The sequence below is a fragment of the Rhipicephalus sanguineus genome, chromosome 11 (assembly GCF_013339695.2).
Source record: "Rhipicephalus sanguineus isolate Rsan-2018 chromosome 11, BIME_Rsan_1.4, whole genome shotgun sequence".
Classification (NCBI taxonomy): domain Eukaryota; kingdom Metazoa; phylum Arthropoda; class Arachnida; order Ixodida; family Ixodidae; genus Rhipicephalus; species Rhipicephalus sanguineus.
Window position 1 is genome coordinate 91,672,333 of NC_051186.1, and position 72,089 is coordinate 91,744,421.

The window sequence follows — 72,089 nt, forward strand, 5'->3', positions numbered from 1 at the left end:
GTGGCACAGGAAAACTACCATCACCGGGGCTCGTTTTGCAGGCAGCTCGGGGAGCAGCGGCAGAAGTTGTGGTGGCCTCACGGTTGTACAGCAGCAGCCGTTCACCCTTTGCCATCTTTGACTGTGGGTAAAATATTGTCACTTTGTGTGCGGGAAAGGGAACTGGTGCGAGGGCGCGCAGCCGAGCCATGACCGAGCCGTAGAGCTGTACGATCACGGAGTTAAAGTTAGTTCTTGCTTGCTCTTCAGGGAAGCACTACTTGATTCTGTCTGCTGATCCCAACCGGGCTCGCGTCCCGTACAACAGTTGGTGACCATGACGAGCAGCAAGAACGCCGCTCACCAGACTACTTCCTAACCGACCGTAACAGCGGCTTGCGCTTCCTTGGCGACACAGGCGCCGAGTGAGCGTACTCCCAACATTGCCCTTGGACCGGCAGCGCACGAACACACCGCTACTGCAAGCAGTCAACAACACGGTCATCGCCACGTACGGAAACCGCTGCATAACCGTCTGTTTGGGCCTACAGACAATGCTACGATAGATCTTCATAGTAGCCTGCATGAATTTCGCCATTCTCGGGGCGGATTTTCTGCGACACTTCGGACTGTTCGTTGACGTGCCTAACCGGCGGCTACGGGAGCCTGTGTCACAAAGTGATCTAAAAGGCATGCCTTCAATACATACGGCGCTCAGCCCTACGCTGATCAAGCCAGTAGGCAGTCTTCGTTTCACTTCCACATGAGCGAATTTTGTGACCTGAAACACCAGCGTCAAGTGGGATCCCCCAGAAAAACACCACGTGTTTCACCACATCGCCACCCCTGGACCATCGGTTCACGCTCGACGACGTCGATTGTAGCCTGAAAAACTTGCGGTGGCATGGCAGCTTTTCTAACATATGTTGGAATTGGGCATCATCTAACCGTCCTCCAGTCCTTGGGCACTTCCCCTTCACATTGTCCCTAAGTGGTCATCGGGGGACCGGCGCCCTTGTGGGGACTATCGAGCGCTGAACAGTCTCATAACGCCGGAAAGGTACCCCGTGCCACATATTCACGACATCCTGGCAGGTCTGCATGGGGCCACATTTTTTTTTTCGAAAATTGACCTCGTGCGGGCATACCACTTGATACCTGTGTCACCTGAAGGCGTCCCCAATACTGCTATCACTACACCCTTTAGTTTATTCGGATTTCTGCGCATGCCGTTCGGCCTTCGAAATTCAGGTCTAACGTTCCAAAGGTTTATCGACGGTGTTCTACGGGGCCTAAATTTTTGTCACGCCTACCTGAACGAGTGGCTTATCTCGAGCACTACCCCAGATGAACATGAAGAGCACCTGCGGATTGTTTTTCGGCGCCTATCTGAGCACGGTGTTATCGTAAACGCGGCCAAGAGTGAACTCGGTGGGCCCGAGTTATAATTTCTGGGCCACATCATTTCGAACTCGGGAGTACGACCTCACCCATCTAATGTACAGGCCATGCAAGACTTCCCACTGCCAACCACGAAGCGCCTACGTCAATTTCTCGGATTGCCAAACTACTACCGCCGCTTTCTGCCTGAATGCGCCCATATCATACAACCGCATCATGGGCTTCTCAAGGCAATGCAAGGATCTTCAAATGGCCTGCGTTGGTGCGAAGAAGCTAAAACTGCTTTCAACTAAAGCAAGCAGACCATGTCAAATGCGGCTTTCCTGGCATACCCATTGCCAGGAATTTCTCTGTATTTAATGGTTGATGCCTCAGAAGGAGCTATCGGCACCGTGTTGCATCAGCTGATCGACGGTACATGGCACCCAACGGCAATATTCTCGAAGAAGCTGACACCTACTGAGCGCCGCTACAGCATCTTCAGCTGCGAACTGTTAGCCGTCTGCTCAATTGTACGCAACTTCCGGCATTTATTGGAAGGTGTCGAGTTCTTCATTTAAACGACCATTAGTCGCTGACCTATGCTCTTTGCTCTATGCATTCGGACGGTGGCACACACACGGCCCGTGAACTTCGGCAACTGGCATACATCTCTGAGTTCCCGACAGACGTCCTCCACGTAAAAGGAAGCGACAACGTTGTTGCCGACGCTATGTCGCGGAGCGCTATAAACGCCGTCAACGACCCAGTGGGAGTTAACTTTGACGCGCTGGCAGCAGCCAAAAGATAAGACGAAGATCTAAAATTTATTCTAACAAAACGGCCCTCAAGCTACAGTGGATGCAGATTCGGGGTTCAGGCGACCCGATTTGCTGTGACACTTCCACAGGCAACATCGCCCCTTCGTGCCTGCCAATCTACGTCGCCGCATTTTTTTTTCTGTTCACAAGCTATCGCATCCTGGAATCAAAGCTGCGAGAAAGTTGATCACAGCAAGGTTCATCTGGCCAGGTATCAACCAAGACGTGCCTTTCTGGGCAAGATGGTGCATACCATGTCAGCGAGCCAAAATTCATCTACATACTGTGACCCCGCTAGCAAAGTTGGCGCCTCCAGTCTCGCGCTTCGACCATGTACACCTTGACATTGTCGGACCTCTGTCGCCTTGCCACGAACGTGCCTATTTACTGACGTGCATTGCCAGATTCACGCGCTGAGCGGAGGCCATACCTATAGCGGATATCACTGCTGTTACGGTTGCCCGAGCCTTTTTGCACCACTGGGTTGCTCGTTTCAGTGCACCATCCATATTACCAACGGACCGTGGAAGGCCGTTCGAATCATCACTTTTCGCCAGCATTGCCCGTTTCCTTGGTGCTTCTCGCATTAGAACAACCACCTACCACCGATTAGCAATGACATGATGGAACGTTTCTATCATCCGCGCTCGTCGCAACAGAAGAACGCAGCTGAATAGAGGCACTGCCACTGATTCTCTTGGGAATCCAGGCAGCTGCGAAAACAGACAACGGCTGCAGCGTGGCTGAACTGGTCTCCGGAATGGCACTACGCCTTCCCTGATAATTCTTCACGAGCAGTCCGCAAGACGGTTGTACAGCCACCGCCGCATTTGCACTTCGGCTACGAGAGATAATGGAAAGCATTCGCCCTACGCCACCGTGACGGGCAGCGCCACGGGCGGTGTACGTATCAGAACTCGTTTCGTGCACACTTGTGCTTGTGCGCCATGAAGCAGTTGATCGGCCAGTGCAACCACCTTACGACGGGCCACCCCGAGTGCTACGTCGAGGTCAGAAGCAGTTCACTATCAACGTGCGCGGTCGTCACGATGTAGTATCACTCAATCGGCTGAAGCCAGCGCACATTGACGATGCAGCTACCATTTCACATGCACCATTATCTGTGACACCACCTTCCAAGGCTCTACGCGTTCAAACACGCCAATTCACGAGGACACGCACTAGAGGAGTTACCAGGGCACCCCATCGTATGGACATGTGAACAATTTAAATCGTCCTGTGAACATTCGCTAACTCACAAGGAGGGGAAGTGATGTGGCGGCCTCAAGGTTCAAGGAAAATCTGAATCTGTTCATTAACACACCTTTCCTGAAGTCTTCCATGGAATTTTTACGGTTCTCGAGCACATGTAGCTTTATTTGCACATATGGACGCCCATCGCGTACGTCACCTTTTCATAAAAGTGCGACGAGACCGATCGGCTCTCTATAGTTGCTTTTGGAGTCAGCCATAGTGCGCCGCATAAGTGCCGTCATAAACCTGCCGGGCTACCTTATGAAACGCCTCAAGTTTGCGACGATAAGGTAACCGAAAGGTTGGTTTTAAGCATAAGGTTTGTTTATCAAACGCTTTAAGGTGTCGAAAAGATCAGGAGGGCAAAAGAAAACAATAAGGTTGGTTTGTGAATACGGGCATTGTGCTGTTACTGGAAGATATTTTTATTATGGTCAAGTTGAAAGGTTTCACCGTCTCTTTGGAATATTATTTTTATAATTTACTCATTGTGATCGCGCTTCTTATCTTTATAGCTACGGGCCATGGGGCTGATAAAAGGCTGCCGCTTCACTTTCCTATATCCTCCTGTTTCTTGAGATCGATTAAGAAGCAGCTGTCACCCAAGGGTTTTGAAGCTTTTAATATTTCTTGTTGCGGTCAACGGCGGAGGTAATAAATGACACAGCTGTAAGGATAGAGGTGAAAACAGTTCAATCGCTGATTGTGGGTCACGTTGTGAGATAACTTCGGTGCTGCCACAGCATCAAATAGCATTTATGAAAATTTATTGCTTAAAGCGTGTAGCAGCAAAAGTTCTAGTTATTCGAGTTACAAGACTGCCAAGTATGAAGAAGAGGTATATTGATTGGTAATAACGACATTCAACTACGCCGAATACTTCATCGATGAAAGGAAAGAAAAGCATGATCTAGAGGAGCGTGAGCGTCAAATGTGCTTGATGTAGTGTGCGAGTCAATGGCGCACAATAATCCGTACCATAGAAGGCAGTCTGTATATTTGTTCAGTGAACTGGGAGTGCGGCAACAGACAAAGGAAGACGAAGAACTACACAACACGAGCGTTCGTGTTGTGTTGTAGTTCGTCGTGCTTTGCCTGCTCCCTTTCTCCCAGTTCACTGAACGATAATATACCAACTAGCCACCCTATCGGTACATTTTCAATATAGTCAGTAGGTACCCTTGAGGCGCAATGTCCACAGATGTGCACGGAACTTATTTTTGCCAGCTCTTCGAGTAGTGGCCAAGACAAAACGAAATATGTTACGCATATAATGAAACTAATCTTCTGTATATTGAATGTCTCTTCACTTACACGAAGTGCAGCGTATGAGTCTTCCCGATCACGTTATTGACGGCACTACGATGGTCGAAGGGCCGATTGACGTTCCGCGTTCCAGGACAAACGCCAAAGTATAATCTTCTAGCTCTAAATTATTACTGTAAAAACGCGTTCGTTACGCCTTCGTTAACGGAGAAAATTGAATATTTCAGACGTGTTATTAGGTCCCGGCAAGTATAAGCATTGTTTACTGGCATCAAACTGTCGGTAATTCGGTCATATTTGGACACAACCCGGTTATTTCGAATCATCCTCTGAGCGTGCCAAGTGCGACCGGCCGAAAATGTGTGACGCAAAAGAGCGGAAACGACTTTTGTCGACAACAGAAACAAGGTGGTGCAGTCCGCATCGCCATCACCGTCAGCTCGAACCATACAGTAGCGACAGGGAGGCATTCGGGAAACCAGGACAGCTCATGCTCATTTGTGTTTACCACCACGTGTCAAACCGCGTTCGCGGCGGGCCTCCAGATGGCGTGGTCACCGTGCACGATCGCGTTGTTTGTTGGCCGTGTACAGTCCCCGAGGCAAGCTTGTTTCGTTGTTACTCGGCGCACGTTAACTGCATGGAAGCTCTCTATGATCGCGTCGATAGCAACTGCAGTATGGTACGCAGCGGCTTCGAAAAGCAGCATGTTTAGTTTTAGCCGCGTGTAATCAGAACTGCGTAGCCACCATCCATGATTGCGCATAAGCCAGCCAGTTTTCCTCAGTAGCATCCGCGGCGCTCAACAGTTTTGCTTGGCCGAGGCTTTACTTGACAACTGTAGGACGTTGCCAATGATCGCCCCATTAGCGAGGCATGCAGTGAGCACAATGTCACAAAACTCAAACACGGCGGAAGCTGCTGAAGTTGAATGGTTTGCAGCCGTGGTCCGCATGCTCGCTTAAAACTCTTCTTCCGTCGCGGTGGGCAAACTGGCTATTTTATCAGCGATAATATTATCGCCACCTGCGCGGGGCGGTGTCGTTACGCAATTAGGGATGGGTGGAAAGCACGTTTCGCGTCAAGACACGGTGGTAATGAGCCGCGGTCGCATTGTGAACGAAGTCACGGTATGACGAAAATGGCGGCTTTTACGCTCCTTTTATGCAAAATAGGTACACGATTTACGTATTCATCAAGAAAATTAAGGTCTATGGATGCAGATTACATTTGTTCATTGTTTAATTTGTACTTTCAAGAATTCGATATGCGGTAAATTCGGACAATTTTCCGGTCCCGTGAAATCCTCATTAAGGAGCTTTTATTTTACAACTAAAAAAATTGCGCATGTATTCTGAGCCTACGATTTCATTATTTTCATGTAAGAGTAGAACATGACTGACTGCAAAATATAAATTACGTGTTTACCTGCTGACTAAGGTTAGTTACGAAAAGCGGCATAATATAACTTATTACTTCATTTTCCTTTTTGGAATTTATTACCGAGTCTCCTCAAATAACCTTGTGCGAATTTGACACATTTGGAGTCAGTTCATAATTCACGCCTAAGCCTAAGGGGGTAAGCAACGGTACAACTCGAAATAAAATCTAATAGTTTTATGTGCACACTGCTTACAAACAAAGAAATTTGTGTTTTCCAGACATAAATCGTTTAAGTCGCTCTCAACACTCGATAAGTATTCAGCAATTGAAAAAGACGGAAAAAGATAGACGCCAGCAATTATTAAAATTTTCGATTATGTAAACGATGAGGTTGCTTGCTTTCTATCCAAACTTCCCAAATTGGAATGTCAAAATGGAAAGGTCTACCCCAGGCTGCAATAAATGTCAGGAGAATGGAAAAGGGCTGATCCTCCATGAGCATCAGACACGGGGCCACAATACTGACATATGTATTAGAAATACCTAGATGTCAGCATCGACAGCATAAAATAAGTCTAATACACATGTATTGAAGAAGGGTGTTTTGAGGACTGAATGAAATCACTAATGTTATCATTACTCCTGGGAAGGCTACGGGGAATTAAAATAAGTAGAAAACGATGCTTCTCAGTGAGTGAAGAAGTAACTGTATAGCGGGAAAGCACATGAATGAGACATGTGTACCAAGGAGAAGAAACGACGAGAAAACTACACCTTCTCCCGCAAAAGGGGACCATGAGGGCGATGCGAAGCCGGAGCACTTGCACGATCGCGTTCCGTTGGCGTTCGCTGGGCATGCTACCGACCTCGCGTCGTGGAACGCGAAGAGGAACACTACGCGCGTCGTGTCCTTCCACTACGCCGGCCGTTAATTCTCACAGGGCGTGCGGGGAACGCAGTCGACAGGCACGCGAGAGAGAGGCAGCGTAGGAGAGGAGAGAGAGGGGGAGGGGACGCGCATGCGCTCGCCCTCATCGCGGCGCTGCGCCGGAGAGAATTTCGGCATGTCGAGCCACCGACCTCCATTAAAAGGCTGGACGGCGCATCCCCGCTCTGCGAGGCGGGCGCTTGTGAAGCCACCGGAAGGTCCCCTGTTTGCCCCGGAAGCTGGCGTCTTCTGTCCGTCTCAGTCGCAGAATTCAAATATTCTCGGGTGGCAGTTGTTGTTATGATCGTTTTTCTTTTTTATTTTTTCAAACTCTGCGATTACGCCTTACTTTAAACGCCGACGAACGCTACACGAAAGATGACAGACGCCGTGCCGACACCGTCCGAATATGGCGGAGTGCTGCAACGTACAAAATGCGTAAAGAGTACAGCAACTTTGAGGTACTTACGCGTGAAATGTCTTCCCTGACGACTTTTCCGGTCGATTCGTACAGTTTACTGCGCTACAGGCAGGTATTTCTTTAAAAAAAGAAGAGAAAAGCTCTCTTCCGGGACAAAAACGGCGGCTTCCGGTGGCTTCACGCCCGCGTGCTCGATGCGCCATCCAGCTCCTCCTAGTGGAGATCAGTGTGTCGAGCCCGCATTTCAGAAGAGCCAACCGAGGAAAGCGCTGGACCAGCGCCTCCTCTATTTTTCTGTGCCTGGGTGAAGGAGCGGAGCGCAATGGGAACCCACCGTCGGCGTTAGTGCGGCGTTTAGCCGCCGGGCGCCGCCACCGTAGTAGACCTGCCATCGCGTCGTCGCTCGCGGAAACGAATGCCGTGGCCAGGGCTGGGCAAAGATACTTTGAAATTGTATCGCGATACGATACAAAATACTCAGGCAAGAAGTATTGGAGATACAGATACAAGATACTGCCGCAATAATTGTATCCGATACGATACTTGGCAATTGTATCTTAAGATACTTCGATACATTCTCAAATTTGTTATTATAGATCCATATAATGTAGCAGCAAACGCCTATACACGAAAATGTCTGCTTGAAAATTTCTTAACTGTGACCTATTTTGTTTCACTTGAATGAAATGTCTGTTAGCATCTCAAAAGTCTTGCCCTTCTTGCTCAAAGTACATTAGTTTCCTTTCAAAACAACTTATTGGGGCTTGTTTTAGCTTTTTCGCAGGACAACTCTTTATACACTTCGCTGACAGCGATTCTTGCTTGTCATTTTTGCAATTGATGGGGGTAGCTGCTCAGATTGCCGACCAGCCAGCACCCCGGGTTGCCATATAATCACAATAACGTCACTAAGAAGCCTTCGCACAACGGCGCAAATACCGGTGTGGACTTTTGCCTTGTTCGTAAAAGACAGTTTCCACAATACCGTATATCCGAACAGGTGTACAGCAGCAACAACGCTAGTAGCGACATTTCTTTTTTTTTTTTTGGGGGGGGGGAGGTGATCGCATATTGTATACGGGGTTTGAGACCGTTCGCTAGCGGCCCGGCCGGCACACATGGCCGTCTCCGTCCCATTTGTTTTTATTTTCTAATTATGTATGCTCGTGAGCTACACAGACATGCCTGCTATCAAGCATTTCTTTCGTGAGGAACATGTGGTCACCATGTGCTGAAACATAACCGTGGAACAAAAACTCTATATTTCAGTCGGCGCAGATTTCACTCGTTGTGTACATCGGTATCGATGTTTCTCGAATCCTGACTCCAAATCTCCTTCAGAAATGACCTATATATGATATATGGGAAAGGCTTCCTTTCAAATGGCAACGTCAATTTATTCAAACTCTCCGACCCCACCATCTTCACTGTCCCGGCCCTTGGAGCTAAATTTCGCGACTGCGGCCCGTCGGCTACAAGCTGAGTTTGAGACCCCATGGTATATGCGTAGATCACGTAAAACTGCAATGAATTTCCGTGTTCTACTTAGCTGCCGGCGTAAGGGATTCTTTGTTGATGTACTCACTAACGTGCAATCTTTTAGCAATTTTTTTTCAAAGAGAGAACATGTGCAACACAGAAATGTCTCAGACGTATTGTATAGTTGCACAAAGCGCCGCAGAACACCGCCGCTATTCGCGCTATTGCCGCTTATAGCTTCCATTACGTGGCGATTAGTAACACGAAAAATATTTAAGAAGGCCTAAAACACGAAAACAAATATAAGTAAAATAGAGAGGTGGTTTTGTATCAAACATTCACATTGAATGATTACAGAAACACAATACAGACGGCGCCCTTAATAGCTATGAGCATGAAGTAATGTAAACTTACTTGTTGAGACAATAGAAAATTCAGTGCCTATGGAAAATTGCCTGAAACGGCTCGTTGGGGCGCTCACGAGTAAAAGGGAGCATTCAGTAAAACAACATTTCTCGAATCCCCCTCCTAACATCTTTAAGATGGCTCCTAATGATTTCTATTATTATAATGCAAACTCAATTTCGCTATTTTCTTAAGCGGTAAGCAGAATATTTTGTACTGTATACTCAAGGCACGCCCACATAATGTATTTGTTTTCAAAATCACCTTGGCAACGTGTAAATGTGTAAACAGTAGTAGAAATAAAGCAGACAGTTTGAAGACTAAAGCAGAAATGTTATTTCGGGAGCGCGTTACAAAAGACATACTGCAGTGGCCACGCCGGAAAAACAGTGCAGAGACCTAGCTAATGTATGTGATGCAAAATGACAGCTAAGAAAGAACTTGTGTTAATAATCAAATTAGATTTCATAAATTATCTGAATAAATGTAGCAGGAAGTGAGAAATACGGTACGCCAAGTTTTTTCTGTTAGGCAAACGCTTGCTCTATTAGATCTAGCATCCCTACCAGTGGTGCTAAAGTTGTTAGAACCTTATTTGCATATACGTTAATTCATTGCGTGCAAGTCACACTTACATCCATGAGATCCTTCAAATCGCTGATATGTAAAATCCACGAGACGTAAAGCAACTCCATTCTTGCACGCATCACATTTCGTTACGGAGCAAGACGCAAGAGAATCTTCAATAACGACACTGCAATAACATCAGAATTTGCGCGATAGACGCCGCACGCAGTGGAGTACGCGGATCAGGACAGTGGCTAAGAGAAAGTATCGCGGCATTGGCGCAACTAAGAAGAAAAGAAATCGAGAAAACAAAAGGTATGTGGAATGGTCTTAGAGGTCCGCGCGTGTCTTCCTCATCTTCTGCCCTCACTGGACGACTCTGGCGGAAAAATAAAATAACGTCACCGTCCTTAGACTTATTCAGATGGCTTAGTGGCACCAGTACCAGCTTGAGAAGCGAAGCTTGGCCAGCGATTATTGTTTCGCACGGTTGTGTTGCGATAGAAGTATCTTGTATCGTAAGATACACGATACATTATCGAATGTATCGGAAATACAGATACAGATACTCGTATTTCGAGACGTATCGCGATACAGATACAAGATACCAACAGAGTATCTAAGATAGTATGTAAGATACATGTATCTTCGATACTGCCCAGCACTGGCCGTGGCTGCATTCGGAGCTGCTATGTGGTTCAGTTTTCGGCTGTATTCGCGGAGTTTAAAGTATAATTAAAACTTGTAAGCTGTAATCATGAAGCACTCGTCGTTCTGGGCAACCAGCCCATTTCGAAGGCGCGTGTCTTTCGCGGCTATTTGATCGAGACGCTCGCGCGTCGTCTGCTAGCCCGATACCAGAGAGCGCATGCCAGTGATGCGCGGAGAATTGTTTTGTCACCGTTACGTTCGCTTGACAGAGAGTCGGTTTTTGACTGTCTGAAAGTCGACTTTGGAAAGCAGCATTTGCCACGATCTAGTACTGAAAGCTTGGGCGCTTTAAGTTCCCCGATGCGTGCTACCGTCTACTGGTGTAGCACACTATACGCAAGCCCGGAGTTCATGCGCTAAATAGCATGAAATGTCACTAGACTGCTTCCAGGAATATACGCGATCGCCCGCTCCCTTCGTAAAGCTTTTGAGAATTACATTTGTTGCAACCGGGCGCTACTGCATCCTTCTTAAGCCGCCGCTTCTTATATTCTATGAAATCTTCACGTCGTAAACGACGGCTGCATATTATAGTGTAGTTCTAGTGGTTGAACACCACCCAGGGGAGGGTGGTGTTCAACCCCCTCCCGAAATTTTTCACTTTTGCTACACACACATACAAACGCACGCACGAACATACATAAAGTATGGTTGGACCCCCCCCCCCCCGAAAAAAATTTCTGGCTACGCCCCTGTTGAAGATGTATTAGGAGACCAATTATCCCGCCTAATTACTGCAAGTCACCTCTACCGAACACCAGAGGCAGCTGCAATTTCATGGAACGACAGCCGAACAGTGTATTAAGGCGAAAGCCTTAGATGCCTCATCAAACGCGAAAATTGACGGTCGGCTGCGTCAGCACCAGTGATGCAAAAAGTAATTACGTGATGACGTCATCATATGACGTCACAGGTAATACAATTTTGTGACATCATCGTGACGCCACATCACGTGACGTCGTCATATTACATCTTCGCTTGGTCAAAATGAGCCGATCACGGCGGTAGTGCATGCCTTCTTTGATGTGCAGAAAGCTTGCACTGCCTTCGATCCTTGAGGCTGTAAGAAAACCACGGAGCGCGCGCTCGACGGCCCGAGGAGAGCGTTCGCCCAGGCACTGAAAAATAGAGGAGGCGCTGGCTGGACTGAACGCGCGCAGCGCTCTACCACTTGAAGTAGAGGAGACTAGAGGAGGAGAGTAGCGTATGCGCCGTGAGAGCAGAAGCGAGAACGCCGGAGATGCGCAAGCAGGTGGTGGTAGAGACGTGGAGAGAGTAACGCGCAACTGTTGGAGAGAGGGGAGGAGGAGAGTTGCGCATGCGTAGTGTGAGTGCGGACTACTACGTCACGTGCGGATTACCAAGCCGCATGACGTACCCCCGAGCAAGAGATAATTCGCATCTAAAAACCGTTACACTGGACAAGAAGCAAAACAGGACGATACAATTACCAAAGTTCACGTTAGGTCCGCTGCAATGACCTATTTGCCCAAACTCGAGAATAATAATGTGTGGTGTCCGACGCAAGAAGTCGTGCACCGAGAAAGCGCCTCACGTTTGTGCCAAATACCCGCGGTATAGCTCACTATACCCGCAGCAAGCCTAAGCAAGCGTGTTAGTGGCATCTTGGAGCCGCCAGCAGAGCCGCAGCATCGTCCTGAAAAAATGCTGCCTCTCCAGCGTGGAATGCTGCCACCTCCCCCTCTAGCCACCATACTGACATCCATGCAAAATAAGGCCGAGTGCACACTCGTCTCGCATGATCTTCCCTGCGCCGCGGTAGACGAGCCGACGCCACCATGCGTTGGGCGTTCGCCGTCTGATGAAGGTTCGTCGCTGGAACATCGGCAAAGCAATGCATGATACTGGGCTTAACAATAGTAGGGTTGCAGCACGCCGTGCTGTGAGCATTGTCATTACCCGTAGAAAAACGTTCTCATGGTGTCCGAAGCGATAGCAAAGGCCGTAAGAAGGAGTGCCCGCGTGCCTCTCTAGTCTAGCCATGGTCGCCACTACCTATAGCAACAGAGACCTCGTTCTACCCTACGTAACGTACGCCTGCTATATGACAGCTCAGGCGATGACAGTATTTTCTGCCTTCTCTTTAGTCTAAGGCCGAGAGCCATTAACTCCGATCAACACCACTCCTCCCTAGCATCCTGTTGGGTATCAGGTGTCTAAGCTTGCGACTGCTTCTGCGCAGAGCTGATGGACGAATCGATCAAGGCGACGGTGAGTTAAGGCAAATTTATACACATTTAAACAGAGGCGTTATATATTCGGCGCTGGGGCTGACAGCTCATTGGGCTCGCACAGAGGTGCGACGACGACCCGGGATTTCTTCGCTCGCTGTCTCTCTCTTGGTTCTTTTATTGCCGGGCGATCGCTTGCATCAGCCAGTAGTTCGAAGCCTCCAGTCAGGAACCGCCGTTGGTCGCTGGCTCGAACCGGATCAGCGGATGAGAGGGCTTGCCGCATGTTGCGGGAGAGATTTCCGTCAGTTGTGTCAGACGCAGCGCCCGAGTTGCCGGGGATTGCGTAAGACTCCCGCCTCGTTGCATCAGCTGGTGTTGACGCTAGTTGCGTCAGACGTTCTACCAGCTTGAGTGTCTTGTCGAAGCAAGGAAGTTTGGGTTGGAAGCCCTGGCATAACAATCTTGACTCACCAGAAGCTCCATCATTTTCCGAAGCTGTTCGATGTGCAGAACGATGTCGGCAACTAGCTCGCGCCATTACAACTTTAGTACAAGGCCTACGGAAATTCTGACATGACGACGGGCAGCCACAATAGCTAAGCTTGTCCGCTGACTCTTTGTCAATAAAGCTTACTGAATAGAATTCAGTATTTCAGCGTGTCTTAGGCTATAGATAAATCTAAAACTGCTGAACCTAGTAAGTTACGAATCCCTAATAGTGGAATGTCTCATGAAATCGGTGATACAAATAGTATGCCATGATTAGTGGCGCTTCCTTTACGAAAACCAAACTTCGAAGGCTTTACAGTATTATTAAAGTTGGATAGGTAAGCATTAGGCCGCGTAATGGGACAGAAAAGGGATACAAGATTTATTTTTGGCATTAGTAAATCAGAATTTGACCACACCACTCTTACTGCCGGATGGAGCTTCGTAAGAGAGACAATGTGCAAAAATAAAATACAGCTGGTGACGCCACATTGAATTTTCGGCATCTGCTTGCTGTGACGTCATAGATTTTAACGGCGGCTTTTATTACCTACGTAATCGATTTTCGGCAAAAATTCTACACGTTGTGCTCTTTATTGCCTCAAGTCTGATCGCGTTATATTTCAGGAAACTTCACTGAACCAATGCAGGCAGAATGCTCCAAATACTTTGAAATTCATAACGTCGTGTTGACAATGACGCACTGAAGATTCTGCGCGAAATTGAATAATGAATTTTTGATCTTTCAGTTTCTGTACTCCTAATTGCCCTCTCATGGCAAACTTAATGACACATAGTTCCAAATGAATAACCTATTTGTCTAAGATGATTTGATGTTTCAGTTAAGTGATGCTTAAGAAAGAATTTTCCAATACTTAACGGTGGAAGAATAGATATAGGCGTAAAGTCGCCAGTTTGATTCCGGCTGCGGCGTTCGCACTTCGACGAAGGCGATATGCTTGAGGCTCGAGCCCTATGCAATATCAGTGCACAATAAAGAACGCCAGATGGGGAAAACTTCCGCAAACCTCCACTACGGCGTGCCTCATAATGATAACGTGGTTTTTCATGTAGAACTGCCATCATTATTATTGACAGATGTAGGCTTGCCATTTGTAATAATATCTGTAGGACATTTCTTAACAATCGTACTTACCTTTGCACGTCATATGGAAAGTCACCTTTAAAGAAGTTGTGGGGATTGATGCTTGCCCGTCGCCATTGCGCGGGTTTTTCGCCTATTTCTGCCATCCTCATGTCCGATCATGTCGCTCCCCTCCTCCGCCGTCCTACGGCGCTGGGCGAGCGGGGGTGACGTTAACCCCCTCACCCCGGCGCCGGATCGCGACGGTGGCGCCACGTTCGAGTCTCGCGTGCTCGCGTCTCGCGAGACGTTTTGCGCGGCGGGTGAGACTCTCTCTGGACCTCGTAAGGTGAGCACGTCTTTTCTTTCCTGTCCGTCGGCTCCTTTGTTTGGGCTCGCTCGGACGGAGTTCGCCAACGGTGCCTTGCGCCAGCGGCGAGCGCTTACCTTACGTTGTCCTTTCCGAACGCTAGGCTGAAGAGCGGTGCGGTGCATTCGCGCGTGGTCTTACTACGCCGAAACCGTATCTATCGAAGCCAACGCGAGCGGAGTTTGCCCTTGCTCGAGCGATCGGGCCCTGTTTTGGTCGCTGATCGTGAGAGCACGCAGCATAGTCGCGAGGGAACGTTTCTCTCAGCGGCGTGTCGCCGTGAGCCCTTTTGCCCGCGGAGACGTGCTAGCGGCACCCTTTGTGTTGTACTTTCGCCCGTGGCGTGGTTAAGCCTGTTTTGCTTCTCCCGCCGCCTTTGGGAGCGGGCGTTGTACTGCGTTTTGTGGAGCTGCCGCAGGCAATAAAGTGTTGCGGATTTCGAGAGCAGTACTGTGTACTTGCCGCGTTACGCTCGGCGCCTTGTTTGCGCTCGAACGTGCGTGTGCAGCGGTGCGCTAGTTCACGCGAGGCGACGGCAGACGCGGCCCGGTGGCTCGCTAAGTCCGAACCCACGCTAGTGGCCGTACTCCTGTGAGTTACGTGGTCACTACAAAGTCACCATCAAGAAAGTAACCTTTAAAAAGAATAAGATTTATCATATGAACTGAGCGCGGAGAAACAAAATGAGCGAACATATTTAAATGGCGTGAACAAAGACTATCGAGGCCGGGAGAACAGACATCATAGGAACAAGAAAACAAAACAGGAGAAGTAAACATGGCGAACTAGGGGAAGAGAAGTGCATTGTACTGCTGGATCGTGAGTGTCAGCATTGTGACAATAAGTGGTGAATAAGTTATTTTCGTTATGGCGGAGTTCAAATACAAATTCATGGAGCAGTTTTCATTCTTTCTTAGGAATACTCTTTTTATTTATTCTGCATTATGATACTGCTTCATTGGCCAGTTATATTAGCGGGTAAGAAGATCGCTTAAGGCTTTATAGCGATGTGCCAGGGCGCTGATAAGGGGCTGTCTCTTCACTTTCCTACAGATAATCTCCTTTTTCCTAGGAGTCGTTAACTGAGCCGAGGTGAACGAATAGTTCTCAGACTTTTAGCCTTTACTGTTGGCAGAAACAGAAACAGCTTGTTTACCAGAATCAGCTTGAACAATAAAAAAGGAAAAACAAATCAATCGATGACTAGGGGTCAGTGTTTGAGCTCTCATGTGAGCTCGCCTGTCCTGTTTCAGTTAGTCTAAGTCGCTCGAGTTGGTTTACTTTGTGTGATTTCAGGAGCTCCTCCCAGGCGTTGTGGAGAACTAAGCGTAGCAGTCACTGTGTGGAAGCACGTTTCCTATGGCAGTCTTGATGGCCTTTCGTATGAGGGTATGGAGTTGTTTTTTATTACTGCCTTCTCGATGCCTAAATAAGGGGTCCCATAAGAATGTCTACTGATGATGAGCGCTCGGGTGATTTTCATTGTGACTTCTTTCAAGCCTTGTCCTTTGTTTATTACCCGTCTACCAAGTGCGCGGCATGCGTGACGGTTTCTTCAAGCTTTGGTAAGGCGGCTGCGCCCGATCCGTGTTTGTGTATGTGAGGACCAAGGATTCTCTGAGCGAGTATACTTTAGTTTTTGTACTCCATTCAACCAAAGCTTTAGTTCTGGGATTTTACCTGTTGATGGCCGTCCTCTTGTTCTGGCTCTCAGTACAAGAATTTCCGCTTTTTCTGGGCGCGCATGTGAACGCAAAAGCATTGAGGTAGTTTGCCACCTCTTCAAGTGCGTGCTGTGGCGTTCCTGCAGAGCCACCGGTTGTCCATATGGTTAGGTCATCTGCATATATGGCGCGTTTTATCCCCTCTATTTCAATATGTTCGCAGTTTCATCATGGTAGTGTTATAAAGGAGCGGCCAGATGACACAGCCTTGATGTGTTCGTTTGTTTGTCATTTCAAACTGGTCCGATTTCAGACTACCAAAGCGCACTGCTGCTGTTCTGCCGGTGGGATAATTTTGTGCGTAGCGGTACGTTCTTTCACCACAGTGGTGTCCTGATGGTTGTTCAGTACCGCCCTATGAGAGATATTGTCAAAGGCTCCTTTCACATCCATTGCGAAGACTGCGCACTTGCTCTACTTGCCTGGATGATCGATTACGCCCTTTTTCAGCTGTATTCAGGTGTCTTGCGCTGATAAATGGTGGCGGAATCCTTACATGGTGTCAGGCAAGTATCTGTTTTCTTCCCAGTATGGAGTTAATAATTTCCAGTGGTTTGTTTGGCTTTGGAATCTTGACGATCTCAGCGTGTTTACAGATTGCTGGAAAGGTCTCACTTTCCCAGCTGTCATTGACAGTTTTTAGGAGATAATCTTCCTAATTCTTGCCTAGGTTGCGAAGTACATTCTTATTTATGCGGTCTTAAACCTGGGGTTGTGTATCTAGTGAGTTTACCGGTGCCACTTCCATTTCTCCCAGTGTGAATATGCGATCGAGTTCATCCTTTCGCTTACCTGTGTAATCTAGGGCAAATCAGGAATCGCTGCAGCTTGGACACCTCCTGTCTGCTTCTTCAATAATTCTTGCAGGATTTCAACTTTCGAGCCCCTGTAGTTGTGAATGACATTTTCGAGATACTTTCTGGTATTTGTTTTTAGTGCCGTAGTGCTTAACATCGATATGAGGATGTCCTAGGTTTTGCGGGAGCTTAAAGTTTCTTGGAGTCTGTCGCACATCTGGTTCCAGCTCTGCCTTGCTAATTCATCGCCGTATTTGTCGGCTTGCTTGGCTAGCTCTCTTATGCGTGTTTAAAGACCCTGTTCCGTTTCTCTTTCTTCCATCGACGTATAAGGCTTGTACGAGCTTCCCACAGTTAGAGCACGTAGGAGGCCTCAGCTGATTTTTCAACGTTAAGGTGAAGTTCCTACGTGTACTTGTGTGATTGTTCTGTTTTGAGTGCGGTTTACTCCTCAAGGTCCGCAATACTTTGTGTCAGTTTTCCTTTTTGGAAAGCAGTCCAGTTCATGTTTTCTGATTCACCAATCTTAAGGGGTGCCCTTTTGTACGGTATTTTTGTGTGCGCCAAGTGGTGGTCGCTTCCCAAAACTTCTTCAAATCTTGTCCATTCCACTTGGCATATTCCCGCTGTGAACGTGAGATCCGGGTTGGTGGCCCTTGATACACTGTTTCCTATTGTAGGGGTATGCCACAAAGTCAACTGATGGTGTTGCGCTGTGTCGTGGGCATTGGTTCCTTTTCTGTCCGTTTTGTGATAGCCCCAACCCGTGTGGTACGCATTCAAATCACCCACTACCACGAGCTTGTGTCATTTTGCATACTTCTTCATTTCTCTCAGATTAGTATCGAAGCTTGCGAAAGATTCCCTCGGGGGACAATAATATTTAGTATAGAAATGCTCTCATTCGTTTTCTCGCCAGGAAGAATCTCAACAAAGGTACGATCGATGCAATTGTCAATAGGTTGCTGTTGTGCTACAAGCAGTTTCTGTATTAGGATTGCCATGCGTGTCCTTCCCTCTGCTATAGAAATTTCGCATCCTCTGACCTTAATTGTGCCTGATTCGGTTTCTTACAAGATTATCACGTCTGCATTCTCTTGAGTAGATTGTTTTTTTTTAAACTATGCCTTTTGGATTTGATGAATTTAAATGTCCACTGCCATATCTTGAGTCTTGTTTGCTTGTCTCGTGTGTTTGTCTCGCGTTTGCTTGTCTTGTTTGCTATTCTCTGACTTGGAATTGTGGCTTCTTTTTATTCTGTTAGGACGTTTTTTTCCAGAGCTGCCGTTCGTCCTCAAAATTTGGGCAAATGTTTTGTGAGCACGGGTGATAAGACCATCAAGTGTTGCTTTAAGCTGGTTTATTGTAGTCGTGAGGGTCAGAACGGCTTGTTGTTGCGGTTGCTGCTGCTGCAGCAGGTGTGTGACAGCTGCTTGGAGCTTGGTATTCTGTTTTTCTTCTAGTTGCTTTTCTATATATTCAAGCTGCTTGGTGAAAGCCTGCTGCTCGTTGAATCTTCTAAGTAATTCATGGTTCACTTGCTTTATTTTTCAATTTCCTTATGGTGCCTTTCATTCTCGTGTTTCTCGGGCACTTGAGTGACGGGTGCTGCGGTGGAGGAGGTGGAGCTGTTCTTGGCAGCTTCTGCGTACCTTACTGCCTTTGTTGACCTTGATATTGACCTAGATGGGAAGCGGAACCTACCACTCGATGTCGATCTGCCTCTGTGCGCAAGAGGCGTTGCAACTTGTACTGCCCGAAGTATTGTGTGAGAAGTCAGAGTCTCAGTCAACGGACCATAACAGTTTCAACTTCTGCTTCTGCTGTTGTGTCATGTGTTGACTCCGCTCATCGAAAGAAGGTGCAGCTGGTTGCAGCTTTTCTTTCAGCCTTTTCTAGCAGTCTGATGAGGAAGGTTGGAGATCTTGCATATCATATTGCACTGATGTACAGGTGGTTTGTTGGCCTGGCAGCACTTGAAGCAGAAGTTTGGTTATGTTTACAGACAGACGTCCTGCCGGTTTTCTAGGGCTGCACAGATTTTTAAATAATGTTCTCTTTTCTGGTATGGTCGACATCTGAATTGGGCTCCCTCCACTTTTTACGTAGAATGGAACATGCGATCCGTGGAAATATATGACGGCCGAGGTTCCATTCTTTGTTCCGCTGTCATTCGTGGTATTACACCGTGTATGACGCCCATTGACACTTCCGCCAGGGATTTGTTGCATGGTGTCAAGCTGTAGTCCGTTCCGTCGAGCTTGATGGTTGTAATGTTTGTTAAGATTTCGAAGACACCATCGCTGTCCGGAGTGTTTGCTATGACTAAAATTTTGTATCCATTGAACTTGCGTTGTGCCTTTTTTCCGGAATGCTTCAGAGTTCATCCTAGGCAGCACACCGGCATTGGACTGATCTCGGCCCAACGCCGGCAAACGAGCGCAGCAATATTGGCCCCACGTTCGCAAATCACGCTCGCGCTACTTTCACCCACATCGGCCCGATGTCGGTTAGCCGGCGTTGGGCCGATGTGGCCTAGCGAGCGTCGTTCCGAGGCGGGCTTGCCGTCATTCAGCCGATGATGCAAACCGTCATAGGACCTAGGTAGGCTAGCCGATGCTGGCGTGGTTTCAGCCCCGCCGACGTTGAGTAGCCGCCCGTGTGACCGTTTACAACCGTTATGTGTTTTAGAAGTGGTGGTTTAGCGTGCGTTAAGAACGGTAGTACTGTACCGTCGTCGTCGGCACGTAGCTAGTTTATATGGGGACACGGACGGCAGTTCCTCGATGCGTACAGTAACTTGACGAGAAAAGCTGATACACGTGTTATAACGTAAGGCGGTTGCGTGCCGACCACGGTAGTTCAGTATTGCTGTAGTTACTGTACTGTAACGCCGATGTGACACGGTGCACACGCGTCCTCGGTTTAAGCGGACTTGCTTTTGCGTGAATGGCTTTGCGTCTGGCGGCAGCCTGGCGTTCAACTCGGCTGTTATTGCCGCGTCCATTTTCGCATTCCTTGACGTGCTCCGTAGATGACGCAATTTGTTTTCCCAAAACCTAATCAGGCTTTCCGTGGTTCGTACAGGCCAATTCGTTCCTTTTACACGAACGCTCGCGGTGTGCACACGTCCTCCATGGAGGCCGCCATTTTCTCGGGTAACTGCGAAACCGAGGATGCCAAGCTCGGTTGGTTACAACCGCGGTTAGCGGCATAACCGCGATTTCACAAACTCTGTAACATGAGCGAACTGCGGTTACACAAACCGAGGTTTAGGCTCTCTGTGTAACAAGGGTATAACATAAGGGAACCACGGTTACGCGTAACCGCGGTTACACTAACCGAGGTTTAGGCTGTCTGTGTAAGAAGGGTATACGTCAGCCGTGCTAAAATAGCCTATTCGCTGCCCAACGGCATTTATCGACTACCATTGGCGCCGTGTTAAAAAATACTTCTTCATTACAACGACTACTCAACTGGGGTCTTAGTGTGCTATTGAGACCTAGAATTCTCTGCAACCGTGCAAGGACGAGAAGGAAAGTCAACATTGTATTCAACACAACTCAAAGAATGGAAGGCATGCTGCATCAACTACGCATGCGTCTGGGTAATGAAGGAGCAACACATTTCGAAGGTGATAAACACAAATTTATTCACAGATATGAACACACGCCAGCAGTTCCGGAATAATTGGGTCACTGCTTGCCCTTGGTTCCTGCGTCGTCAGCTCCCACCGCGGCCTAAGTCCCGCGTGCGCTTGCGCTCGCTGTGCGCGCATTCAGGTGTCTGTATCCTGTACAGCCAGCTGCGTCTGCGCGGTCTGCACGTGACACTCAACGACGACCATATAAGGATGCCAACCACAGCACTGACTTCATTTGACAGCAGCAGTTGCGGCGACATATTCAACCCCTAAGACTATTCTTCTTGTCGACGAGTTGGTTGTTTACTTCTGTACACCATTTTAGGGTTTATTCTGCCGAAGCTCCTGCCAAATTTTCTTGTTGCTCTGTTTGTAGTGTGTATATTCCGTCATTCCTACTACAGTCGAACTTGCGAAAAAAATCGCGTCACTTGACGCACTACTTAATGAAAAGTTAGACACACTGATCGATGATATGGTGTCGCGACTTAACATCAAGCTACAAAAACGCTTCGTTTTGCGAAAGTGTTCAGTACATCAGCAAAGAGTTCGACACAATGAAACAAAAACAGGAAGTACTTGAAGCCTCGAGCAAGGCGCCCTTGTCTCGTAACGAAGCACTCGAAAAAAGAGTAGCTGATTTAGAGCAGTATTCCAGAATGAATAACGTGGAAATCAAGGGTATCCCTACATCGCAAGGGGAAGATTCCATCGCCATTCTGAAGCAAATTGGCGATACCATTCAGTACCCTATCTCACCCACTGATATCGACGCTGCTCACCGTGCTGCCTCGAGATCAAGTGGCAAGAGCATCATTGCTCGATTCTGCTCACGTGATAAGAAAAACGAGTTCATTCAGAAGGCACGAAGGGCCAGACTTCGCACTGACCACGTCGGTTTCACTGGACACCAACATGCCAATTAAATTAACGATCACCTGACCATTGACAACAAAAAGTTGTTCTAGAAGGCGCTGGCACTTAAAAAGAAAACAAGTGGAAATACTTACGGAAAGAAATTTGCCAGATTAAAGCTCGGAAAAGTGGTGACAGCAGGGTCTATCGAATTATGACCGAGGCCGACCTCCGAATCTTCGTGTGAGTCACTGTGCGTCTCTTCTGTTATTTTTTGTTGTTTTTTTCTTCTTTCATTTAACATGGCTTTTCTCTCCTCTGCAGATGCTAACTGTCTTTTAAACGCAAGAAAACGATCACTCATTCATTTCAATACCCGTAGCCTCCGCAAGAACATAGATGCAATAAATAACTTCATCGCTTCACATCAGCATGCCTTCACTTTCATTTACATATTGGAGACTTGGGTTTCAAACGCCGACAACAACATGAACGGTTTTCCATCTTATCAAGCAGAATATTGCCATCGTCAAAATGATACTCATGGTGGTGCAGCCATTTTCATTTCACAGCATGTCATCTACATGCGTAGATTTGATCTCACATTTAACGTGAACCACTGTGAGTCAGTATCGATATAAGTCGACCATTCATCACTTAATCACAGTAACAAGAACATGATTCTTGGTTGCATTTATTGCTCACCGTCATCATCAATTCACGATTTACTGCTTGGTCTTGATGACGCACTGTCAAAGCTATCTTTTGAAAGTAAAAATGTGCTTATTGTCGGTGATATAACATCAACTTACTAGACACTGAGGCCACTTCTTTCACAGCATACACTGACTGCTTTACTGGAGTTCGTTTTGAATCGCTCATTGCCTGTCCCACTAGACTAGGCTCTCGCGGAAACGGTACACTTATTGATCACTTATTGTCAAACTTATCACCATTGCCTTGACCCGCGGTTGTTGATACTGACATAACCGATGACTTCCCAATGTTTCTTACATTTCTTACTGATATGCCCGTAAACGACAGCAACTACTACACTTCAGTATTTAATGCGGGTGCCTTTGTTGAATCTACATTTAAAACTAATTGGTAGCCAATAAATTCATGCATGATCCTGAAGCAGCACTTAATAAATATTGCTCTTTATTTTTGATGGCAGTTATGAGTTACACGCGTACTGTTAAATGTAGGAAAAGATATAAATACTCGCACAACTCATGGATGACGGGTGGTCTTCCAAAAAGTCTAAGGACGAAGGAAAACATGTACAAGAAAACAAAACGTCAGCCCTTTAACACTGCACTTGCTAAACGATTTAGATGTTACTGTAAATTACTGAACGCTCTGCTTAAACGGGCAAAAGAAGCTTACTACGGAAGTAAATTTGTATAGAATAAGAACAACCCCAAAAACCAGTGGCAGCTAATAAACAAATTTAATAATAGGTCGTCTGGTGATGCGCTCAATACCAAAATAAATTATTATAAGGGTGTAAGTCTTTCGGAGCCGAATGAAATAGCGAATGCTTTCTCGGACTACTTTTCTTCCGTTTATTCTAGTAACAACCCACATACGCAATTGCATAGCACTTTAGGCCGCACGCCACAGAAGTTCTTTTAGTTACCTGTTACACCATATGAAGTGTTTTTCACTATTAATAGTCTTAAAAATGCCGGACCTGGTTTAGATAGCATCTCCGTGAGACAATTAAAACTAGTTGCACATTTTATCTCCGCTACGCTATGTAATATTATAAACTTGATGTTCCAACACGGATTATTTCCTTCTTTCTTAAAAAAACGCCAAGATTGTTCCTATTTTTAAAAGGTGGCAAACAATTAGTTACTAACTATCGTCCAATTGCTATTATTTCCCGGCTTAGTAAACTCACTGAGAAATTATTCGTGAAGCACCTTAATAACTACCTAGCCAAGTTCAATTAATAAAAGAATAGCAAATTTGGTTTCCGCCCTGGAAGTTCCACTAATCTTGCTCTGCTATCTCTAACTGATTACATTAAAAAATGCATCGGGGTGATTCCACGTAAGATCGAACGAACGATGGCTGGTCGACCGCTTAAATTTTAATTCAAGATTCTACATATTATTGCCTGATGAGTGGAAAGAAGAGATCCGCAATTCGTTTTGCCGGCAAAAATTTCTTCGAGGCACAGGAAATCAATAATTACGAAGAGGTGGAGTGGAGCGCTCATCCACTCTGCTGTTTTGGCCAAATATCGTTATGAATTGCGCAAGATATAATAAAGTTAGGTAGCTGAAATTTCTTTACCTAAATATATGCATGTTTTTGCTTCAGCTCAAGTATTTTTAGTTTTTATGTGTAGTGTAGATGTTTTTATAAAAAAACCTCAAATTTGGCCCAGGAAACGTTATTTTCTTTTCTTTGAAAGTCTTTATCTCAAAAGGCCTTGTAGCAGAGCGACGAACATTCCGCATTAAGTTCTTCGCGTACTTATCTATCAAACTGCCGAATCTTATATTTAAATACCTTTTCAGTGAAGAGATACGATCGGGCTAATTCATGAAAACCCCGAACAATGGAAACTTCTGACGACAATAAAAAAAAAACATTTTTTTATATTTCCTAAACTTTGTCCACTTATTCTCCTCCACATCAGCTTTCATAATCATTGAAAACATGATGCATAATGTCTTTGCACTAATAGTTACGGCCCCTCCCATGACACCCTTAGGCAAGGATTGGTAATTCCGACTTCTTGCCCAGCAAGTGTATAAAATGCAGGCAGGATTGAATTTCTTTTCATTAAAAGACCAGCAGTACCGAAAAAGGTGTTGCCGGCACTGAAGACATTAATTTTGAAATTATTTAGTCACTGCAGCGGCCACGAGCGCGGGGCTATCGAGCAGGCGCGCGCGCACCCGAGATGCTCGTTGTAAGAGACGGCGCAGTGAGAGCTCGTTTTCGCGTCCTCAGACCGATTGAGTTCGAAACAGCAACACCTCTCGGGTGACTTGAACGCACGTGCACCGGTAGTAGCAGTGATCTGGTTAATGACGTCGATTTGTTTTTCAGGGGGCATAAGAATGTCGTCGTTAAGCTGTGCGTTCCGTGAAGATCTTTCATTACAGTGGTAGCAAAAACACGCGTAGCACAAGTAGTCCGTCTCAGTGACAGTCACTGATCTTTCGGGCGTTAAACGTTCCTTCAAAGCATTTATGTCTAGGTCGGTAACTCTGCGAAATCTTGGTTTCTTTGCAATATTTAAAGGAGTACTGACACAATTTTGAGACATCGCAAATGGGCATTTTTTGCTTCGTTGGCATGCAGTGTCAGCGCCGTTCACATACTGGAGTCGGAGAACACGTATAAAATATTTTAATTTGACTTTGAAGTTTTCGTCGTGAGCATCTGCAAGCCAGCCCCGCTGCAAGGACATTATCCTGACGAGCCAAGACAGTTCCCCCGAGTTTGCGAGTTCTGCGTCCTGCATGCAGCCTAAATCGTAGAAATCACTGTCAGGATCACTGGATGACAATTCACTCATCGTTGTTTATGTGCACCACGAGCAGATGACGGATTTACCGCTAGTACGTCGCGAGTTTCTCTGTCTCCGTGACGTCATACTGCTATGAAACGACAGTGAGAAGCCTCCCCCTCGATATCGAAACCGAAAGTGTCTTTTTAAGGTGGCGCTAATTAAAATATATACGATGCATTCCCAGGCCCCACAATAGTCGTTTTTGGTTTCTCGACATCAGTATTTTTATTTAGAGCAACAATCCGAATTTTTTTAATTCGTGTCAGTACTCCTTTAAGCTTCTTGTGCTTCGAAAGGTAGTCTCCACAATACACTCATTCAGAGCTATACTTTCTCGCCATGAGACGCACAGGAGGAGTAGAGTAAGAGCAAAGGACAAGAACTATCCGCGCCGAATGAAGTGTGAACAGCGCACCGAACGCGCGGCCAGTTCAGGCCCTCTGCTACCGACATTTAAGATAGGCATCCGGTTACCGATAGTTTTGGTTTTCTTTCCTTTGACATTCCATATTTTGCTTTGCCACTGGAGCGTCACGTTCATGTTTTCCACTGATTGCAACTGGCGCAGCGCAGTTTCTCTGGCAGCAGCGTACGTGAAGCGAGCGCTCATAGCTGACTTATAGAGTTTTCATCTTGCTTCCATCTCCGCCGTGTTATCAGCGCCTAGCTGCGATGAGAACAGAGGGCGGATAGAATAGCGAAGCTCCGGCGCATGTGCGTTCAAGTTACCCGAGAGGTGTTGCTGTTTCGAACTCAATCGGCATGAGGACGCCAAAACGAGCTCTCACTGCGCCGTCTCTTACACCGAGCATCTCGGGTGCGCGCGCGCCTGGTCGGTAGCCCCGCGCTCGTGGCCGCTGCAGTGACCAAATAATTTCATAATTAACGTCTTCAGTGTTGGCAACACCTTTTTCGGTACTGCCAGCATTTTAATAAAAAGAAGTTAAATCCTGCCTTCATTTTATACAGTTGCTGGGCAAGAAGTCGGAATTGCCAATCGTTGCCTAAGGGTCTCATTGGAGGGGCCGTAACTATTAGCGCAAAGGCATTATGCAACATGTTTTCAATGATTGTGAAAGCTGATGTGGAGGAGAATAGGTGGATAAAGTTTAAGAAATATAAAAAAATGGTTTTTTTATTGTCGTCAGAATTTTCCATTGTTCGGTGTTTTTATGAACTGAGCCCGATCGTAGCTCTTTACTGAAACGCTATATTAATATAAGAATCGGCAGTTTGGCAGACCAATACGCGAAGAAATTAATGCGGAATTTTCGTCGCTCTGCTACAAGGCTTTTTCGAGATAAAGACCTTCAAAGTAAAGAAAATAACATTTCCTGGGCCAAATTTGAGGCTTTTTATAAAAACATCTACACTACACATAAAAACTAAAAATACCTCAGCAGAAGAAAAAACAAACAAGCACATGTTTAGTTAAAGCAATTTCAGCTACCTAATTTTAATATATTTTGCGCAATTCATAACGAAAGTGGGCCAAAACAGCAGAGCGGATGAGCGCTCACTCACCTCTTCGTTATTATTGATTTCCTGTGCCTCGAAAAAAATTTTGCCGGCAAAACAAATTGCGGATCTCTTCTTTCCATTCATCAGGCAATACTATATAAAATTTCGGAAATAAATTTAAGAGGTCGACCAGCCATCGTTTCTTCAATCTTACGAATCACCCATCCATTCATGAAGTCTCGTAGGATCTGTGTTTTTAGACTTCACTAAAGCGTTCGACGCAGTTAATCATCAGGTACTGTTTAATAAACTTGAGTGTTACGGTATAACTGGTCCTGTGCTAACATTCTTAAAAAACTCTTTACTTGACCGAAAGTATACGGTACGCGGAGCGGACACATTCTCGGCAACTAAATACATTAACCAAGGTGTACCACAGGGCTTAGTCATAGGTCATTTGCTGTTCATTTAATATATTGACGATCTTCCGGATTTTCTCATTTCATCCGACAACGATCATTGCATTTTATACGCCGATGACACTATTATATCTTCATCTGATAAATCTATTACTGTTCTCACTTCAAGGCTAAATACTGCATTGAGTAACATCATGAACTGGTGCAGCAATAGTTACTTAGTTCTTAATGCCTTAAAAACAAAATATATGGCGTTTAAGACTGCTCAAAGGCCCTTAACAATTATTCCCGATCTAACACTTGTGACTCAGTCTATACCCGCTTGCGATACGTCACGTTTCTTTGCACACATCTTGACCCTAACCTTACATTCCGCTGTCATTTCCACCAACTCAAGCATAAAACTTCGTTTGGCATCCGCGCACTAAACAAATCTCGCCCTTTCTTTTCTCGTGAGGCTCTTCTAGCGTTGTACTTCGCTTTCATTCACGGTCACAATAACTATGGTATCGTTTCATTGTGGAACACGTACGCTTGTCACTTGTAATCAGTGCAAGACATCCAAAAACAGCCAATACGCATCATCCCTTCTAGTTCTATGCAATGTAATGCCTCCGTGTTACTCCATTCTTTCAACATGTTATTCATTTGTTCCAATTCGACATTGTCGTCTTATTCCACAAAATGCTTCATAACAAGCGTACTCATCCATTCATTTCACGTGATTTATTGCGGGATAAAAACCTGAGGAGATTAGCAGTTAGTAAGAATTTTGTTTTACCAAGAGTTCACACTAATTACAGCAAAATAACATCTGCATTCACTGATATTTCATTCTGGAATGATTTACCTACATCTATTAAATCTTGTGTTTCCCTTTCAGTCTTTAAAAATTACCTTAGGCATCACTATTTGTGCTAAGTGTACCTTCGTCATGGCTGTTGTCTAATGGACTTTTTTTTTCTTTTTTGGTTGTACTTTGAATTTGTCTTGTGCTTTTTTCATGCTTAACTGATCTGTATTGAAATGTTTTACCTATATGTTCTGATTTTTTCAAATAATTCTGTTCATTTGCTACTGTTAGAATAAACCGAGGGTCCCACTACAGTTATTTTACTTTGGGACCCTCGCCTCTATATTCGCTAATCTTGTATTACCTTTTCAAATCAATAAACTGAAACTAAATCTCAAACTGAAATAAAGGAATACCTAAACACGTGTAGATACCATAGCCTACATTTAAAAAAAATCCACAACCACCGTATTCCTCAAGAAATGCAGGAAAATCCTGATCGAGAACGGGGTCTGGCGAAGAGTTACAATCTCTTCAATGTTGTTCACGGCACATTCACTATAAATATTTAAAGAACTAGAACGGCCAAAAATAGGAATAAGAAATAACGGGGAATATCATAGCTACTTGCGTTTTGCGGACGATATCGCACTTTCCAGCAATGACGCTGACGAATGACGAAAACAATTCTGGAGATGTAAAAGAAAGGCGCATTAAAATAGGATTAAAGACGGACCCGAAGAAAACGAAGATAATGTTGGGCGAGTCGGCGAAAAAGCAAGAATAAGAGTGGCAACCAGACTAGAAGAGTACGTGTACGCGTGAGCTAAATACTAGCAGAGATGCGCCCCCCCCCCCCTCTCTGATTATCAAATTCACCAAAGAATATGGTTGGGTTGGTTTGCAAACCTTAGGCCTTCGCAACACATGAATGCCAATTAAATTAGCGTTATCCTATAGGCGGACATTACAACTTTTCAGTGATAACTTACGGGCCAAATATACGAATAAACTGCTGCACGCGACGCGAAAAACATTGCGAGCGGTACCACACGATCCCATGAACTCTACATCTAGACAATGTAGACACGCACGCAGGCACTCTTAATCTCAAGGTAAGATTGTAACGGGAAGGAATCATGCATGAAAACCACTCACATGTGCCCATTGGTTCGCTAAAAACACGAGCGAACAAAAAAAAAGGCAAGCGCACCATAGTAAAAGAATACAAAAAAAAACGATGGTCAGTAGGAAATGCGTGATAAGAAGAGAACGAATACTGATGAGATGTAACAGCAGTCAACACGTGGCCGTATATGAGGCGAGTGAGCCCCATATGGAAGCACGGGGCCACTGGTGCTCGCTGCGGTCATCTCTGCCGAACACAGTGCTGGGATCCTGCCGCATCTCCGCCTCGAGCATGATTTTGACTTTCCGCCACACATGTTCACACACCGACACCTCTTGAAGAATTTGGCTGGCCGGACCGAAAAAACCTGCTCCCTCAACAACGATTATCCCTGCGTCGCGACGGCTACCCTGCCCTGCCTGGTCAAAATTCTCCCTTCTTGAAAGCACGGCTCAGCCTCCAACCATGGTGTGCGTTCCGCCCAGCATGTCGTCTATGGGCATGCCGTTTGAGAAATGCGTTCGTCGAATTTACAATGCATTGCTTGTTGCAACCTGGCGCTACATGAAAACTTTGCGTACACCACGTTTCAGCCGCATTTTGTATCGTAATTCACGTGCAATAATAATAATTTTAATGCGACTGTTTCTAAAAGCATGTTGGAAGCAATCGTTGAACGAGATTTTTACTTCAGAAAGATAGGTATTGCACAAAAATGACAGCGACGAAGTATAAACACGAACTAACAAGCACGTGTTTGTCAGTTCGTTATTGTCAGTGGGCTAGTTGGTTTCGAAGCATTCGAACGAAAAAACGTGAATTCACTTTGCCCGGTCTTTTTAGCGTCATACCCATTTTTTCAAGTAATGAGCCAACTAGGTCAGCAACACGCCTTGTTGAGCCTTTTACAACTTTCACAAAGTAAAATTATGTGACATCACTGAAGCAAATGCGCTTGCCACGCTTGACCACAACGCATGCGTGAGTAAATACGTGTCCACACACGGGTAGGAAACTATCCGTGTAGTTTATGAGCACTCGCACCACACAGTAAGCAGCTGTAAGGATGTCAAGGATATAGCGCTATAAATGTGATATCAGATTTCGTTTATCCACAGAATTAGAATTCACATAAAATTTGTTCCACTAAAAGCATTCGTGCGGGAATGTTTGCGTGAATTCTGATGCTGGATATAAGTCGGCCGACCAGTGGCAACAACATTTACGCCAGAGAAGTACTTAGAATTTGGCACATGAAGTTAATGGTATGTGTTATAGAGTTTCAACATTTTGATAGCGTTTGACAACTGGTCAATGAAGTGGCCATCTAATGTGAGTCAGTCTTTCTTCTGAAGACCACCCTTTTGGGTACAAAAGTGACTGCGCTAGTGATAACTGTTAGTCATTGTCCTAGCCGAAACTAACAGGTAATGCAAGCTATTATGTCGGCGATACTTCGCGCCCCTAATTGTACATGCGGCATTAGCACGATACGATACATACACTTTCTTATTTGTGCTAGTAGATCGATCCATGTAGCTGCTTTCTGCAGCTTAGGCGACAAACATTCAAGCACTTGATGCTCTATTGCATTACAATTGTATCCTGTATTTACGAAAAAAAACACATGAACAAAACTACAGAAGCGCGCACGCGTGTTGTTCCGGCAATGAAACGTGTACGTAGCACGCTCGAGGTTTCATTGATACATAGAATAAATGAATGTAATTTCGGTAATGCTTATCTCAATCGGATCTTAATTATCATAAGTTCGAGCGCAAACGGGTGGCAAAAAGGGTCGAATATTCTCGGCCAAAGGCTGTCACTGATCTCTACACTGTCTGAAGGACGGCAAAATAGGCCCAATATTAGCCGCTGAAAGCGAACGGCTCAGCGAACGTCGGCTGAATAACGGCAGAATTGGTCCAATATTAGCCTGTGAAAGCCAGCGGCTCAGCCGACATAGGCTGAAGAACGGCAAAACAGGCCTTATATTTGCCGATGAAAGCCATTGGCTCAGCTGATATCGGCGGGGCGGCGGCAAACCAGGTCAAATTTCGCCGGTTACAACCCAATATTCGATGAAGGGCGGCAAAACCGGCCCAGCATTGCCTGCCAAATTCAACGGCACAGCCAATAATGGCTCACTGCCGGCAACATTGGGCCGAGTTTGGGCCTTACATAGCCGCCGTAAAACCAATATCGCCATACGTTGTGTGCTGCCTGGGCTCTTGCTAGCCATTTATAACGCATAGATGATTGCTACTGTTGAGCGTTTTGAGAGTTGCGATCCGCGCTTTGGTAGATAGGTAACTTTTCGGTCATCTTACGTTAGTGCTGGCGGCCTGTAGTGTTTTTTGGGTAGGTTGGTAGCATGCTTCCGTGATCTTTACGTCGCTTTTTCCTGTATCACTTCCAGGGTGTTCAGTGTCTGTCTAGCTTGCATGTGTCCCTGTGCATTCTTGATGTTTGTTTTTTCCTCATTCCTAACTGCTACCAGAGACTCGATCGTTCTTCCACTGTTTGTGTCGAAGGCTGTTTTCACGTTCATTTCGTCTCCCTCCTGATCGTTCTCTGCATTTTATGTTAGTTCGGTTGCTGCATGCATATGCTCAACCATACCAGCGCGCGGAGCGGTCGAGCACGCGGAGCAAGATTTACAAAAATCCATCTTGTAGCGCGGGCCTAAGACGAGGCGCAAAGCGCAAGGCACGTGTTCTCGGAAAATGAAGTTTTGTGAACCTCAATAGGCCTTGCTCAGCTAGCGCAATTCGTTACTTCAAGAAAAGTGAATCCGTGACGAATCAACTCACAGAGTTGTGGGTGGTCTCTTTCGATGCCGCTTTCCAAGCTGTGTCAATTGATGCAGGCGTTCTGTTGCTTCGTGTTGGCAATCCTCGGGACATTCGAGTTGAAACGGGACCCCATCTAGATGAAGTAAGCTTTGTTGGCCTACTTGCCAACGAGTACAAAGAATTAAACAGAGAGACATAAAGAAAGAAAGAAATAGAAAGGAAGAGAAAGACAGTAATTCTTTGCAAAAAATTCCGCGTACCCTGAACCCGAAGGCGAGCGTCTGAACCACTTGGCTTTCCATGCACGTTTGGAGACCGTAGCGTAGTCTGGAGTACTATAATGTAGCAAGGGTGTGGGAAACGCGAATGAGCGTGAGGACGACAGATGTGACGGCGAAGAGGCTAGAAAGGAGGAAGGTGGAGAGTATAACATATCACTGAAAGAATGCGAAACAGACAAATAGGCAGGAAGAAATTCAGAAAGATAAAGAGAGACTAAAAGAAAGGCTGAGAAAGAAACAGTGATAGAAAGAAAGAGGTAGGAATCGACAAAAAGAGAAAAAAAAGGAATGAAAGAGTAAGAAAGATTGTAAAAGCGAGGAATAGAAATAAATAAACATATAGTGAGAGATAAATAAATTAATGCTGTAGGGTTCTGTGGTTCCGTTTAGACCGTGGTTCCGTGTAGGGATCATGGTCGTCGGCGGGAGCATGACGGAACATCGATGCTCCTGGTTAAGCACTGGCCCACCGAGCTAGCAGGCACAGGGTAGCCACAGTAGACCTCCTGGCACTGCCGTTGTTGCCTGGTGCCGTTGTCGTAGCCGTTTCGCTGTTTTACCGCTGTGTTTCCGCTGTAGCCGTCCGGACCATTTGCGTCTGCGTGGCGACGACTCCTCCGCGTGGTAGTCGTCGAACGCTGGTAACTTAGGCAACCATGGAGATGCAACGTCCCCATATAAAACTTCGCTGCTTGTACCTTCCGTGGTCTCTCTTCAGGCCTCGCTGGTGTTGGTAGAAGGGCGGCTTTGAGGCATCTGCACTTTGAAATAGTTTCCGGCCTCCTCTTCGCCCTTGTACTTGGCGCTGTTAAACCGCTCAGCGTACACTGGTGTCAGTCAACCATGATCCAATGCATTGTCTCCTACATGGACGGTCCTTTTTACTGTTCGAAGCATTGACATTGCGATTTTTTCTTTCGACTTTTCGTGGTCTTGCCCTCGTCACCCTTGTCAGATATCTGAAACGTCTCGGCATTCTCGGCCTTGTTGTCCGAAGCTTCTTTAACGGGTTTTTCTTAACACGTGCGGCAACGTTCACGTAATCGTCGTAATCTGCATTGCAGGCGTCCACGCACATTGTTTTCTCGTCCCACACGCTATCGCAGACCACGCCCGCCTCGCAGTATTCTACTTCCTCCGCATCCTCTTCGGCTTCACCATCCGCGCCGCCGGCTGCTGCCTCCCAGCCACCAGCACCGTCATCACCTCCTGTATTCTACTCGGCTCTCCCTTCTTCAGCGACGTCGGCTTCACCATGCCGCAACTCCGCGATCTTTCTGTCACCACTTTGCGGCTCGCCGACCTCTTTAACGACCTCGGTTACCATTCGTACGCCACGTCGAGACTCCTTCGTTTCTCCACAGTCTTTGTGCTTTCGCGTTTTCTCATCACCATGCGGCCATTCATCGGCGGTTTTTCTCCCGTTCCTTTTTTGTTTTCTTTGTTTTTCCGCATCTTCTTCCTCGTCTTCTCCCTTTTCTTCACGACCGCCGCGTCGTCATTCCAGGACGTTTTGACCTCTGCTTCAAGGTCGTCGCAGACACCGGCCGTGTCCCCAACAATTGCGTCGTCCAACGCCGGGTTCTCCGCAACGTTCCTCGTCTCTGCACTCTCGTTGGCCGACGATGCGTCGCCACCGCGTCACTTGTCGTCCTGCGGTGCCGGTCCGCCGCACGGGCTCGCCACGCCCTCCATGGCTTGCGCGGGCAACGGGGACGCCGAAGGAAGCACCGAGGTGCTCAAGGGCGATGATGTCACGCCGCTGTTCGTCGGGGGTCACTGTCCCGGAGGGTCAGGACCAGCTGTTTTAGCACGAGTAGGTTGTAGGCCCCGTAGGAGGCCATATCCATGAAAGCCCATTTCAGCATCCAGGGCTCCTCTAACGTGAAGGGGGCCGAAGTCAGAAGCTGGTGGGATCCGTCGTGCGGTCATCGGGCAGAACACCTCGAGGCGGGGTCCTTCCCGTTGGGCGCCAGATGTAGAGTTCTGGGCGGCGGCTGGCCCCGAACCCATCAGAGATGAGGCCGAGGCACAAAGGGACACGCCTTTGCCCTTCCAAGCGTCGGCCGCGACTTCCCGCTGCCAGCGGCTGCCGCGTGCCACGAGCGCACCTGCGATCATCGTTCTCTTTAATTCCATGAGCGCTCGCAGCCGCCAGCCGCTCCCATAAGACACAGCAAAAGAGAAAAAAGAGAAGAAGAAAGAAGTATAGGGAGAAACAAAGAGAAACATTGCAAGCCTCAGCAAAACAGCAAAAGCCACGACTACCTAGGCGCCCATGAGCTGCAATGTCTCTTTAGAATTCTGCCTCCAGTGCAAGCTATGGCAATTTCTTTCTTCAGATGATAATTATTGTTTGTTTTCACGGAATATTTACCGCAGCTTTCGTGCATTTAGAAAAAAACATGTCGCAAATTTCTCGTAATGCATCAAACTAAGCCAATTTCTTGTTTGGGTGGTTTTATATTTCGATTCCCCTTCTCGAGCCGATGGCGTCCTGCTAGCGCCCGCTCACGCGAGTATATGTGACCATCAACGCTGACCACAAAGCGAGTAGAGATACACATTCTGAGAAAGATATCGCGTAGTCCCCGAAGTTTGCAGGTCAATATAGAAACAGTGTCTTTTGATCATAATGGTTCAGGAATCCACGTCGCTGAAGTCCTCCATAATCGTTGAGGTTTTGAAGTAGATGAATACAAACGTGTGCACTCAAAACTGCAATACATTTTTTTCGCGATGTAAGGCAGCACTATGTTGACCCCATCCTGAGTCATCTGCACTTGACGTACCTTGTTTTCTTAATAACGTTAACACCATCGTTTTAACGACTATTTCCTGTTCATTCTTTCTCTCCGATGTCCTTGTGACCTTATTCCTATCTAGAAAAGCTTGTTCGAATAAACAAACTAGGGTTTATCAACGCGCGTTCGTATTCAACGAATGAGGAAATTTGCGAGGTTGAGCCTCAGGAACAACATTTACTTCGTTTGTGCATGCCCTAAACACTTACACATAGAACTAAACAGAACAAAATACTTATTTTGATAAAGTTGATGAACTTGGAGGAGCGATGAAGTTGGAGAAGCGATGTGGACCGATGGAGGTACGGTTGCTGTATGACGAACTACCGAAGATCCTCCGCCGACGACGACGACGCCGCACGAAACCTTCAGAACACGCCGCAGGCCGCACGGAGCCCTCACATCGAAATGTCGTGGCCTGAAGAACACCTGACGACGCAACGTCGAAGGAGCGGGGCAATAACCCTATCGTCGGGCAAAATGACATCGCCCGGTACGAATAAAAGTCAATATGCCCTGGACGTGCTCGAGGATCAAGTTACCGTTCCGCCTCGCTCCAGCATCATAATTCTCGTCAGCACCGAAAATCTCAAGATATCAAATGCGTTATCGAGATCGATTAGCGTTTGCTGCTAGACCGTCACGTTTACGTCGCAAGGGGTATTGCTCGGTTGCGTGGAGGAAAAGGAAGCATGATGCCAGCGAAGTTCAACCAAGAATACAGGCACCTGAGCAGCCGCACGGCGATTGCATATATCGAAGAAATCTCGGCCGTAAGCGATGCGTTTGCTTTTTCAGATTCTGACGATGCTACGAGGACGACCCCAATACCTGACCCACTCTTCGACGTAAACCCCAGTCTTCCCACTCGCCAACAGCAACAGCTTCGATGCCTTCTGCCGGAATATAAAGACTGTTTCTCCTCGTCACCGCGGGTCCGACAAATGCCCTTTGCTAAGCACACCGCATTATAACAGAAGAAAATGATCGACCACTCCGTCAGTGTCCCTACCGGGTTCCGACGCGCGAACGGGAGGCCGTTAAGCAACAAGTTCTTGGGAACCATAAGTGCCGACAACTTCGCTGAAGGACAGCAAGCCGCCCGGAACCCCGGGGCCTTGTGCAATACCTCAAGGGCGGGACCGCCGTTGTTCCGAAAGTATTCAGGCGAGGATTGGCGTCATTTTTCTTGAAAAACGATGTCCTCGTAAAGAAGAACTCTTTCTGCAGGTTCTGCAGGCCGTGCACGACGACCCGACGGCTGGCCACCTCGGCTTTCACCGCACGCTCGCAAGGATACAGGAAAAATTCTACTGGCCACGCCTTTTTGCCGACGTCGCTCGCTACCTGAGGACATGCCGAGACTGTCAGCGACGCTAGACACCGCCGACAAGGCCAGCAGGGCTTCTGCAGCCCATCGAGCCACGTCGCCGAGTATTACAGCTAATAGGTATGGAATTACTAGGGCCGTTCTCGATGTCGACTGTCGGAAATAAGTGGATCATCGTTGCTACCGACTACCTCAGGCGCTACGCCGACACAAGTGTCCTGCCCAAGGGCAGTGACTCCGAGGTAGCCAAGTTTTTCCTGGAGAACATTAACCTAGGTAATGGTGCCTCAGATGTCCTCATCACCGACAGAGGTACGGTCTTTACTGCTGATGTTACTCAGGAAATCTTGAAATACAGCGAAACAAGCCATCGCCGGACCACAGCCCCCCTCCCCCACCCGCAGACCAATGGCCTCAACGATCGTCTAAATAAGGCCATCGCCGACATGCTGATCATGTACGTCGACACGTCGAACACAGTACGTTGGTTGCCATCCTTCCGTCCATTCTTCAGGGCACCGAAGAAGGCCGACAACTTGCCCACCTACGTATAAAGAATCAGCAGACGACCGACAGGCGGCATTACAATCTTCGACTACACTTCGTGGACTATCAGCCCGGCGATCCTGTTTGGGTCTGGACGCTGATACGCCGACGTGGACTTAGTCAAAACGTCTTCGGCGAGATATCGGACCATACAAGGTGCTTCGACATCTCGGCACTCTTAATTACGAGGTTATCCCGGACGGCAATACGATCTCTCAACGGCGCCATGCACGACCTGGAGTCGTTCATGTCGTGCGCTTTAAGCCGTTTTATGCGCGTTAGTGAACCTGAGGGCTGCACATTTTGCTTTAATATTGAAATTGTGCTGGTGGGTATTGCTTCTTGTGCTTTCTTGCTTTATTATTGTGCTTACATTCTCTATGCGTTTGTTTTCCCCTTTCATGTTCTGTTACAAGCAGCGAAACGATGCCTTTTCAGAGGGGGCAATGAAACACACGCTCCTTTCTTTTCATGCTTTCTCTTACCGGTCCACTGCACGTGTAGCTGCTGCCTTGCGCAACGAGCGCCAGAATGTCTGAGAATATTCCAGATTGTAGTAGATGATTTCGTTCAGATTGCGCACCTGGTAGACGCACACCTGACGCGAATAATCAAGGTTATTCTAGAGCTTGCGCGAACACCAGTGATAAAGCTGGAAAGTTCGATGCGTGATGTACAAAACACGGCGCATCCCACCGACGTTTAGTTTTTCGACGGCTGACGCTCTGTTAGCCGCTGTGAGTGTATGTACAGTGTGTGTTTCTGTAGTTTGATTTTCGCTTCGCGGCCACAGGTTCGGCCAAATAAAGAGTTTCATCGTCAGCACATCGCCTGATGGCAGAAATACGACTGTTACCGTTTCCACTCCGTCGACCTATTCATTCCATGGAAACATTAGCAGCCCTTTACGACTATGACTCGCTGCCTGAAATAGCAATGATTTACGCAAGTGACTGGCTTACAAGAGTCAACCGTGTGGAGGTCGCTTTACATCAATATCCCTGTTCTGTCGTATCAGATTCAACGCAAAGGTGTTCACTACAATGCAGATCCCAGAACGTAACCACCATTGGGCTTGTACAACATGTTTGCGTCTCCACGAAATTCCGTAGTAGAGCACCACAGGTGCGTGATCTTGAATCCATTGTAAGCCTAGAACAGCGCTTCTTAAAATCTGCTGATTAAGGGACCACAACTTGGACTCCACCGTGAAGAATTTACGAACGTTGTTAGGTGTTGCAGGTCAAAGGCCGGAAGGTTGGTTGGGACGTTGTTATCACAATATTATTTACCGCTTCCAATGTAAACACACGGAAGTGACGTCAAGCACAATGTCTACTCCTGCCCTTCACAGTCATCACCACAACGAAGAAAACTAGAGCCAATGGATCAATCAGTCATATCTGAACGTTATGACGCACTATTGATAATCGTCAAGTTCTAGTTCGTGTAACATAAAAGCAATACTACCTGTATATGAATAAAGCAGCCGTTGCTAGTGTCTGTTGGTCAGTACATTAGATCACGTAGGTGGATAATTGAGAAACGACGAAGTAAAAAGCAAGGTTACCAAATTGCAGCTGTAAGAAATTTTCATCTGCTCTTTATTCTTAACAGCCTGCTAGTGTGCGCAAACCGGGGAAATGTGGAAGCTTGCCAACAATTTCGAGATTAAACAGAAATATTCCGATTGTCGAAGCACAAGGCTGATATTTTCGATACAGCTGAAAGAATTTACAAGTTTCAGAAAAGGTAATTCCGGTACGAAGAGCATGCACAGGATACACTGAATAATGCAAATACACGTAGAGAAGGGAGGTAGTTTCGCGTGCACAATAACGACATGTTCTTCAGCTTGCCGCTGGGAAGGAACGCAGAGGAGACGTCGATTGCTGACCTGGCCTTGGTCTCTTTTATACAACACTTCATTGTGCGTAACGAACTTCTTAGCGCACTTGAGCCGTTGATCGCCAATGTGACATGTCGTTGTGGCCGTCGGAATCTGTGAGTTCCGAGGCGGCGTAAGAAAGACGACCGAAGACATTGGAGAGCAGGAAGGGAGTTACACGCCCTTTTCTTTATTCTTCGAAGCTACCCGAGCGCGCGCGTGCTCGGTGCTGATCTTCGTTATATTCGCGCGTAGGCTGGAGACACACACTGAGCGTCGTCTGCTATAGGTCGTGATATGATCAGTTGTCGAGGCTAATCAAAAGCAAATACCCAGTCGAAATTTAGAAAACAGTGAGAAACACAAAGTTTGTGATTTATTTATTTGTTTATTTATTTATTTACTTAAAGGGGCCCTGCAACACTTTTTGAGCAGGGTCAAAAAGCGATGCCAATCGGTAGTCGAGGCTCCCAAGAACACGCGAGCCAAATATTATAGCGAAGCGAGCGGCCTGGAATTTACAATAAATTCTCAAAGTCAGCTGAAAATCGCTCCCTCTTCTCTCGACAAATGATGTATTAGTCCGCACTATATGACGCGATTGTCGACAGTTCCGCCATTGGCTGATGTTATAATCACGATAACACCCTCATTATTACCTTAATTGTTAATTTTGAGTTCAATAAGTAGATAATATGTATGTTTATATCGTGTTATGCCGTTAAAACACCGAACAAACATTAATATTAGCACTTCCGGTCTCACCGACAGCTCGTCTGCTCGTAGTTGCGTGGTTGCGTTTTCTTCACCATGTGCAGTGCCGAAATCGTGAATATTTCTGTGGTTTTGACCATCGCCGGTTGCCGTTGAGAGTGGCAGCCGTTCGAGTGTTGCCTCGTCAGCTAGAAACTGCATCGTCGGCACGTTCTCACGACCGACCGAGGCAGCGGTGCAGCATTTCTCCGATAACGATGCTGGCGCCGGCTAGCTTAGGATACCTGTGTTCGCTGTATGGCGAGAGTCCCGTTCGCTGTCTGTTCAGTATGTCACCGAGCCGTACCTCGGCGTATCCTCCCCGTAGTCTCAGGTTCCCGAGAAACCACGACACAGCAACCAAGCAGACTCGCATTTTCACGGTAGCTGCAGACAGCCGGGGGATGGGTCCGCGCCGGCCCGATGCCCCACGATCCTTTCTTCTAGTCTTTAGTTCTTTGTTGTCAGCCCGCACTCGCTGTGCGCCCGCATTCGAAGAGCAAACAGCATAGAAGTACCGCCACTGGGAGAAGGGTGGACGCAGCTTTGCTGTCTTGAATACGATTCAAGCGCGAGCAGTGCGACGAGGCGGTGTATCGGAGTGTGGGTCGAAACCCATCTCAGCTGTCATTCGTTCCAAACGCGCACGCAAGTTTGCGTCCATGGTTGGAAGAGCGATGAAAACACTACGGCAGTTCGAGGTGCACACCCAACATTACCAAACCGACTCGCAGTTTTCAAGCACGCGCGATACACGGTGCCATGGGCTCCGCCGCTCGACGACGACCGCGCGAGCCGACCGGAAGTGGCGCCACAGACCACGTGGTTGCGCTTGAGACGCCAGAGAGAAAAAAATGAAAAAAATGCCGCCGGCGCTGACGTCTCCTCCTCGCACCTCCGCCCGCCCTCCCTCCCTCCCTTCACGCCGCGCGCAGCTTTCCGCGCGCTCGCTGCGTTGAGTTGAGGGAGAAAGCTGCGTAACGTAGCGTAACGTGATCTCTATATTTTGGTAACACCACTTAGACTTGACGGATTCGAAAAATTTTTGCGGCATATGACTCGTGAAGAGTCATACGTCAATAATGAGACTATTCCAATATAACTAAGAAAGGTGTTGCAGGGCCCCTTTAAGATACCTCAAAGGCCCCTAAAGGAAGGGGTTTTGCATGAGGGGTGAGCATATCCACAAAAACTGTTCTTCTATGATGCGTTTGAAGATGGCTAGGTCGGAATGAAGCACTGTCTTGGTGGGAAGGTCATTCCAGTCCCTTGATGTCACGTTGACGAATGAGGAGGCATGAGAGACAGTGTGAGCTTGAGGGGGGTATACAGTCTTTTCGTGGTTGGTCCAGCATAAATGACGATGTGCGGTAGCAATGAGATCGGCTTGGAGTGACTTGTGAAAGAACTTATGAAAGAGAGAAAGGCGGGCGACTCGACGGCGTGATACAAGGCTCGGAAGGTTCGCTTGGGATTTCAGTTTCGATGAGCTAGTGTTGTAGGAATAGTCCGAAAAAATGAAAGGTATGGCACGGTTCTGTACTGCTTCAAACATGGCAATGTGGTTATGTTGGTATGGGTCCCTCAGTGTCCCACAGGGCACTAAGGATCAGTAGGTTAGATGTTTGACTGAGGGGTTGCTAATCGAATTTTACGTCGCAGGAAACCAAGAACGCCATTAGCAGAATTTGCTATGCTGGTTATGTGGGTGTGCCATGAGTTTAATTCCTAAATACTTGTAGGTGTTAACAGCAGATATTGAAGAGCCACATATAAAATCGCGAGCAGGGTATGCCTTTTTTAGGTGAAAAGTGAGAACGGAGGTTTGATGCGTTTAAAGACATGAGCCACTTGCGGCACCAGTCTTCAATTTGACTGAGGTGAGATTGTAGAGATGAAACATCGTTATTATTGTTAATAGGGCGGTATAGCCCGCAGTCGTCTGCAAACAATCGAACCCCACCAGAAATGTTAGTTGGAAGATCGTTAATGTATATGAGAAAGAGCAGTGGTCCGAGAACTGTTCCCTGAGGAACCCCGGATGTAACAGGTGCCAGAGAAGAGGAGTGTTCATTAGCGTAGACATATTGCTCACGGTTACACAGAAAATTATGTATCCAGAGAAAAACAAGATAATGAAGGTTTAGGCGACCCAGCTTTAGGAATAGGCGGTTATGGGGTACTTTATCGAAAGCTTTTTCAAAGTCCAAAAATAGCGCGTCAACGGGGGTGTTAGTATCAAGGCTAGAACTGATGTCATTAATGAAGATAGCCAGTTTAGTGTCATAGGAAAGGCCATTCTGGAAGGCATGCTGACTGGGATGAGAAACTGGGACGAGAAGAGAAACAGCCGCCGGATACGGCGTCTTATTCTGAAGTATTACATTGTGGCGCAGTTTAAAATTGACTTTTAGCACCAGCAGTTGTCATGTTGCAGAATATATGCACTGAAGGAAAAGAAGTAACATTTCATAAATAAAAAAACACAAATCAATAACCCATAGTTTTCTTGTGATGATAACTTCAAAAGGTGCGCGTGCTGACCAGGTGATTAAAAAGAAGAAATACCAATTGTGTGCGCTTATATTACAAGTATATTACATTTTTGCATACGAAGTAATGAAACAAATTCGGCAGATCCCACGCCCTGTGGGAATGGGTTTCATGCGAAGCAGTCGACGAGTAATTGTCTGTGCTGGAATTTTGTGACTGCGTGTACCGTTCTGAGGTGGACCTACGTGTTTTTGTCAGTCAGTGTATTAGTTGTGTGCATATCGGGGGCTTACCAGGAACGTCGACCACAGTGACGTTTAAAGGGTAGCCTATGGTCTGACGTGCTGAGCACAGACGTCGGTATTAGCGAAACCAAGTGCCCTTTGCGGTGCGATGACGGGAATATTGCACGTAACATTCATTAGCTTATTCCTCAGAGATCAAGCAACGCTTGAATATAGTTTGTTGATTTATAGGAATACAAGTGTAATGTATATTATACTGCTATAAAAGATGATGCAACACTGGAACCATAATTGACGTTAATACGGCATGCCACCTGTATAATAGGAGTACATATGCAATGTTTATTGCTTTGTTAAAAAAATTGATAGCCAGCACTGCAATCAGAATTGACGTTGCGCCGACATGACGACCTGCATAAGGTCTTTTTTTCAAAGCAGTTTCAACACCTGGCCTGGTTCTGTGGCAGAATACCTGACTGCCTCGCAGAACGCTTGGATTTGATTCCTGCTAGGGCCCTGCGAGATTCCTGCTAACGCTGTTTGTGTAGATTTTTCTTAACAATCTCCCATTTAAAGCACCAATATATGTTCTCGCGGTTCCTATGTGGACGGAAAACTTGAATCACACGTGCCGCATACCCGCATACTGCGGCCCGTGGCATACTTGTACGTGCCACGCGTGTCTGAAAGAAAATGTTTCATGACTTACGCGATAGGAATCTCACGTTATTCATGTCGTGACCAGACAGCGATACTGTTCAAACAGTCTTGCCCTTCCATACAAATTTTGGCCTAGACCAAGTTTAGGCGGCGATCACGTGAACACCAGACGTAGGCGGCTAGATAAGTAGATAGCGCACCAAAGGCACGTTGAGTGTTTCTAAGAAACGCTTGCATTTATTATATGATTTTTATCGAATCAATAAACTGGTCTAGTTGGTGGTTATTCATGCTTTCTCATGCTGCGCACCACATTTCCTGTACTCCCTGTCTTGTGCCCGTCTAGTAATACGAAGCGCAAGAAAGAATTTTATCAATAGGTGAACTTATGCATCTCGGTGAAACGGTTATGTGTCAGTAGAAGAGCCCCAAGAGAGAAGTAGAAGAGCCCCAAATTGCACGCCTGCTTTAGAAAACCACCTCAGTCTTACCTTGCTTTGGTAAGTTAAGATCAACGCTCCCATTGAAAAAGATGGATACCTTCTGTCGAAGCAGTGTTGCGAATTTCGAGAGATTCGTCGAGATACGTCGGTATATATATATATATATATATATATACCGTGTGTGTGTGTGTGTGTGTGTGTGTGTGTGTGTTACCAGCGCTGCTTCTACGGTGCATTCAGCTTTGTGCTTCGCTGAACTTGTATTTTTAGCGCTGGAATGTCACATATGTCACTTCGTAGCGGTGCCCCGTCACGTGGTGCGGTTTCTGCCTTCCCTTATATTTTCTTTCTGTGTTCTTCACAAGTAAAACAATTCGTTCATTCAACTTCTTGTCGCTTTTTTTTCGTTCGTTCGTTCATTGATTTCCTTATCAAAATTCTATGCACACAAACAATTCGGAATGTTCACGTTCGGTATGGCAATACAGTTGGCAGAAAGTATTAGGGGAATATCAGAGCTTAAGGAGAAGACTATTTGTCGAACAGGGATTGTCACTGCAGCCGACTTTTCGATAAGTAAACTTTGTTCATGTAGGCAGCAACTGACTTCTTTAGCACAGTGTATGCGTACGCTTTGATCCCTCTCTCTCAACCAAACAAGGGCAGCATAGAAGAAAGCAAGTGGGCAAAATAGACGGGTAGGGAAAGTAATTAGTTTAAATGACAACTTAGATAGCGTATCAGGTGGGGAGAGTAAGGAGGAAGGACTCATGTGATCTATGTTTAACTTTGTATTGTGTATTTTTTAATTACGATGATGAATCTGAGACCCGTGGTTATGTGCCCCTCCCCTATGCATCACCCTAGTGATGAGGGTCTTTGGGGTAATTCATTATTAACAGCAATAATAATATTAACAATAAAATAAACATAGAATAGGGCGAGGTACTGTAAATTAAAGCGTTTTTTTCCTTGGGCGAGATAGGAGGGACACTATGCGCTGGGTAATATATGAGCTCGGGTTCGAGAAAATCCCGTCATTATATTTAATGAAAACATACATTACACGAGCGCAGAAAATGAACACGATATAATTATATGGTCAGAACGGTTAAAATACTTGAGTAGGGGGCTTATGACTTGTTGTCGCTGTGCCCTACTATATCCAATTGACATAACATCAAGGCTTGAAAAATTTATACGTAGTAACTGGTGTGTAAACTTACGCATAAGACAAACCATCTATATTATCTTTCAGTAGGGTACCGGTAGTTGGGTGAAGTATGTGAAGTTTGAGTTAATCAAAGTCGTGATTTTCACACGAATATGCTATGCACTGCTTTTGGGAAACTCTTCCCCTTGCCACACATAGCACGCATATTCTAGGGTTCTCTGGTTGTCCTCTTTCACTAGTGTATTGCTTGCGACAGACTGAATATACGAGATTGTAAATAGCGTTTGAGGTATTGCAGATATAGCCAGATTTTACGAAATAGGCGTAACAACTTACGCTGCGTTTAGCTACAACGTTATTTTGAAGACGTTTGAATTACATCTCAAACAAAACCAAGCTATTATGTGGGCAGTAGAGTGGGGGCACTTTTGGATCAGCTAACAAATCGGTTGTTTTTATTACGGCAAAAAGGGACACTTGATGCTACGGGAAACACCTTTGTAAGACACTCGTCTCTAGGTAATATTACGTTTCATTCGGGGGTATTATTAAGGTCTGAACGCACGTGGGTGTTTTTCTAGAAATGCTAGCGGCTGGTTGAACTTTGCATTAGGGTATCCTCTAGAGTGTGATTCCCTTATTGAGATGCTTAATTCTAGGCTTTGTTATGCGCGTGGTGCTGGTGTTTTTTTCCAACTGAAGTTGGCTTTAGATTGGTCAAGTCGCGAGCGTAGTCTGTTTGCTTGTAGTGTAATGAGTGATGGCTAGTACATCCCATATATTTTTGGCTATCTGTTGGCTTCCTGGAGGGCGACATGTTGAACGTTCCTCCTGCAATGAATACTGTGATGCTAATTTCACTGGAATAATAGTGCATGATAAATTTATATTATATAGTAGGGTACTGTTAAAATGGTCAGACATGTGTTTAGCCGATGTTCGGCACAGCCTGACGATTTCGACGCGTTTTATCAAACAGTGACATTATACATTCGGTGGTTTTTCTTGCATCCGTTCGTCAACAGCACAAACCGTTACTTCTTTATTTGTTATAGATACTCCCAGCTGCCCCTTACCTAGCAGGTACACTTTTTTATCTGTGGGTCCCATGTGTCGACGCAAATACGCTTTTTTGTTCATTGCCGTGCGAAATGTCTAGGTCAAACGTTCCCACTAGTGTACAAATGTGATAAGGTAAACGATTTAAACCTATCTGACACTATCACTTTCACTTTCACGTATATTTTAAAACTTTAAGGGTAAGTATTTCATCTTCTTATTGCTCAACTTTTTCCCACAGAGGTAAGTTGTGTTTCCGCCTCTTTGGTACAACATGACACTAATGGCAGATAGGCATGATTCCTGCCTTCCCAGTTGCTAAGCAACACAGCCTATGATTTGTGGATTCAGAGGACGACGTATCTTCATATGATATGTGCAACTAGCATACACGCGCAATAACTTGTTGCTTTCACAGCACTTACCATGTCACCTGGAACACAGACCAGTTAATTCCGAGGCCCTCGTACAGCAAGCGTTCTTACAATCACAGAACGGGGTTTCGCCTTTATAAAAAATACGCAAAGTCGCTGCCAAGCCCCATTTCTTCAAAGGCCATCACTTGGTGCACTGCGCCAAATTCCGTACTTCTGCCAAAATTAAAGACTTGCCACGACGACAGGTACGAACTCAGGTACGAATTCACGCGAGAAGATGAACAAAAGTTTTTGATTTTCTTTCTAACAGAATATTACTTGCAAGTTTATTGAATAAATAATCGCATTAAAAATACAGCGTTGGAAACGCTCTGAGAGATGTATATAGTATGTTGTAATGATTCGAACCATTATTACCTTTCAGTGACTGAAGTACATCGTCGCCAAGCATGACACTTCTTTATTTTTCGTATGTTGACTTATTATTGCGATAGCAATTATAGGGACAGTCTCTACGGGTTTTTGTCGTCGCTGTTGCCGTCCCCGTTGCCATCGCCGTCGCCGTCATGTCCTTCCGGTATGAAGTCCAAATCCATAAAATCACCCCGCGCATCGTATGTTCTGCTGCGGCTAAAAGCGCGCCAGCGGGGGCGAGAACGCGGCCGAAGCAGAGGTCAAACGAGCCGTCCCGTAGCCGTCGCTCGAAGGGTGCGTACGATAGCATCACCCCACTCGGGAGGCCTGCCATCGAAGCAGACAGGAAACGCCGCACCCATCTTTACCGAGCATGAAAAAAAAACCCGAAGACGCGAGAGGGGGGGGGGGTGTCGCGGGAGGAGCAACTTTGAACTTTTAATCTAAGGGCGCGGTCGCGATCGCGGGCGCTCTCTCCAAAGCCATCACAGCGGGCGAATCGTATACCCTTGTAGGTGCTGCGCTCTCAACGCGAAGTGACTATGCTGAGAGCATCGCTCTCTGTAGCGGCCGTATTCTCTTACTCCAGCGTTTTGTAGTTACGCGAGATCGGATAAAAAACAGTTAGCTGCCAGCCTCACTTCGTGAAAAACTACAGTTTGTTGCTATCGCATTCATTGCTTCGCCTTTGCGGTGAAACTGCGACTTTTTATGTACTTGCTCGCTTGCATCACCTTAAATTCAGAATGACAATTTACATATAAATAATAACGAAACAAGTGCATCATCACCATAATATTTCTGCTTTTTTTAGCATAAGCAGACGATAGTTCCGAACGTTATTACGCAGGTAAGTATCGTAACAACGTAGCAGCTTTATTTTTACTATTTTAATGCTCCGACATAGAGCTCATATATTGTAATGTAAAAAATAGTATTCATTGCTGTAATGAAGTGAAAGGAAAACAATTTGTTATGCAACATACTAAAACGAAAGCTGACAGAATTCTAGAAATTGCAATAAAGAATCGTTCGTTGCGGTAGATAGATGCCACCAGGACGGCAATATATATCCATGCAATCACTGTGGTGGAGGAGCCCCACGTACTGTCGTAAAGAATCTGGGCGAATGAGCCGGATTCCCCGGACGTAAAAGTCGTAAAACAGCAGAGAAATGCACTGTCAAGGAAATATGTGTATACGTAGGACAAGGTGGTAGAATACTGCTTAATTTTTTAAATTATTCTATGCTGTAGAGAAAGGTGCAGTAAAGAAGGGAAGCATACGTGATCTCCCTAATCTTATTCACCGCGTCCATACAGGCTGTTTTCAGGGCACTAGGTTGGGAAGAGTTAGGAATATGAGTTAATGGAAAGTACCATAGTATCCTGCGATTCGTTCATGACATTGCGTTGATGAGCAACTCAGGGAGCGAACTGCAACTCATGATTACTGATTTGGACAAGGAAAGCACACGGCATGTGAAAAAAAATATTATGCAGAAAACAAAAGTAATGTGCAACAATCTCGCAAGAGAACAGCGCTTTGCGATAGGTAACGAGCCATTTGAATTGTGAAAGAATACGTCTGCTTAGTTTATGAGAAACAGAGGGGCGCGATACAACGGCACACAAAGAGAAGGAAGGACACGGGACAACGCGCGTTTTTTTCGTTAGAACATTCAAAAGAGCCCTTTCTACAATTAATTGAACTGAGTAAAGTAAAAGTTGGGCGAGTTGGTGTGCGTTCATGAGAGACAGAGGGGCGCGATACGACGGCACAGAAAGAGGAGGAAGGACACAGGTCGACGCGCCGTCCAGTGTCCTTCCTTCTCTTTGTGTGCCGTTGTATCACGCCCCCCTGTTTATCATGAGCCAACCCGAACTCGCCCGACTTTTAGATGCGAAGTATCTTTTGCTCGGAGGTATGTAACGCGGCGTGGTAATCCGAACGCAGCGTAGTAGTCAGCACTCACACTACGCATGCGCGACTCTCCTCCTTCCCTCTCTCCAACAGCTGCGCGTTACTCTCTCCACTTCCCTACCAGCACCTGCTTGGGCTTCTGCGTTCTCGCTTCTGCTCTCACGGCGCATACGCTACTCTTCTCCCCTAGTCTCCTCTCCTTCAATTGGTAGAGCGCTGCGCGCGTTCACTCTAGCGCTTGCCTCGGTTGGCTTCTATGAAATGCCGGCTCGACATGCCGAAATTCTCTCCTGCACAGCGCCGCGATGAAGGCTAGCGCATGCGCGTCCCCTCCCCCTATCTCTCCTCTACTACGTTGCCTCTCTCTCGCGCGCCTGTCGACCGCGTTCGGCGCCGGCCCTGTGAGAATTAACGGCCAGGCCAGAAGGTAGACACGACGCGCGTAGTGCTCCTCTTCGCGTTCCACGACGCGAGGTCGGTAGCATGCCCAGCGAACGCCAACTGAACGCGATCGTGCAAGTGCTCCGGCTTCGCATCGCCTCATGGTCCCCTTTAGCGGCAGATAGTGTAATCTTTTTTTTTTACTTTACGTCTACTTAGGACAGGTGGTAACCGCGGAGCCGAACCATGAGACTGAAGTAACTAGAAGAAGGATGGCCTGGAGTACATTCGGTAAGCATTCACAAATCATGATTGGTAGGTTGCCGCTATCCCCCAAGAGAAAGGTATAGAACAGCTGCATCTTACCGGTACTTACCTACAGAGAAGAAACCTCGAGGCTTACAAAGAGGGTTCAATTTAAAGTGAGGACGGCGCAGCGAGCAATGGAAAGGGAAATGATAGGTATAACGTTGAGGGACAAGAAGAGGGCAGAGTGGGTCAGAGAAGAGACGGGTGTTAAGGACATTTTAGTTGAAATCATGAAGAAGAAATGTTCATGGGCAGGGCGTGTAGCGTGTAGGCAAGATAACCGCTGATCATTAAGAGCAACTGAATGGATTCGAAGAGAAGGCAAACGCGCGAGGGGGACATAGAAGTTTAGGTGGGCAGATGAGATTAATAAGCTTGTGGGTATAACGTGGCACCAGCTAGCACAGGACCGGGTTGATTGGCGGAAAATGGGAGGGGCATTTGCTCTGCAGTAGCCAGTCGGCCTTGTGATGATGATGATAGTGTGGAGGCACCAACAATTGAAGGTGAAGCCTTAATTTCTATATTGCCACTGTAGGTGTACGGTGGACGTTTTTTGACATCCTCGGTTCTGCATTGATAATGTCTCGTAGACGTGCAAACGTCACTGTGGCTCTGATAATTCAAGATTTGAACATGTAAAACTAATTTAGTGAAACCTGTAATGCAGTTTCACATAGGAAGACGTCGTGCGTTGCACTTACGACACGCGGCAGGACAGGCAAGCGCAATGACAGTGACAATGATGGATTCCCACCGCACAACACAAGGAGCGCGTTAAGTGTCAAAGGGAACGTCCCAGTGCTTACTTTCGTCTCATTGTATGCATACATTTGGCTCTCGGCGTACTTTTGTTACCCTCGGTCATGGTGCAAAGGAAAGCGTCATTGAATGTACGAAAACTGTACCGCTACTTTGTGTCCGTTTTTGTGGTGTGTGCAGAGCACAATTTCTCGTTGTTGATTGCTATCCCACGCTCAGTTTGTTCATAAAAAGGCAGCGGCGAAATGCAAATGGCCTGTCTACTGCGCGATGTCAGTGCACGTTAAATAAAGAATAAAATCCGGCAGATCCCACGTACCGTGGGAGTCGATGTTATGCGAAGCATGCGGCGGGTAGGTGACTGTGTCGTAACTTTTTTTTTACTGAGCGACACGTTACACAATGAGGCTAGGGATGTGTAAAAATTTTTAACGCACGCATATATATGTCGAAGAGCCGCATATGTGTTATATAACCAGTTGTTTACGGTTTGGGTAACGCTGCCAATGGCAACGTGGGTATTGCCAACACCGGAAGCGGTAGGCTGACGTGTAGTGCTTATACGTGTCCCGAGAACGCACGCACGTTTCACGAACCCGTGTGCATGTATGCAAGAAGTTCTTCACAGTTCTTGAACAGGGGCATCATCACCGTGATCAGTGAGCACCAGCAGCTGGTCATGACTTGTTATAGGATCCGGTCGTTATCGTGGTGACGAGGGGTCCATGTGTAGTGAAGTATGTGGTATAGTAGAGCTGTTGGAATTCGTGGATGCCTTGGTCATTTCATCGACAAATTATCTGTCGACCGAGCCGGCGACATGTCGGAACCTGATGCCACCCTTCGCGTTGGTGAGGTATAGGCCGTCGAGGCTGGTAGGCCAGGATAGTGCTACGCAGACGAACATCAGTGGATGGTGTCTTGCCGTATTCGTAGACTACCTGGACGTATGTGGCCTACGTAGCCTAGTCTACAAAGCGGCTGTCAATCAATCTGGCATCATTCTCGGTCAGCATGAGGCCATCGCCCAGCCACGTAAGAAATGAAGAGGACAGTGCGTCGTTCTTGTGGACGAAGTGCACTTTACGTTGTGGTGATGTCGATATCATATGTGACTTTCGTTAATGTATTCCTCTAGGGTCGAGCGATGTTTCAAAATAGCTTGCTGAATCATAGGAATACTAGCGTAATGTTTATTAGACTGCTATAAGAAGGCTGTTAAACGCCTGTATCGTAGGAGTACACATCGTAGGAGCATCATGTAGTGTTTATTGCTTTCTTGTAAAAATTAGATAGCCAGCACCACAACCACAATTGACGTTGCACCGATATTACGCCTGCGTAGGCTGTTTTTCCAAACCAGTTTATAGACCTGGCGTGGCTCAGTGGTAGAATACCTGATTGCCACGCAGAATGCTTGGGTTCTATTCCTGCTGGGATCCTAATTTTCGTTCTCTACATTCGGCAAGTCAACGCTGCCCATGTTGGTTTTTCTAACGCTCTCGCATTTAAGTTACCAATGTCTGTTCTCGCCGTTCCTGGGTACATATAAACTGTCAATCACCTGTGGCGCATACCCGTACACTGTGGCCCGTGGTAGACGGGTATGTGCCACAGGTGTCTAGTGGAAAGGGTTTGACGACGTACGCGAGAGGATTTTAACGTTATTCATGTCATGACCAGGCAATCATATTCGTCAAATCCTCTTACCCTCCCAAGCAAATTTTGGTCTACACCAAGTTAAGGAGGCGATAATGAGAGCACCCAGACGTAGGCGGCTAGATAGGTAGATACGTAGATATAAACGCTCAAAGTGCCAGAGGTTCGCTAAGAAATGCTTCGCACTTAAAAACTGGTCGACATTTTTTGAACCCTCGACTATGGCGTCTCTCGCAATAATATTGTGGTCTGGGACACAAAACACCAGCATTTATTATTATATAATGTAGGTGTAGATAACCTAAATAAAGCGTAGTTGTTTGAAAACGAGCATCTGTTTCCTACCGAGTTAGTGACAAGGGAGTGAGAGGCAGCGGACTCCCTTCGAGTTATAGCGGCTACGCCAGCTTGAAGTGTTCCGCTATGTCGAGGAGAGAGAGGATTAGTAAACTTTTCTTGTAGTGCAATATTATTCGATTGTATGGTGCTACATCGTTTAAGTTATTTCTGTAGCATATGGAGTTGTCAAAAACTTTTTAAGCCTTTGAAAGGCGTGTAGAAATATTATGCTAGCTTACCAAGTGAATGGTACCCGGAAGAGAACTTTGCGGCACGCAGAAAGTCAATTATGTCGCGAGAAACACTTTAGCTAGAGACAAACATTGAACGATCATTATGAAAACATGCAACTGAAATCGCTAATTGTACATCAAGTTTATCCAAACACAGCTTTCAATGTACAATTTTCGCCAGGCATTCTGCGATATTTTTCAGAATAATGACACACAGTCTGTTAGGAAATCAGTCTCTACAATAAAAAAAAGCTGGCTGACTTATTAACAATGGTTGCGACCCTACTTTGTTTTGTTTCACAAAGGCACATGCAACTGAGTCTGTGTTGTGACGTTGCACAATGTGAGTTAGATTTATGAAACGTACTACGAAAAAATATTCCGGCGGTCCCACGCTTTGTGGAAATCAGGGTCTACTTTTTGCCAGTTTGGCACCTTTTTAGCCTTGAGGCGGCAGAGAAGCCTCTTGGCTACTTCCTTGTTCCCTCTACTTGGACCAAATTTCCAATATCTGGTATTCGCGGGTATTCGTTCGTGTACGCTTTGCCAAAACACGACAGCCAAGGCGTATTTCTAGCTCTCGAAATTGAATTCAGCACTTATGTTGCACAAGAGGCTTTTGGATACATAATTGGGACTCGCGAAAAACTGTCCGTGAGGCCTCATTTCGTAGATAACCCATGTTTGGGTAACCTATTGCTGAACGCGACATTAAACAGTAATTGCAAGCGAGCGGCGCAATCGAAAGCGCTTGGCATCCAATTAAGCGCTTTTGGATCATCAATATTATAAATCGGATATCTAAAGAACTGCATGAGTAATATTTACAGATTAGGTGCAGATTTCGACGGGAGCACACTAATCCCGTATTCATTTTTAATGCCGCTACAAGGCTGTTATAATGCAAGAACTCAAGAAATTTCGTCATCCTGCAAGGAATGATTGCTGAAGTCTGCAATTGTCGCTTGAATCTCAGCAATTCTGATTTTGAAGTGTGCATGCTGCACTTATTTACCCTTTCCCAAACGCGCTTGCATTTAGCCACTAAAATAAGAACAACGCTCTTGTTTTGATACACGTGTGGTTGCTTTTGGCTACATTTACTGCCCTTAGATGAGGGTGGCTATTTTTTCGCTAGTTTCTCCAATTTTCTAGTTATTTGTTGTCTTTCGACATTACAACGTAGGTGAGAATCATATCATGAGAAGCATTGAAGAAGCAGATGTCTATACTGCCTTTTTAGATGCGAAAGCATCTAAAAAGACAGCGTCCGTTCTGCGGCGTCCGCACCCATACTGCGCGTGCGCCAACTCTCCCCCCTCTTCTCGCGTGAGCGCGAAGAGGTGGGCGGAGGTGGTGTGAGAACTGCCTCCGCTTCGCTTCTTTTCTCCTGTTTCTCTCCCTCCGCCACAGCTGTGCGCTCGTAATAATGCGACGCGCGCTCGCTCCCGTTGCACTCTTATTCGCAATGACGCTATGGACGCTCGCGAAGCTGAACGTAAGCGGGTAAGGGAATCTCGGAGCTGCGAGGCTGCAAAATCGCGCGTTCACTCTGCTTCTGTCATTCTCTCTCTGTGCCATGGTGTGCGAAACGCCATCATCAACGTCAACGTCGGCAATAGTTGCAGCGGCAGCACCACCGCGGCAGAGCAGAGGACGGCAGGGGAAGCCGAACGTAAACATCAGCGTCGGCAAGCGGTAATTCAAACGATTCGGCAACCACCGTATCATAAGTCGCATAAGAGAACCGAAAAATCGATGCACACCCCCCGCGACCCTACTGAAAAAACCTATATGGTTTCATACAGGATCCGTATGGTTTTATACAGGACTTACAGGACTAAATATAGGAATTGTATAGGACCGTGTGGAGGTATATAGGATCTAAACAGGATCCAAATGGGACCTAAACAGGACCCATATGGCGGTATATAGGACGCAAGTAGGACCTACAGAGGACCCATATGGCGCTATATAGGACTCAACTAGGACCTCCAGAGGACCCATATGGCGGTTATAGGATACAAATAGGGCCTCCCAGGACCTATATGGCGGCATATAGGATCAACACAGGAGTTGTTTTCTTTCATCCGCTCTCATTCAAACCTCTCACAATCTCTTCCTGATCAATAGTTCGCCTTTTTATCTTTATAAGTGGCAGGACAGCACTTAATTCTCAATGTTATCTTTCAAATTCCCTTTCATCTCAATCTAGCTCTCGAACCAGCTGGCTTTTTTTTTATCTTGACAAGTGGCAGTGCAGCACATAATCATCCGCTTTCATCTACACCTCTTACAACATCTTTTTGCACGCGCACCCCTTACAAAAATGCACTTTGCGTGTCAATTGACCCGAACCGAGGCCTTTTTGACTCAATAGCTGGTCAATTAAACGGCAGCTTCTAATGAGTGCCCTCAATAAACATTGAATTGACATTAGGTTTGAAATATTCAGTTGACTCTCACTCATTTTATTTTTAATTGACATACATTAAGAAAGTTTTAATTGACCCACGGTCACTACACTTTTAATTGACCTAGTATTGAGCGCTCTCAATGAGGGATGTTGACACCTACATTAGCTTCTGGGGTAGAATTCACAAAACTTATTGTGTGTGTGTGTGTGTGCGTGTGTGTGTGTGCGTGCGTGTGCGTGTGTGTCATATGGCCAGCACCACTATTGGCTGCAGTTTTCTCTTACGCATATTTTTTCCATTTTTCTGTAAGACACGTTCGTTAATAAGGGTCCTGAATTAGGCATAAACCAAACTTGAGGATACAGTTACAGCACTCAGTGGAGCAGCATTGTATTACATAAAACTGCATGCAGAGCATATGCTTTCAGGCACTGACTGTGCGGCGCACGTGTTTCTGAACTGTGTAGACGGATCGTGTCGCGGTCAAGTGCGACACGTGCATTTGCTTCAATGATGCGCTAAAATGCTGCCTTCCAAAATTAGCAAAAATACCCTTGATTCAATGTTTATCGGAACGTGTATTCAATGCTTTGACAGGCAGTGTCTTCATTATTATTATTTTATTACTATTTATTCATGAGAAGTACGATAAAAATGGGGATAAAACACGTCGTGGTAGCCGGCTTACGCGAAAAGAACGCGGATTCGACGAACGCGTCTTTCAACGGTCGTGCATTTTTAAGCTGCTCTCCCGACCGTGGGGGGAAAAAGCGCGCCCTATTGTTCCGAAACTCGCCTGTCTGGCAAGTCGCGGGCGGTAGTCTTTGCACGTGGCGAGACCATGAGGGGGGAAGAATTCTGAGAACGCATGTCGCAAACTTTCGCTGCACAGGTGCAACGAGGCCCGTCTACTGTTGCGATCAAGAAAATAACGCGAGAAAAGATCAATTTGTATTTTATAGGGTGCTAATATTGCGCCATGAAAACTTGATAGTTCACAAATAAGCTTCGCAGAATTTATTGGCAGTTACACCAGTGTAAATTTCTGACGGTCACTTTAGTTCTTGTTGTGTATCCCTCCGCGCCGCACTTTCTTCTTTAGAATTGCTCACCAGCGTCACGAGTGCGGATCGTGTTCGTCACTTGCGATCTCTCTTGCTATGATTTCGTGGACATCGAGTACCGCGATGTGCACAGGCTATCAGCGAAAGAGTGAAGAACATTCTTCGCTCATGTGCTGCAATTGTGGCCGTACATGGAAGTTTGTTTCGGCGGAACGGTTGTTCACCAGACCCAGCATCGCAACTTTCCTGCGGAAAAATGGACACCTCAGCCTACATGCAAGACTCCATCGCAGCTTCCCTTGTGCAAAGCTGCCGAGACAGATACCGTCACCATGATGTGCTATAAACATTTTCTGTATTTGCTGGATCTCCAAACCACGCGCCTCTGTTGATTATCTTTGAAGGTAAGTTTATCATTTTCACTGCCTTCGTACGTTCTACTCGAAAGTCATGAAAACTGAAAAAAAGTATTGTGCGTTGGATGTGGTATCAGTATGCACCTACGTAACAATTGTGGTTTACATCACCAAAGTTTTGCAGTTCTGAAGTGTTCTTAACCCTTTGACACGCTATGTACACAATTGTATACAGCACCTGTTTTTGCTAACTGTGTCAACTAGGGGCTAAGAAGGAGTATTTCATGCAAGTGAGTATTTCATGCTTCATTAATTTCGCTTAATGTAATGACATTCATTTTTACCATACATGTGAACTTATGAGTGCTTAAAATTCCTTCACATTCCTGCTCATTATTCCACAGATGCCTTCAACAAGTATGTGGCCGAGAAGCCCAACGAAGTGCCGGGAGCTGAACGTTTGAAAAAGATGAACCGTTTTATTGCGGAGATGCTTAAAGATTTAAATAAATAATCAGTTACCAAATATTCTTGCCTGATCGTTTTTCTTCAAGTATATATGTAAGTGCAACAGTGAATTCTTACATTCTTATAATTAGACTGCTGCGAGATATCATTACAGCTTGAATTGCTGTATATATTTGCTTTTATTGCACGCTTCATAAACTGGCATGTCTTTATCAATATGTTCCTTTGCTGCACGTCATTTGTGACCCAAATCGCTGATTCGGCCCATATTACCCATATCACCTGTAACACCCATATAATCAACCTACCTGTATCACCTATACGACCTATATCACCTATACAACCTATATCACCTATAAACCTGTATCACCTAAAAAGCCGTATCCTTTATACGACCTGTATCCAATAACATCATATGTATGGGTCCTGTATATATGGGAATTTTCAGTAGGGGATGCTCTCGCATTTCACCATGGTTTCCCGTGGGTGGAGAGGGTGTGTCATTTTCAGCCAAGTTTTACGTGGTGAATCTATGTTTATGTATAAACGGAGTAGGTTCGTATCGCGAGCACGTCATACACGACGACTCCACTGGCACCTAAAGTCTAGCTCATGGTCCGACGTAACATCAGCACTCTTGTTAAAGCACAGATGGCAGTTCTCTAGAAAGGTACTTAACGCTTGGTTGTGACATTGTATATATTATAACTAGCGACCGTAGGCGTACTTTCCCGGGTTCACCAACGCTTGTTTATGATTTCATGAGTTGCAGCCGTAGGCAAGAAATATATATTATATTGTTATCAAAGGTGATAGTCAACCCTGCCACTAAATTTAACGTTACATCCACATGACCCTTTATAGCTTTCTTTTTCCGCAGCAGTTTATTGCACTAGTGTAGCTTGGAGGTACAATGCTTGACTGCCACGCAAAATTCCTGCGTTCAAAACTGGCCACCTAGCGTGACTGTGGCCTCAATTTCCAACGTCCACTGTGGCCCACTGTCGTCCCAGCCAGGACGAAAGATATTACTACCGCACACCTTTTAATAGAATTGAAGTTGGCCCCCGTGGGAATGTCAATCACCACAGCCATGATATACGTCAGAATAATATATTGTATAAGAGGACACAGCTTCCCCTTGCGCAAGCAAACGCCATAACTATATATAAGTCACAAAGAGCCGGATACGGTAAGCGCCAAACACTGAAGTTGGTCTTCGTAGCACTCTCCAGGGCTACCAGCCTCGACGGTATATACCTCCCCAACGAAAAAGGTCACTTCAAGCTCTGACATGTCACGGGCTCTATCGACAGACAGTGTGTCGACGACATGACCCGGCTGGCAAACACGCATCTAGACAATGCCTTGGACCAGGTTACCACTTTCATTAGATGCCACAACCACAACAATCACCTCAGGCTCGCCGCTCTCAACGGACAGTCTGTGCACACGCATGTGTACGACCTCAAAAAAGACATTTTGCCTACAGAAACTGGCGTGTATGCACTTTCTGAAACCTGGAGCGATGAGCCCACTGTGTCGTCTACAGCAAGCTGCTTCGTTGCTTTCGCAGTGCATGGGCACATATATGAACACTTATCAGCAGTCGACCGTCGAGTGACTTACACAATTTCGTTGCAAACACATCTTATGACGACTTTCCGATGCGTAAGCTTTTTATTTATTTACGCTAGTATGGTAACACTAATTATTTTCGGCGTGGCGAGTAAGCAGTACATATCAGCTTACCGCATCTGGTGTTGAAAGTACTTTTATGTTGCTGTTGACATCGTTGCACAACTGTAAACAGCTCGTTACATAACACATGTGCGACTCTTCAACATATGTGTGTGCGGATACCCTTTCAACAGATCTTTAGTGTCATTTTGTAACGTATCGCTCAATGTAAGAAATTGCGCCACAGACACCTTGCCACCGTATGCTTCGCATAGTATCGATGCTCACGGTGCGTGCGTTCTGTCGAATTCTCGTGCCATGATCTGTCAGTCAGTTCCGCCGCACACTTATACGTTCCTATGGTAACTTTAATGTAGAAATAAAGGAGGTGTGCATGATAGTACACAACTTGTAGGCGGCTACATAGATAGATAGATAGATAGATAGATAGATAGATAGATAGATAGATAGATAGATAGATAGATAAAAACATTCAAAACACATTTCGCTCGCTAAGAAATGCTTGGAATTACAATTCATATATACAGAAATTTTTAATGCAGTCAACCTTAGCGGAATATTCCGGTAGTAGTTTGCTGCAAGTTTATCGCCTGATATGTGCAATGAATTGAGGGTTCCTGACCTTCACACCGAAAGAAGCATCCTCGCCATGTCGTTGGTGACAATATTTTTGAAAGCGCGCTTGAAAAATCGCAAATTTTGCATTTGAAGTTCAATGTAGGGTAGAACTTGATGAATGGTATTATTTTACTGGCTTGGTTTTTTTCTGTTCAACTCAGCCATTTATTTTGCGCCTAAGAAAAGTGACGCTATTAGCCCCAAGAAGTTGGGGTGGCGCCGCCTGGCGGGAAGCCTAGATGACGTCACTGCACGCACTTTTCGAAGCCCGCCGTTGTGCGCCTACATACCGTGCGCTAGCTTCCTTCGCTGTTTCGCTGTTTGCGTTTGCTTTTTGCTTGTCTCAAGATGCAAATGAAAGACGAGAACAGCATCGACATTGTTCCTAGTAAAACAATAAAAGTTATCCACTTTTTCAGTACAATCACCAACGGTGCCCGCGCTCCATCGTACATATTTGAAGGGGGCGATTAGGCTTGTTGTGTCGCACTGCTTACACCGAGGATGGGTTTAATTGTCGGCCACGGCAGCCCATTTCTAACGGGGGTAAACCTTAGATACAGCAGCGAGTTAAGAAATCGAAGGTGTTCAAAATTATTCTACAGTGTGGTTTTATCTCGTAAGTCACCTTATTTACATCATGGGCTGCGTTGTTCACGGGGACTTCTTGAAGATATATAGAATGGTTTCGCCTCCACAGGTGTTATTTCTATCGGACGCATACGCGTATCTGCGGACAGCGTTTTTGCCGGTGTGCCAAGCCCCTCACGCAGTTACAAAAGTGCATGCAGTATCGAGTCTTTTATGTTACCTTTTCTTGTGTGTGTGTAGTTGCTCAGCCGTGTTTTTTTATGTTTTCCTTGCAATAATTTCAGGGCTTCATTCCACTGCAAAAGCAAGTTGAGGTCAATTGCGAAAACTTTTATTGCTGTCCGATTGTGTCTTTATGCAGGATCGTAGCAACGGCTCTCTTACACACGTAAGTACCCGTTTAGATAGCCAGCTCGTAAATAAGATTTCCTTGGATTTGATTACCCCTGAGCATTATCAACCAGTATGTGGACATGACGTGCAATACCACGCATTGACGCATTGAGGCGAAGGACGTATAAATATTACGTGGGCCACGTCGTTGAGCGCGCCATTGAAACAGTTCACAGTGCTCATTTCGACTTTCTGGCATTTGTGAATGTTTTCAAAAAAGGCTTTTGAAAAAAATAAACAAGTTGTTACAATTGCGGCCATATTTGTGTATCTCATCTTTGTCTCTGTGTGCTCGCGCATATCCGTGAATATATCGGAGAAGAAATGTTACATAATCCAAGTATACCAACATCTCTGCAATTACGACACCCTTGTGTGTGTGTGGTAATAATATTTTGTTTCTTTTCCGTATATGTTACGTGATTCTTTACGATAGACAGATTAATCTAGTCTCCTGTAGCAGAAAGCTCAATTCGGTCACATCACCTAGATTATATGCAGAGGCAGACATAACTTGTACGCTAAACCGCAGTGTAATTAGTGAATTGAAAACGTCCTAATTTCATTTGTAATATACTTCGGGACACGTGTTTTAACCGTACAGTCTACGCCAACTTGTAATGAAGTTAGAACCATTACGTTAATGTTTTCTTAGCACCGACTGTTAGGAGTACGCTGTGAAAATAACGAATGTCTTGCAGGACTGAATCACCATTTTCACGGAAAATCTTCACTTCGGACGGGAGTTTCCACCTTATAAGCAATATAGTCCGAATTTGTTAAAGGTTACATAACTTTTGCTAGTAGCGAAACCTTTCCTTTTCTTCTGCCGTGAGAGACTTGCATCGCAAAAATAAGGAATAGTCACCACCGTAAGGCGAAAGAACGGCTACACGGTGGGCGCAGAAAATGACGATCCTCGGCCACGGAGCAGGCAGTTCCATGCCGTGACGGCAAATCGCCGCGACTACCGCGCCTCCAATGTTCATTCTCGGGGATAATAGTGGGGCGTTTTCTACAGCGCTGACTAGCGGGTCTGCCACTCCTGAGAAATGCTCGGAGAACGCCACTCGCGCTTGGGGTGCGTTTCTTGACTTAAGGATCGGCCTTTACAGTAGCGAACAGTCGAATGATCACATTGCATAAGATAAATTACTACTTTATGCCAACTTACGAGAAGCTAGCAGGCAGAACTTGTTGACCCGTCACCTTCGTCGCGCGACGAACATATGGCTGCCGTAGCGCCCGTCCTGTTTACGTGTCTCTTCTGCGTTTGTTCTGTTGCGCTTGCTAAGATGCCAAAGTTCCACACCCACCATCTAGCTCAAATTTCTGCGTTCAAGAGCCGTCAGCCTGTGGGTGACGACAACGACGAAGTTGCGCCTCAGCTGCTCCACACGTTCGAGCCGGCCGCGAGAGAAGAGATTCCGGCAAGAGCGACAGCGTCTGCGATCGTCCATGCTGAAACAACTATGAAATTACGTATGTGGGATAGCAAACACCTCACGTCTTCCTACAAGTGGTGACCCGGTCGACCCGCCACCTGCTCGTCCCTTTGCCAATGCACCGAATGTTCACGGCCACTCCCATTTCTTGGGTGACCACGGTTAAGAATCTGAACCTTGTTAATTTCGGTTAACCAAGGACTCCAGGTCAAACAGCGACACACATCGAACACCTATATCCAACAGGACTAGTAGTCAACGGACCGAAGAAATAATTCGGAGTTTTTGCACTAGGTATCCTTGGCCATCGCGTGGATTCCAGTGGGAAACTACGCGATGTGTCTGTTTCTTGTTCTCCTCAGTTGAAAATCACAATAGAATAATACGACAGAAATTCTGTTGTCTGCGTATTTTGGGACGCTGTAGTCTCTTGTCTGTCGTGTAGTCTATGCCTCTCCTGTGTTCTCTTGTCTGTCCATTAGTCTTTTGTCTGTCCTGTACTCTGTTATCTGTCCTGTAGTATGTTGTTTTTCCTGTTGCCTATTTTGTGTGCTGATGTCTATTCTGTCGTAATGTCTAGTGTCTGTCCTGTAGTCAACTGTCTACCCTATACTCTATTGTCTGTCCTGTAGTCAATTGTCCGTCCTGTAGTCTATTGTCTGTTCTATGGTATGTCGTGCAGCCCAGTTGCTTGTTGCGTGGTCAACTAATTGTCGTGCTGTCCAGTTGCATGTCGCATTATCCTGTTCTGTCTCACTTCATCCAGTTGTCTGTTGCATGGTCCAGTCTGATGTCAGAGTGCTAGAGCCTTGTGGTCCTAAACTACTCCAAGGTTATAACCCGTTCATGTAGTACGCAGTAATAAAGTTCAATTTCTCGGCAGGGCAAGCGGAAGCTTTGCAAAGCTGTCTTACTATTTACTAATAAGAATGCATTGCTTTGTGCTAGGCAATCCAAATTTGATCTTTCGAAATTGGACAAACCAGTCCAAACCTGATAAATTAAGGAACACTGCGTACAGAGAAATCTGGAGTGAAAGCACTGCAGCTGACAACTAAGGCTAATTTACCAAGTTACACTGAGGTGGTCAATGGCTTCAGGATCAATAACTTCAGAAAAAGAAGATGTTCTATGTACTGTGTTTGGACGCAATAGTGCGAACAAATGAAAAGAAGTTTATTGCAGTTTCACTAGCAATGAGTTTATCTATGCAGTGATGAGGGTAGCGACTGGATTTTAAAAATACACACATCCGCACACTTTCCCATGCACATTCACATGAAACCTTGCAAGTGAAGTTGACATGTACTCAAAAAAATATTGTCACTTTATTAACTTCAAGGACAATAAAAAAATGAAAATGTACATGAAAACTTAGCTGGATTAATAGTACAGGACGCTATATTCTTGTGCAAGGTACCATTGCAGCGACTGGCGTCTCTCCTGGAGGTCCTGCTGGGAGCACTTTTTCGCTTCGAGGTAGTGAGTAAAGATGTCTGCGAATATAAGAAGCAAGCATAAGTCTAATCTTGGACGAAAAAAAAAATATGCGCATAAAAGGTACGTCATGCCAATTGAGTGGCAGGGCACGGGTGTCAAATAATCCCAAATTGTATTACATTACAGGTAACAACCCCTCATTTCCCCACCACTGCAGTCTGTTCTTGCTCGGTGGCATTATCAAGAAACTATAAATCCTAAAAGAAAAAAAATTATATAGGTCAATCACGACACAAAAGAGCAACACATTAATGTGCCCAGTGACATTCTGTCTGCTTCAAGGTCTCTCAGCAGAGACGGTGCATTATTGCATTTTGGTGCTGTGGGCAGGAACGCAGATGCACACAGCAGTGCATGGTTTGATCACCGAAAAGGTTCAGTGCTATGCATTAACTTGGGCAACATTTATGCACATCGAATATGGACCAAGGAACACCACAGACCTAGGCATCAAACATGCTAAGCTTTCTGCAGTTGGTGCTATGCACTCTGGAATGGCTAACCAGCATTGGTGAGCCCATTGACTCCCGATGACCCATGTATGCCAACCGTGGGCACCGTTCAATAAGAATGCTACGGCCATAAAGGCCTAACATTACCAAAAAGCTGCGGCAGATGCCTATTACTGCAGTGTAACAATATTTTGCTGAACTGAAGAACACTGTACACCCACCACTTAATGCAATAGGATTCACCATTGCAAACTTCGAGGCAGCAAAACACTTGCTAATGTTTGAAGTATCGCTATACAATAAGAAAGTGGACTTGGATGCGCTGGCATGCAACCAAGCACCCAACGAGCACCAGATGATGGCAAACCATATGTTGTCGGTATCATTGAGTTGGGGTTAAGCACATTTTTTTAAATTGCTGGATGTTTATGTGAAACATTCTGTGCGTAGCTGTATTGCGCCAGCACAAAATAAATACTAAGGCACATTTTCTGTGCACACGTTGCTGAGCGTTTGTCCGTTTATGTCATTAGCAGTGATTTGAATGTTCTCGAGGTTTGCAAAACATACGTTGCTGGGAAATCTCTCTACAATCCAATACTACACTGAATGCCTTAACTCACGGCTCGTTCATAGAAAAACGATGGTACTTATTCGCTCCCCTTGGTATCCGCTACTCTGTCTCACGGTGCGCTTTGCGGTGAAGCAATGCGGCAATTCTGCGTCTATTATGATATTTTTTTTTAAATTCAACAGTCTCTAAACACAATAGAACTACATCACATGGCTGAACAGTCGGCAGTAAGTGTGTCCAAAAATATAGAGGCCGACGACACCGTAATTCTGAAGACAAAGAAGCGCAGACATACAAAAATGTGTAGAATAATTCACGGTGTTTAACGTACCAAACCCACGATATGATTATGAGAGATGCCGTACTGGAGGGCTCCGGAAATTTCAACCACCTGGGGGTTCTTTAACGTGCACCAAAATCTAAGTACACGGGCCTTAAAAAGCAAGATTAATTTGTGATAGTTTAATCGGAGTGATTTTTGCTTTAGGCAAGAAAAACTATTTTTATGTTGAACTGTTTTGTGTTGGACGGTAGACCATGAGTTCACTGTGCCGTACACTTCCTTGTTGCCATGAAAAGACACGGCCGCCACTTGGATGCTAAGATCTTATGCTGCTTTTTGTTTTTCACGCTTTGACATGCTTCGGCTTTTCGAATTGCCGCCAACAAAGTTTCAGATGGTTCGCTTTGAAATATACAATTATATAAGTACATTGACACTGGGGATACAATTCTATTTTTATACGCAGCTCGCTTAATTGTGATTTTCGCAATCGTGATTCACAGTCGACTGGTGCTTAGGTATCTTACGCTCTTTTCTTCGGAAGAGGTGAATTCCACCAAACCATCCGCATTATTACGTTCCAATCACCACGATGTAGTGCATGTGCTCTTTTACTAGAGCATCGAACTTTAAGCATTCACAAACTTTTTAATTTTAACATGGCAATACTTACTTACAATTCCCTTCACTCAAACATTCCGTGCATAATTTTTAACAGAGGACAACTCTCTAATCTAAATAATACCCGATTTGCTTCAAATAACAACTTCGCGCTACCGAAAATTAGAACTAACTGTGGTAAATTCACTTCTGGGTTCGCGGCAATGTCTTTCTGAAACAGTATTCCGATTTACGAAAGGATGTCTTGTATTATTGGAAGTTCTAAAAGGAAATATTTTCGTATTTGCTTTATTTGTAACTACATCGTTTGTAATTTATGCTGTCCATCGATTTTATTTTGCTGTCATTCATGTTTTTGCAATGTTATATCATACTACAGTTCACTCATTTTCATATGTCTAAAGATATTGCAATTTTGCTGTTTTGTGACGCATCACTTTTTTTCTGTTTCACTATTATCAATTCGCATATTAGATTTAGTAAATCCAACACTCCATTTATGAGTTCTATTTTTCCACATTACATGTTAGTACATAGACTTGTTTGTTGCATTTTCATTTGTATTACCTTGATTATCACGCTTGTTTAAATTCTCACATGTAATTCAGTATAATTTGACATCATGTCTTATTTCATTGGCTATGAAGTGTTGTTATTTTTTTCCTGTTAGCAAGTTGCTAATAATTGATTTTTCTTTTTTAATTAGTACAGAAGGTCCCCTGGCAGCCTAGAGCTTGGGACCTCCTTCAGTATATTATGCTTCTATATAACACCTTTTTGAATAAATGAAACTCTTCTTGTGATGTCCTTGTTTTTGCGTCAGAAACATGAGGAACAGCGTTGTCGAATACAACATAATTTTGCTTGGCAGTTCTGACTCACCGTAAAGGAAAAAAACAAGCACATTTCTTGAAGACGGAGGCATGTGATAACATCCTAGTGAGTTAGTAAACCAAGCAATGAAAGTGCTTCGAAATTATTGATGCTTAAATTCACAGGTGGAAGATTCAGGTGCAGAAGTACAGGCAACCTCACTTCAACGTTTTTCTTGCACCATGTCGGCCACCCTCGGAGGAGCATTAATATTGTCTCCGTGCCTTCATTTCAAGGTAGAACGTTCTTAAAAGCCATGCAATCAATGAGATACCCCCCCTAGCTCTTTCACCACCCACGCTTCATGTGATGCCTTGAGCAAAGTACGTTAAGGCAGCACTGCCTTTTTCGATATTCACTGTTTTCGCTTTTCGCTGTACAGGCTCTTCATGTAAAGTATGACAAGAAAGCAGTATACTCACCATTCACAATGCTAATGCCGCATGCATCTTAGAAATGCGGCTGAAATACGACCCCCGGATGTCGTGCGCTTGGTAGGAGACGAAATCTATGTGACAAAGTTCAGCTCTGCTGAAGAGACGAACATAAGATACCGAAGCAGCATTCAGTTCCGAGGCACAATTGGTGCGAGGTACGTTTAAGTGAGGTGCAAATAAAAAGAAAACAAGTATATCTCCATCTGAAAGCTTCTCAGCAACACTGCAGAAATCCGACAAAACATGTGAAAATATGAGAAAACACGAAGCACCATAGTATCTTGCCTCCCACGTTGCAGCCGCGTCTTTGTGTTGCCCCAAGTTTGCGGCACAGTGAAGCGAACTAACTCGCAAGCACACAGGGATGCGGCGGCCGCTCAACATAAAAGCTTTAGTAAATCAATCTCCTTTGTTTACCCTTCCCAATGAGTGCAAGCATGCATTTTTCTTGGAAGTCATCACCATTCTGCACGTGTCTGAACATTAGTCATTTCACACACTTTTCTATGTTTGTGCCTCTTCCTCTTCTGAACTGCTTAGTCTTAAACCACCATACTTTTTTGAGAGGCTTACTGGTAAACACACAACCATGTGATGTGATTATATTAATTTTTCGAATTTGTAAAATTTATAAAAAAAACACATGGGTGATCCCTCTGTCATAGGAATCGGTATAACACGAAAGTAAAACGTGTCTTCACAGACGTAGTTGAGTGTTTGTTGTGCATTGTTTCGCCCCGAGGGCGAAGGAATGAATGCTACAGCAACAAGTTGTAATGTCACGCGAAGAACGGCAAGCAGCTCGAAACTTCCAGCGCATTGCTCAAGCAGAAAGGACGCACGGAACGAACATACACAGGATGAGCACGAACTAGCAACTGTCACAGCTCGACAGTTAAAGCGCGCTGTTAAAATACAAAGGAGGACGCACGAAACGAACGCACAAGTATACACAGGATGAGCGCGAACTAAGCAGCGCGTTCCTTTCGCAAAAGCGGCCGCTGCAGTGAGCGAAATGACCTTCGTGCTCTCTGTAACTTGAACGCAAACTTTACGGTGAGAGCACAAGACGTACAAGATAAGCGCGCGCGCAAGAGCGACCGCGCCCTGTAGAGGCGCACGCTCATCTCAACGCGGGGGGCGACGACACTTAAGCGCGCTCTTCGAGCCCTTCGCGCCATCTCGCTAGTGATAACAAAAACACGCTGACGTACCCTGATCTCCGAGTACCGCCATTGGCAATTGGTGTATATAAATAGTACGCCGTTGGTACGACGAAGAACGTGCCGTTTGTGGCGGAATCGTTTCGCGCTGCGCGCTGGGGATCGAGAGATCGCGAGTTCGATTCCAGGTGACGGAACTTTTCCTTCCTAGTTTTTCTTAGCCATATGTTAGTCTTTTATATTTTACAACGTCATATCCGTGACGGAAATGCGTCAGTGGAGTCGTGGTGGACCCCGGCATAAAACACTTTCGTGTTAAAAATTGTCACAATAGACACTGAATTGCCGTACACCCTCACCAGCAGGCACATCGTGAGAAAAAGTAGCGTATACCATTGGGAGCGAATTAGACAGCGCTGTTACTTTTCTAGAAACCAGCAGAGATTTAAGGCGATCTGTGCAGTATTGTATTGTTGCGCGATTTCCCAGCAAACCATGTTCGCTCGCATCAGCGAAATTCGAAACACTGTTAAGGACAAAAAATATATTTTGCAAAAATACTATAGGAGGGCGTGGAATGACGCAACTGTGATTCACAAAAAAATCACAGCATATCCACGGAGTGAATGATGATAAGTGAGCGAAGCTCCGGAGGTTCATCGGTAAACCAGGTATCTTCCGTGAATTCTGCCCAACATATCATTAACGACGTGAGATCGGGCGCGTTTATACTAAATGGTCGATGAGAGTCATGACGACTTGCAGCTCACTTTAATTTCGCATGTACGCTGTGAATTTTCATTGTTTAATCATGCACAAGAGAAATCTCACGCAGGCGCTACCTTGAAGGTCAAAATCCAGTGCCTATATATACGGGGTGGTCAGTGAACGGTTGTGCAGCGCGAGCAGTCGGTTTTTTCAATCAAGAAACTCGCTAGCAGACGCTGCATGCGTCAGCGTCGCGAGGCGAGAGAGAGGGGGGGACCGTAGGAGAGAGGGGGAAGCGTAGGAGAGGAGAGGGTGAGGGCGCCCCTAAAATCGGAGAGCAGCTGCACCGCCAACGCTATCTAGCGCACCTTCACCCAACCGCCATATTGTACGCATGATTATGAGACAGCGCCCTCTCGGAAACGAGACGAGAAATGGAATGCCTCCAGCGCCATCTAGTATACCGTCACCCATCTGCAGTTTGCATGCATCTCTATGGGAGAGTGCCCTCTATTGTACGATAAAGGGATAAACAAAACCAGGGTTCCCCTGATTTTGTTTTCGTCATATATGACGTTAAGCTCAGGGGAACGTTTGTTTTCGACGTTGCCGTTGTGCCTTTCGAGGGCGAGAGCGCGTTCCCGATCGTTTTCATTCATGGCAGAAAGTCAGCGCCATCGTTATCACGTGTAGTGGGTACATTCCACTATACGGTGGCTACATACAGGGGACGCACAGCCCACACCTTAGGGAGCTTCGCCCCTAAAACAAAGTGCACCAAAATTGTGCCTGTACATGTAGAAACGGAGCTCAAAAAGCCAATAACTCTTCCTCAAGCCGGTAGATAAGATTTTTTTCGGGGGGAGGGGGGCACTTGCTGAAGGCATTTACTATTTCAGAAAAACACCTATTTTCTGTATTCATTTTTCGCAAAACGCCCCCATTCCACCAGAATTTCGAGAGGGGGTGGCTAGGGCCCCCTGTACCCCTGGCTACAAGCGTGCTCTTCCTATTTGTATCTTTAAAGGAACGAGACTTGAGATCTCCAATTGTCTTATATTTTCCTTTGCATCTTCGGGCTTACCAATTCAACAAGCATTGGTAATATGTTTCGACAATTGATAATTACCCTGAGGCATCGTTGTGTTATCCACAGCAGCACAGCTGGTTCCATCACTGGCTACCACTGCAAAGCAAAGTACAAAAAAAATCTAGTCATATAGACAGGCAGCCTGTCAAGTAATGATACATGGTGCAAGAGTCTTCTCATGCCCTTAATTGTGCTGAGAAATATGCCTTCCTTGCTCACCTCTAAGCAAACTCTTCTTGTGATTTCACAACACTGTAAATAGAAGAAAATTCATCAATGTTGAAAAACAAAAATTGCATTCAGAAGCAAGCTGTGCCCCCGACAACTTGGCCTTTCAGTTGGCCCGGTGAAGTTTGGAAATTAGTGTTATCCTTACTCCTGCACTTATAAGGGCACAAAAATCATCGGACACTGTTGAGCGACAGCGTTACCCAATTATATTACATATATTTGGGAATTATACTGCTCACTTTGCAAGTACCATCTGCTTGGATAACATTTTAATGATGCCAGCTGAAATTTTCCGCAAGTTTAGAATAAATTGCGCTCTTTTAGAGTATTTTTTGAGCTTCAATGCATTAGGGTTTGAAGAAGAGTTCCACGGAGTACCAGCGCTACTTTAAGTCAAGTTTAACAATAACTCTTGTTATTTTCAAGAATCATTATAATTGATTGTGCCCGTAAAAAGCTTATTTTATCTCATGCATTGCAATATGTGGACTGAAGCAATTGAAAAATGAGTTAGTTCCTATTAATTTTAATTTACATTGCTTTTGTAACTAACATCCATGAAAACTTAATTGTGTCACGTGGTGGTGACTTCGACGAAGACAACAGTCAGCACGTCCGAGATGAAACTGTTTATTTGGCCGAACTTCTGGCCGGGCCACAGAAAGTCAAACTACAGCAATACACTGATAGCGGCGAACAGAGTGTCGACCGTCGATCAACTGCTCATGGCTGGGATGCGCCGTCGTTTATATATCACGCATCGAACTTTCCAGTCTTAACACTGGTTGTCGCGCAAACACTGAAATAATCTAGACTATTCGCGTCCTGCGTGCAATCTTACCAAAACGATCTACCACACTCGCGAAGCTTCTCGAACACCGCGGCACGGTCAGCGTCGAGCATTGATAACCGCCCTTGCTGGTCAAACCCGAACACATCAAAATAAAAGGAGAAGCGGGCGTGGCAATAGAAATACTGCAAGCGCCACAAGTGGTTCTTATAATTCTGCTTTAAAAAACTCCCAGAATTTTATAGATACATGTTTAGGGTTTGACGAACATAAATATACGCCTAAAGCCAGCTGTGTCTGCCCAAATTGCCTTGATCCTCACTCGTTTTTCATCAGTATGCAATCCATCAGAAAATTTTAAGCAGTAAGCATAAATGCCTTGGTGGCGGCTGTATGCAGCTTGAAAAACAGTGCACTCAAGCGGACGTAAACGCCTACAACTGCTGTGAATATTAATTAGCCAATGCGTTCTTAAGCAAAAAATTGATTTGATACATTTTGAAAGTGAGCCTCATCGTAACTACAAGAGGCACCGAAGGGGAAAACGATTGATTCTGTGCATGAATAAGAATCATTGTACAATAGCACAAAGACCACCGCTACCATAAAAAAGTACCCTAGTAAGACCGACAAAGACATCAATAAAAAATTTCACCATTTCCCACTAAAGGGAACCATGTGGGGATGCGAAGGAGCGCATGGGTCGACTTAAAGTTCCGTTCATCACGGGCACCTTGCCCGATGTTAACGCGACCTTGCATGTGGAGCACAACATGAATTCACTGTAGTTGCGGTTGCTGTTACTCGTCCCGAACCCTTGTTGGAGCAGGCCACGCGGGTTCATCGCGCGTCCGCGAGAATTTCGTTCGCCGACGCCATCACATGATTGCTGAGAGAGTGTAAGGGGGAGAGACCACATCGTCGTACCTAACCCAGCCCCTTACACAGGCCCGAACGCGCTAGCGCGTGCCAGCACACGTGGTTTTCTCTGCGTTACGCGAAGCTATGATAGCATGCGGCAGCCCGGGCCCCTAAAGTGCTCTGCACGTATTATCATCAAGGCGGTCGAAGAACAAGGCGAAGAAGACTTCTCCTTGGCGCGAGCGCGCGCTCTGCACGTATCATCATCAAGGCGGTCGAAGAACAAGACGAAGAAGACTTCTCTTTGGCGCGTGTGCGCGCTCTATATGGGACAAGGTTTTAGAAAGCGCCCGGTCGCCAATGGAACTATGGACAAAGCCCAGCGCAAAAGCTGCTTCTCATGTAAAATAGATTGTGCCAGTGACTTATTGCCACATAAGATTGCCATGATTTCATTTCAAAATTTCCTAGGATACAGCCTAGTAAACATTTGAGAGTACACTCAGAGGTAAACGAAGATTTTGTCTAAGTTACCTGTTGCTGACCATATCCTCCCACACACACCTGAGAATGCAGAAATTTTAAAAAAATTCTTGAAATCAGCGATGTCACACTGACACACCTTTATTTTCACTTTAGAATACAAAATAAAAGTTGAACATTGAGCTTCACTTTGCCTTCAAATAATACATTTGTGGCATTAATAAAGGGCGTTTTCATGGTTGCCTCATGTAAACGAATAAGCTGCTTATTTTGAGTGTAGCATTGAAAGGACAGCTATATTTAAACAAACAGTCAATGCTGATTTTAAAGCTGTTTCCTAGTTGTTGTTTTTCTAAACAGATACAGAGACGTGACAGTGTTCCAAGGCTGTAATATAGCATGACACCGCAGTTTATATACCAGAGTCAAAATTCTTGCAACAGCTTTTTCAAGTCCCATGTTCATAAGTATAGGTTTTTTATTTTGCTTTTTAAGGCCCCTGGTAATACCGTCCTGCTAAGTGACTTTATCTTGAAGCCTAGTAAATAGTGGGCTCATTGCGTTCTTCCTCCTCTGGAGGCTTCAACAGCTTTCTTAGTAGCATCTCTAGTTCACGTGTTTCCTCTTCAGAGACGTCACGTCAGACATCAAGCACGGTCATTTTTAGCACCATCTATTGGCCAGCACAACAAACAGACATGTTTGATAGGCAAGTGCCTGCAAGATTGCAACCCCCCCTTACATGACTGAGCAAGAGACAACAGCAATGAAGTCACGTGAAGCTTTCTAGGAGGTTTGTCATTTCGAAAGGCTACCATTCAATGTTGTGGACACTGTTCTTCTGGACAGAATATAACTTATCTAGAACATACTGTCCACCAATACAGAAAGTAGTAGTATGTCCGCACTCAATTATCTAATGCACGTGAGGTAGACGTTATATGTTTCTACAGCTTTTGCATAGCAAGTGCAGTTTGCTAAGGGCAGATAACACCTGTCATAGTCATTTGG